Source organism: Marmota monax, unplaced genomic scaffold (genome assembly GCF_021218885.2).
Source record: "Marmota monax isolate L192 unplaced genomic scaffold, Marmota_monax_Labrador192_F-V1.1 WCK01_AAM20220418_F8-fsc00083, whole genome shotgun sequence".
Taxonomy (NCBI): Eukaryota; Metazoa; Chordata; class Mammalia; order Rodentia; family Sciuridae; genus Marmota; species Marmota monax.
This window is the reverse complement of record NW_026692848.1, coordinates 54768-124527: the sequence shown is the minus strand read 5'-3', so window position 1 is coordinate 124527 and position 69760 is coordinate 54768. Positions and strand designations below refer to the sequence as shown.

The following is a 69760-nucleotide window of genomic DNA, read 5'->3' as shown; positions in this document are numbered from 1 at the left end:
CTTTTTGGTGTCAAAATGAGCTTCATGAAGGAATATTGTGATGTGCTGATGTGACACAGGGAAAGTGGCCTCCAGGCCCATCGGGCGCTGAGGTGGCTTTAGCACTGCACCCCAGATGCCCTAACAGACCTGCCGGTGAATCCAGTGGACTCCAGCACCGCCTGTCGGTGCTCCTGTAGCTGGCCTCGCGGCCTGAGTGTGCCTCTGTGTCAGTCTACACCTGACCGCTGCTGCGGAGCCAGGCCAGACATGGGTTTCTGTTCTCCACGTGGCCTTTCCCCATGGAGCAGCAGTCGCAAGGGTGAATTTGGGGGTTTCCCAGGCAGGCGCTGGGCCACCTCCCTTCAGCCCAGAGCTGAAGCTTGCAGGAACTCTCTGGAAGACCCTTGGCACCATGAACTTTCCCTCTGGAGAGTCCCTGGGCTTCTGAGGAGGCAACATCCCTGCCCTCTCCTGGGATAGAGAGCAGGGCCATTGCCACCCACAGCCACCAGCTAGCTCAGCTTGCGTGGGAGAAAGATTGGGTGCCCTCCTCACCTCTGGCCACCAGCCCCAAGTCCTCAGAGCAAGTGCCATTGCTGCCACAACAGCTCCTCCACCTTTTTTGTAAATGAGGAAGCCAGCCAGGCTCTGGAAAGTAGGTCTGCTGACCCCAAGGGTGAGGTGCCTGGAGGCACCAGGCAGGCAGCTCCTGGAAAAAGCCTGGCTAAGGGGGGTGTTTCAGGTGGCATCTGTGTGCTGGCCGCTGACTTTGTTCCAGCAAGACCAAGCCAGATGACCTGGCTGGGAAAGGGCAGTACAGGACCGACACTGGGCCAGGTGATGCCTGCACTGCTTCAGTTCCACCCCACCTGGGGCATCTTCCTAAGCACCTGTAGTAGGAGCACAGAGATTTGGTGGCTTGGCTTTCTGTGCATCAGAACCACCAGGAGGACTGGGTTAGAACACAACATGGGCCACCCAGCTACCTGTGATCTGCCAGGACCTCAGGAGCCCATGGTTGGCTGCTGGCGTAGGCCTGCCCTGAAAGCCCTCGTACTCTACTGTTGGCAACGTTCAGTTCCAGTCATGAGAACAAGTTAAAGCTGTGTGAGGCCTTTTTCTGGCTAGCACTAGAGGGCAGGACAGTGAGTGGAGGCAGGAAAATGAGTTAGTTGGGGAGAGCAATGCTCCTAAACAGGAGTATGTGTGGCTTTTGCTTGGGAAGACAGGAAAATACACATGCTGACCCAGGAGGTCACCTTGAACAGGTGTGAGAAGCAGAGTGGCAGGCACCATGAAAAAAATTCACAGGATGGGGCAGGACCGTAAGATCCCTCAATTGGGACCTTCCCTGGAGGGCAACCAAAGAGAACCCTGACCAGGGAGGAGTGACCAATTCTGAGCTACAAGACAGAGTTGGATCTCCTGCTGTCCCGTGGCCCCCTGGTGTCCTGGGGTCTCCTGCTGTCCTGAGGTCTCCTGCTGTCCTGAGGTCTCCTGCAGTCCCGTAGCCCCCTGCTGTCCTGGGGTCTCCTGCTGTCCTGAGGTCTCCTAATGTCCTGAGGTCTCCTAATGTCCTGAGGTCTCCTAATGTCCTGAGGTCTCCTAATGTCCTGGGGTCTCCTGCTGTCCTGAGGTCTCCTAATGTCCTGGGGTCTCCGAATGTCCTGAGGTCTCCTAATGTCCTGGGGTCTCCTAATGTCCTGAGGTCTCCTAATGTCCTGAGGTCTCCTAATGTCCTGGGGTCTCCTAATATCCTGAGGTCTCCTAATGTCCTGGGGTCTCCTAATGTCCTGGGGTCTCCTGCTGTCCTGAGGTCTCCTGCTGTCCTGAGGTCTCCTAATGTCCTGGGGTCTCCTGCTGTCCTGAGGTATCCTAATGTCCTGAGGTCTCCTGCTGTCCTGAGGTCTCCTAATGTACTGAGGTCTCCTAATGTCCTGGGGTCTCCTGCTGTCCTGAGGTCTCCTAATGTCCTGAGGTCTCCTGCTGTCCTGAGGTCTCCTAATGTCCTGAGGTCTCCTAATGTCCTGAGGTCTCCTGCTGTCCTGAGGTCTCCTGATGTCCTGGGGTCTCCTGATGTCCTGGGGTCTCCTGCTGTCCTGAGGTCTCCTAATGTCCTGAGGTCTCCTGCTGTCCTGAGGTCTCCTAATGTCCTGAGGTCTCCTGCTGTCCTGAGGTCTCCTGCTGTCCTGAGGTCTCCTAATGTCCTGGGGTCTCCTAATGTCCTGAGGTCTCCTAATGTCCTGAGGTCTCCTAATGTCCTGGGGTCTCCTAATGTCCTCAGGTCTCCTAATGTCCCGGGGTCTCCTAATGTCCCGAGGTCTCCTAATGTCCCAAGGTCTCCTAATGTCCCAAGGTCTCCTGCTGTCCTGAGGTCTCCTAATGTCCTGAGGTCTCCTAATGTCGTGAGGTCTCCTGCTGTCCTGAGGTCTCCTGCTGTCCTGGGGTCTCCTGCTGTCCCCAGGTCTCCTAATGTCCTGGGGTCTCCTGCTGTCCTGAGGTCTCCTGCTGTCCTGGGGTCTCCTGCTGTCCTGGGGTCTCCTAATGTCCTGAGGTCTCCTAATGTCCTGAGGTCTCCTGCTGTCCTGGGGTCTCCTAATGTCCTGAGGTCTCCTAATGTCCTGGGGTCTCCTGCTGTCCTGAGGTCTCCTGCTGTCCCGGGGTCTCCTAATGTCCCGAGGTCTCCTAATGTCCCGAGGTCTCCTGCTGTGCTGAGGTCTCCTGCTGTCCTGGGGTCTCCTAATGTCCTGAGGTCTCCTAATGTCCTGGGGTCTCCTGCTGTACTGAGGTCTCCTGCTGTCCTCGGGTCTCCTGCTGTCCTGGGGTCTCCTAATGTCCTGAGGTCTCCTGCTGTCCTGAGGTCTCCTGCTGTCCTGGGGTCTCCTAATGTCCTGAGGTCTCCTAATGTCCTGGGGTCTCCTGCTGTCCTGAGGTCTCCTGCTATCCTGGGGTCTCCTAATGTCCTGAGGTCTCCTAATGTCCTGGGGTCTCCTGCTGTCCTGGGGTCTCCTGCTGTCCTGAGGTCTCCTAATGTCCTGAGGTCTCCTAAAGTCCTGAGGTCTCCTGCTGTCCTGGGGTCTCCTGCTGTCCTGGGGTCTCCTGCTGTCCTGAGGTCTCCTGCTGTCCTGGGGTCTCCTAATGTCCTGAGGTCTCCTGATGTCCTGAGGTCTCCTGCTGTCCTGGGGTCTCCTGCTGTCCTGGGGTCTCCTAATGTCCTGGGGTCTCCTGCTGTCCTGGAGTCTCCTGCTGTCCTGAGGTCTCCTGCTGTCCCCAGGTCTCCTAATGTCCTGAGGTCTCCTGCTGTCCTGAGGTCTCCTGCTGTCCTGGGGTCTCCTAATGTCCTGAGGTCTCCTAATGTCCTGGGGTCTCCTGCTGTCCTGAGGTCTCCTGCTGTCCTGGGGTCTCCTGTTGTCCTGGGGTCTCCTAATGTCCTGAGGTCTCCTGCTGTCCTGAGGTCTCCTGCTGTCCTGGGGTCTCCTAAAGTCCTGAGGTCTCCTAATGTCCCGAGGTCTCCTGCTGTCCTGAGGTCTCCTGCTGTCCTGGGGTCTCCTAATGTCCCGAGGTCTCCTGCTGTCCCGGGGTCTCCTGCTGTCCCGAGGTCTCCTGCTGTCCCGGGGTCTCCTAATGTCCCAAGGTCTCCTGCTGTCCTGAGGTCTCCTGCTGTCCTGGGGTCTCCTGCTGTCCTGAGGACTCCTGCTGTCCTGGGGTCTCCTGATGTCCTGAGGTCTCCTGCTGTCCTGGGGTCTCCTGCTGTCCTGGGGTCTCCTAATGTCCTGAGGTCTCCTGCTGTCCTGAGGTCTCCTAATGTCCTGAGGTCTCCTAATGTCCTGGGGTCTCCTGCTGTCCTGAGGTCTCCTGCTGTCCTGGGGTCTCCTAATGTCCTGAGGTCTCCTAATGTACTGGGGTCTCCTGCTGTCCTGGGGTCTCCTGCTGTCCTGGGGTCTCCTAATGTCCTGGGGTCTCCTGATGTCCTGGGGTCTCCTGCTGTCCTGAGGTCTCCTGCTGTCCTGAGGTCTCCTGCTGTCCTGGGGTCTCCTAATGTCCTGGGGTCTCCTGCTGTCCTGAGGTCTCCTGCTGTCCTGGGGTCTCCTGCTGTCCTGGGGTGTCCTAATGTCCTCAGGTCTCCTAATGTCCTCGGGTCTCCTAATGTCCTGAGGTCTCCTAATGTCCTGGGGTCTCCTGCTGTCCTGGGGTCTCCTGCTGTCCTGAGGTCTCCTCATGTCCTGAGGTCTCCTGCTGTCCTGGGGTCTCCTGCTGTCCTGAGGTCTCCTAATGTCCTGGGGTCTCCTAATGTCCTCGGGTCTCCTAATGTCCTGAGGTCTCCTAATGTCCTGGGGTCTCCTGCTGTCCTGGGGTCTCCTGCTGTCCTGAGGTCTCCTAATGTCCTGAGGTCTCCTGCTGTCCTGGGGTCTCCTGCTGTCCTGAGGTCTCCTAATGTCCTGGGGTCTCCTAATGTCCTGGGGTTTCCTGCTGTGATGGGGTCTCCTAATGTCCTGAGGTCTCATGCTGTCCTGGGGTCTCCTAATGTCCTGGGGTCTCCTGCTGTCCTTAGGTCTCCTAATGTCCTGGGGTCTCCTAATGTCCTGAGGTCTCCTGCTGTCCTGGGGTCTCCTAATGTCCCGGGGTCTCCTGCTGTCCTGGGGTCTCCTAATGTCCTGGGGTCTCCTGCTGTCCTGAGGTCTCCTGCTGTCCTGACGTCTCCTAATGTCCTGAGGTCTCCTGCTGTCCTGAGGTCTCCTAATGTCCTGGGGTCTCCTAATGTCCTGGGGTCTCCTGCTGTCCTGGGGTCTCCTGCTGTCCTGAGGTCTCCTAATGCCCTGAGGTCTCCTAATGTCCTGAGGTCTCCTGCTGTCCTGAGGTCTCCTAATGTCCTGAGGTCTCCTAATGTCCTGAGGTCTCCTGCTGTCCCGGGGTCTCCTCCTGTCCCGAGGTCTCCTAATGTCCCGAGGTCTCCTGCTGTCCTGAGGTCTCCTGCTGTCCTGAGGTCTCCTGCTGTCCTGGGGTCTCCTGCTGTCCTGAGGTCTCGTAATGTCCTGGCGTCTCCTAATGTCCATAGGTCTCCTAATGTCCCGTGGCCCCCTGCTGTCCTGAGGTCTCCTAATGTCCTGGGGTCTCCTGCTGTCCTGTGGTCTCCTGCTGTCCTGAGGTCTCCTAATGTCCTGAGGTCTCCTAATGTCCTGGGGTCTCCTGCTGTCCTGAGGTCTCCTGCTGTCCTGGGGTCTCCTGCTGTCCTGGGGTCTCCTAATGTCCTGGGGTCTCCTCCTGTCCTGAGGTCTCCTGCTGTCCTGGGGTCTCCTGCTGTCCTGGGGTGTCCTACTGTCCTGAGGTCTCCTAATGTCCTGAGGTCTCCTAATGTCCTGGGGTCTCCTGCTGTCCTGGGGTCTCCTGCTGTCCTGAGGTCTCCTAATGTCCTGAGGTCTCCTGCTGTCCTGGGGTCTCCTGCTGTCCTGAGGTCTCCTGCTGTCCTGGGGTCTCCTAATGTCCTGGGGTCTCCTAATGTCCTGGGGTTTCCTGCTGTGCTGGGGTCTCCTAATGTCCTGAGGTCTCATGCTGTCCTGGGGTCTCCTAATGTCCTGGGGTCTCCTGCTGTCCTTAGGTCTCCTAATGTCCTGGGGTCTCCTAATGTCCTGAGGTCTCCTGCTGTCCTGGGGTCTCCTAATGTCCCGGGGTCTCCTGCTGTCCTGGGGTCTCCTAATGTCCTGGGGTCTCCTGCTGTCCTGAGGTCTCCTGCTGTCCTGACGTCTCCTAATGTCCTGGGGTCTCCTGCTGTCCTGGGGTCTCCTGCTGTCCTGAGGTCTCCTAATGCCCTGAGGTCTCCTAATGTCCTGAGGTCTCATGCTGTCCTGAGGTCTCCTGCTGTCCTGAGGTCTCCTAATGTCCTGAGGTCTCCTAATGTCCTGAGGTCTCCTGCTGTCCTGAGGTCTCCTGCTGTCCTGAGGTCTCCTGCTGTCCTGGGGTCTCCTGCTGTCCTGAGGTCTCGTAATGTCCTGGGGTCTCCTAATGTCCTGAGGTCTCCTAATGTCCTGTGGCCCCCTGCTGTCCTGAGGTCTCCTAATGTCCTGGGGTCTCCTGATGTCCTGTGTTCTCCTGCTGTCCTGAGGTCTCCTAATGTCCTGAGGTCTCCTAATGTCCTGGGGTCTCCTGCTGTCCTGAGGTCTCCTGCTGTCCTGGGGTCTACTGCTGTCCTGGGGTCTCCTAATGTCCTGGGGTCTCCTAATGTCCTGGGGTCTCCTGCTGTCCTGGGGTCTCCTGCTGTCCTGAGGTCTCCTGCTGTCCTGGGGTCTCCTAATGTCCTGATGTCTCCTAATGTCCTGATGTCTCCTAATGTCCTGGGGTCTCCTGCTGTCCTGAGGTCTCCTGCTGTCCTGGGGTCTCCTAATGTCCTGATGTCTCCTAATGTCCCGAGGTCTCCTAATGTCCCGAGGTCTCCTGCTGTGCTGAGGTCTCCTGCTGTCCTGGGGTCTCCTAATGTCCTGAGGTCTCCTAATGTCCTGGGGTCTCCTGCTGTCCTGTGGTCTCCTGCTGTCCTGGGGTCTCCTGCTGTCCTGGGGTCTCCTAATGTCCTCAGGTCTCCTGCTGTCCTGAAGTCTCCTGCTGTCCCGGGGTCTCCTAATGTCCCGAGGTCTCCTAGTGTCCTGGGGTCTCCTGCTGTCCTGAGGTCTCCTGCTGTCCTGAGGTCTCCTGCTGTCCTGGGGTCTCCTAATGTCCTGAGGTCTCCTAATGTCCTGGGGTCTCCTGCTGTCCTGGGGTCTCCTGCTGTCCTAAGGTCTCCTAATGTCCTGAGGTCTCCTAATGTCCTGAGGTCTCCTGCTGTCCTGGGGTCTCCTGCTGTCCTGGGGTCTCCTGCTGTCCTGAAGTCTCCTAATGTCCTGAGGTCTCCTGCTGTCCTGGGGTCTCCTAATGTCCTGAGGTCTCCTAATGTCCTGAGGTCTCCTGCTGTCCCGTGGCCCCCTGCTGTCCTGGGGTCTCCTGCTGTCCTGGGGTCTCCTGCTGTCCTGAGGTCTCCTAATGTCCTGAGGTCTCCTAATATCCTGAGGTCTCCTGCTGTCCTGGGGTCTCCTGCTGTCCTGAGGTCTCCTGCTCTCCTGAGGTCTCCTAATGTCCTGAGGTCTCCTAATGTCCCGTGGCCCCCTGCTGTCCTGAGGTCTCCTAATGTCCTAGGGTCTCCTGCTGTCCTGTGGTCTCCTGCTGTCCTGAGGTCTCCTAATGTCCCGAGGTCTCCTGCTGTCCTGGGGTCTCCTGCTGTCCTGGGGTGTCCTAATGTCCTGAGGTCTCCTAATGTCCTCGGGTCTCCTAATGTCCTGAGGTCTCCTAATGTCCTGGGGTCTCCTGCTGTCCTGGGGTCTCCTGCTGTCCTGAGGTCTCCTAATGTTCTGAGGTCTCCTAATGTCCCGAGGTCTCCTGCTGTCCTGGGGTCTCCTGCTGTCCTGAGGTCTCCTAATGTCCTGAGGTCTCCTGCTGTCCTGGGGTCTCCTGCTGTCCTGAGGTCTCCTAATGCCCTGAGGTCTCCTAATGTCCTGAGGTCTCCTGCTGTCCTGAGGTCTCCTGCTGTCCTGAGGTCTCCTAATGTCCTGAGGTCTCCTAATGTCCTGAGGTCTACTGCTGTCCTGGGGTCTCCTCCTGTCCCGAGGTCTCCTAATGTCCCGAGGTCTCCTGCTGTCCTGAGGTCTCCTAATGTCCTGAGGTCTCCTAATGTCCTGAGGTCTGCTGCTGTCCTGAGGTCTCCTGCTGTCCTGAGGTCTCCTAATGTCCTGAGGTCTCCTGCTGTCCTGAGGTCTCCTAATGTCCTGATGGCTCCTGCTGTCCTGAGGTCTCCTGCTGTCCTGAGGTCTCCTGCTGTCCTGGGGTCTCCTGCTGTCCTGAGGTCTCGTAATGTCCTGGGGTCTCCTAATGTCCTGAGGTCTCCTAATGTCCCGTGGCCCCCTGCTGTCCTGAGGTCTCCTAATGTCCTGGGGTCTCCTGATGTCCTGTGTTCTCCTGCTGTCCTGAGGTCTCCTAATGTCCTGAGGTCTCCTAATGTCCTGGGGTCTCCTGCTGTCCTGAGGTCTCCTGCTGTCCTGGGGTCTACTGCTGTCCTGGGGTCTCCTAATGTCCTGGGGTCTCCTAATGTCCTGGGGTCTCCTGCTGTCCTGGGGTCTCCTGCTGTCCTGAGGTCTCCTGCTGTCCTGGGGTCTCCTAATGTCCTGATGTCTCCTAATGTCCTGATGTCTCCTAATGTCCTGGGGTCTCCTGCTGTCCTGAGGTCTCCTGCTGTCCTGGGGTCTCCTAATGTCCTGATGTCTCCTAATGTCCCGAGGTCTCCTAATGTCCCGAGGTCTCCTGCTGTGCTGAGGTCTCCTGCTGTCCTGGGGTCTCCTAATGTCCTGAGGTCTCCTAATGTCCTGGGGTCTCCTGCTGTCCTGTGGTCTCCTACTGTCCTGGGGTCTCCTGCTGTCCTGGGGTCTCCTAATGTCCTCAGGTCTCCTGCTGTCCTGAAGTCTCCTGCTGTCCTGGGGTCTCCTAATGTCCCGAGGTCTCCTAGTGTCCTGGGGTCTCCTGCTGTCCTGAGGTCTCCTGCTGTCCTGAGGTCTCCTGCTGTCCTGGGGTCTCCTAATGTCCTGAGGTCTCCTAATGTCCTGGGGTCTCCTGCTGTCCTGGGGTCTCCTGCTGTCCTAAGGTCTCCTAATGTCCTGAGGTCTCCTAATGTCCTGAGGTCTCCTGCTGTCCTGGGGTCTCCTGCTGTCCTGGGGTCTCCTGCTGTCCTGAAGTCTCCTAATGTCCTGAGGTCTCCTGCTGTCCTGGGGTCTCCTAATGTCCTGAGGTCTCCTAATGTCCTGAGGTCTCCTGCTGTCCTGAGGTCTCCTGCTGTCCTGGGGTCTCCTGCTGTCCTGAGGTCTCCTAATGTCCCGAGGTCTCCTGCTGTCCTGAGGTCTCCTAATGTCCTGAGGTCTCCTGCTGTCCCATGGCCCCCTGCTGTCCCGTGGCCCCCTGCTGTCCTGGGGTCTCCTGCTGTCCTGAGGTCTCCTAATGTCCTGAGGTCTCCTAATATCCTGAGGTCTCCTGCTGTCCTGGGGTCTCCTGCTGTCCTGAGGTCTCCTGCTCTCCTGAGGTCTCCTAATGTCCTGAGGTCTCCTAATGTCCCGTGGCCCCCTGCTGTCCTGAGGTCTCCTAATGTCCTAGGGTCTCCTGCTGTCCTGTGGTCTCCTGCTGTCCTGAGGTCTCCTAATGTCCTGAGGTCTCCTAATGTCCTGGGGTCTCCTAATGTCCTGAGGTCTCCTAATGTCCCGAGGTCTCCTGCTGTCCTGAGGTCTCCTAATGTCCTGAGGTCTCCTGCTGTCCCATGGCCCCCTGCTCTCCTGGGGTCTTCTGCAGTCCTGGGGTCTCCTGCTGTCCCGTGGCCCCCTGCTGTCCCGTGGCCCCCTGCTGTCCTGGGGTCTCCTGCTGTCCTGAGGTCTCCTAATGTCCTGAGGTCTCCTAATGTCCTGAGGTCTCCTGCTGTCCTGGGGTCTCCTGCTGTCCTGAGGTCTCCTGCTGTCCTGAGGTCTCCTAATGTCCCGTGGCCCCCTGCTGTCCTGAGGTCTCCTAATGTCCTGGGGTCTCCTGCTGTCCTTAGGTCTCCTAATGTCCTGAGGTCTCCTAATGTCCTGGGGTCTCCTAATGTCCTGAGGTCTCCTGCTGTCCTGAGGTCTCCTAATGTCCCGAGGTCTCCTAATGTCCCGGGGTCTCCTAATGTCCCGAGGTCTCCTAATGTCCCGAGGTCTCCTAATGTCCCGAGGTCTCCTGCTGTCCTGAGGTCTCCTAATGTCCTGAGGTCTCCTAATGTCCTGGGGTCTCCTAATGTCCTGAGGTCACCTAATGTCCTGAGGTCTCCTGCTGTCCTGAGTTCTCCTGCTGTCCTGAGGTCTCCTTATGTCCTGGGGTCTCCTGCTGTCCTGAGGTCTCCTAATGTCCTGAGGTCTCCTGCTGTCCTGAGGTCTCCTACTGTCCTGACGTCTCCTAATGTCCTGGGGTCTCCTGCTGTCCTGAGGTCTCCTAATGTCCTGAGGTCTCCTGCTGTCCTGAGGTCTCCTAATGTCCTGAGGTCTCCTGCTGTCCTGAGGTCTCCTGCTGTCCTTGGGTCTCCAAATGTCCCGAGGTCTCCTGCTGTCCTGGGGTCTCCTGCTGTCCTGAGGTCTCCTAATGTCCCGAGGTCTCCTGCTGTCTTGAGGTCTCCTGCTGTCCTGGGGTCTCCTAATGTCCCAAGGTCTCCTGCTGTCCTGGGGTCTCCTGCTGTCCTGAGGTCTCCTAATGTCCTGAGGTCTCCTAATGTCCTGAGGTCTCCTAATGTCCTGGGGTCTCCTAATGTCCTGAGGTCTCCTAATGTCCTGGGGTCTCCTGCTGTCCTGGGGTCTCCTGCTGTCCTAAGGTCTCCTAATGTCCTGAGGTCTCCTAATGTCCTGAGGTCTCCTGCTGTCCTGGGGTCTCCTGCTGTCCTGGGGTCTCCTGCTGTCCTGAAGTCTCCTAATGTCCTGAGGTCTCCTGCTGTCCTGGGGTCTCCTAATGTCCTGAGGTCTCCTAATGTCCTGAGGTCTCCTGCTGTCCTGAGGTCTCCTGCTGTCCTGGGGTCTCCTGCTGTCCTGAGGTCTCCTAATGTCCCGAGGTCTCCTGCTGTCCTGAGGTCTCCTAATGTCCTGAGGTCTCCTGCTGTCCCATGGCCCCCTGCTGTCCCGTGGCCCCCTGCTGTCCTGGGGTCTCCTGCTGTCCTGAGGTCTCCTAATGTCCTGAGGTCTCCTAATATCCTGAGGTCTCCTGCTGTCCTGGGGTCTCCTGCTGTCCTGAGGTCTCCTGCTCTCCTGAGGTCTCCTAATGTCCTGAGGTCTCCTAATGTCCCGTGGCCCCCTGCTGTCCTGAGGTCTCCTAATGTCCTAGGGTCTCCTGCTGTCCTGTGGTCTCCTGCTGTCCTGAGGTCTCCTAATGTCCTGAGGTCTCCTAATGTCCTGGGGTCTCCTAATGTCCTGAGGTCTCCTAATGTCCCGAGGTCTCCTGCTGTCCTGAGGTCTCCTAATGTCCTGAGGTCTCCTGCTGTCCCATGGCCCCCTGCTCTCCTGGGGTCTTCTGCAGTCCTGGGGTCTCCTGCTGTCCCGTGGCCCCCTGCTGTCCCGTGGCCCCCTGCTGTCCTGGGGTCTCCTGCTGTCCTGAGGTCTCCTAATGTCCTGAGGTCTCCTAATGTCCTGAGGTCTCCTGCTGTCCTGGGGTCTCCTGCTGTCCTGAGGTCTCCTGCTGTCCTGAGGTCTCCTAATGTCCCGTGGCCTCCTGCTGTCCTGAGGTCTCCTAATGTCCTGGGGTCTCCTGCTGTCCTTAGGTCTCCTAATGTCCTGAGGTCTCCTAATGTCCTGGGGTCTCCTAATGTCCTGAGGTCTCCTGCTGTCCTGAGGTCTCCTAATGTCCCGAGGTCTCCTAATGTCCCGGGGTCTCCTAATGTCCCGAGGTCTCCTAATGTCCCGAGGTCTCCTAATGTCCCGAGGTCTCCTGCTGTCCTGAGGTCTCCTAATGTCCTGAGGTCTCCTAATGTCCTGAGGTCTCCTAATGTCCTGGGGTCTCCTAATGTCCTGAGGTCACCTAATGTCCTGAGGTCTCCTGCTGTCCTGAGTTCTCCTGCTGTCCTGAGGTCTCCTTATGTCCTGGGGTCTCCTGCTGTCCTGAGGTCTCCTAATGTCCTGAGGTCTCCTGCTGTCCTGAGGTCTCCTACTGTCCTGACGTCTCCTAATGTCCTGGGGTCTCCTGCTGTCCTGAGGTCTCCTAATGTCCTGAGGTCTCCTGCTGTCCTGAGGTCTCCTAATGTCCTGAGGTCTCCTGCTGTCCTGAGGTCTCCTGCTGTCCTTGGGTCTCCAAATGTCCCGAGGTCTCCTGCTGTCCTGGGGTCTCCTGCTGTCCTGAGGTCTCCTAATGTCCCGAGGTCTCCTGCTGTCTTGAGGTCTCCTGCTGTCCTGGGGTCTCCTAATGTCCCAAGGTCTCCTGCTGTCCTGGGGTCTCCTGCTGTCCTGAGGTCTCCTAATGTCCTGAGGTCTCCTAATGTCCCGTGGCCCCCTGCTGTCCTGAGGTCTCCTAATGTCCTGGGGTCTCCTGCTGTCCTGTGGTCTCCTGCTGTCCTGAGGTCTCCTAATGTCCTGAGGTCTCCTAATGTCCTGGGGTCTCCTAATGTCCTGAGGTCTCCTAATGTCCTGAGGTCTCCTGCTGTCCTGAGGTCTCCTAATGTCCTGAGGTCTCCTAATGTCCTGGGGTCTCCTAATGTCCCGAGGTCTCCTAATGTCCCGAGGTCTCCTGCTGTCCTGAGGTCTCCTAATGTCCTGAGGTCTCCTAATGTCCTGAGGTCTCCTAATGTCCTGGGGTCTCCTAATGTCCTGAGGTCACCTAATGTCCTGAGGTCTCCTGCTGTCCTGAGTTCTCCTGCTGTCCTGAGGTCTCCTTATGTCCTGGGGTCTCCTGCTGTCCTGAGGTCTCCTAATGTCCTGAGGTCTCCTGCTGTCCTGAGGTCTCCTAATGTCCTGAGGTCTCCTAATGTCCTGGGGTCTCCTGCTGTCCTGAGGTCTCCTAATGTCCTGAGGTCTCCTGCTGTCCTGAGGTCTCCTAATGTCCTGAGGTCTCCTGCTGTCCTGAGGTCTCCTGCTGTCCTGGGGTCTCCAAATGTCCCGAGGTCTCCTGCTGTCCTGGGGTCTCCTGCTGTCCTGAGGTCTCCTAATGTCCCGAGGTCTCCTGCTGTCTTGAGGTCTCCTGCTGTCCTGGGGTCTCCTAATGTCCCAAGGTCTCCTGCTGTCCTGGGGTCTCCTGCTGTCCTGAGGTCTCCTAATGTCCTGAGGTCTCCTGCTGTCCTGAGGTCTGCTGCTGTCCTGAGGTCTCCTAATGTCCTGAGGTCTCCTGCTGTCCTGAGGTCTCCTGATGTCCTGAGGTCTCCTGCTGTCCTGGGGTCTCCTGCTGTCCTGAGGTCTCCTGCTGTCCTGAGGTCTCCTCCTGTCCTGGGGTCTCCTAATGTCCTGAGGTCTCCTAATGTCCTGAGGTCTCCTGCTGTCCTGAGGTCTCCTGCTGTCCTGTGGTCTCCTGCTGTCCTGGGGTCTCCTAATGTCCTGAGGTCTCCTGCTGTCCTGAGGTCTCCTGCTGTCCTGAGGTCTCCTAATGTCCCGAGGTCTCCTACTGTCCCGGGGTCTCCTCCTGTCCCGAGGTCTCCTAATGTCCTGAGGTCTCCTGCTGTCCTGAGGTCTCCTGCTGTCCCAGGGTCTCCTAATGTCTCGAGGTCTCCTACTGTCCCGGAGTCTCCTCCTTTCCCGAGGTCTCCTAATGTCCTGAGTTCTCCTGCTGTCCCGAGGTCTCCTGCTGTCCCGAGGTCTCCTGCTGTCCCGAGGTCTCCTAATGTCCCGATTTCTCCTACTGTCCCAGGGTCTCCTCGTGTCCCGAGGTCTCCTAATGTCCCGAGGTCTCCTAATGTCCCGAGGTCTCCTAATGTCCTGAGATCTCCTAATGTCCTGAGGTCTCCTAATGTCCTGAGGTCTCCTGCTGTCCTGAGGTCTCCTAATGTCCTGAGGTCTCCTGCTGTCCTGAGGTCTCCTAATGTCCTGAGGTCTCCTGCTGTCCTGGGGTCTCCTCCTGTCCCGAGGTCTCCTGCTGTCCCGAGGTCTCCTGCTGTCCTGAGGTCTCCTGCTGTCCTGAGGTCTCCTAATGTCCTGAGGTCTCCTGCTGTCCTGAGGTCTCCTGCTGTCCTGAGGTCTCCTAATGTCCTGAGGTCTCCTAATGTCCTGAGGTCTCCTGCTGTCCTGAGGTCTCCTGCTGTCCTGAGGTCTCGTAATGTCCTGGGGTCTCCTGCTGTCCTGGGGTCTCCTAATGTCCTGAGGTCTCCTGCTGTCCTGGGGTCTCCTAATGTCCTGAGGTCTCCTGCTGTCCTGAGGTCTCCTAGTGTCCTGAGGTCTCCTGCTGCCCTGAGGTCTCCTGCTGTCCTGAGGTCTCCTAATGTCCTCAGGTCTCCTGCTGTCTTGAGGTGTCCTAATGTCCTGAGGTCTCCTGCTGTCCCAAGGTCTCCTAATGTCCCGAGGTCTCCTGCTGTCCTGAGGTCTCCTAATGTCCTGAGGTCTCCTAATGTCCTGAGGTCTCCTGCTGTCCTGAGGTCTCCTGCTGTCTTGAGGTCTCCTAATATCCTGAGGTCTCCTGCTGTCCTGAGGTCTCCTAATGTCCTGAGGTCTCCTGCTGTCCTGAGGTCTCCTGCTGTCCTGAGGTCTCCTACTGTCCTGGGGTCTCCTGCTGTCCTGAGGTCTCCTAATGTCCTGGGGTCTCCTCCTGTCCTGGGGTCTCCTAATGTCCTGAGGTCTCCTGCTGTCCTGAGGTCTCCTAATGTCCTGAGGTCTTCTGCTGTCCTGGGGTCTCCTCCTGTCCCGAGGTCTCCTAATGTCCCGAGGTCTCCTGCTGTCCTGAGGTCTCCTAATGTCCTGAGGTCTCCTAATGTCCTGAGGTCTCCTAATGTCCTGAGGTCTCCTGCTGTCCTGAGGTCTCCTGCTGTCCTGAGGTCTCCTGCTGTCCTGGGGTCTCCTGCTGTCCTGAGGTCTCCTAATGTCCTGGGGTCTCCTGCTGTCCTGGGGTCTCCTAATGTCCTGAGGTCTCCTGCTGTCCTGAGGTCTCCTAATGTCCTGAGGTCTCCTAATGTCCTGAGGTCTCCTGCTGTCCTAAGGTCTCCTGCTGTCCTGAGGTCTCCTGCTGTCCTGGGGTCTCCTAATTTCCTGAGGTCTCCTGCTGTCCTGAGGTCTCCTAATGTCCTGAGGTCTCCTAATGTCCTGAGGTCTCCTGCTGTCCTGAGGTCTCCTAATGTCCTGGGGTCTCCTGCTGTCCTGAGGTCTCCTAATGTCCTGAGGTCTCCTGCTGTCCTGGGGTCTCCTGCTGTCCTGAGGTCTCCTGCTGTCCTGGGGTCTCCTGCTGTCCTAGGGTCTCCTACCCTGAGGTCCTCTAATGTCTGAAGGTCTCCTGCTGTCTGGGGTTTCCTTCCCTGAGGTTCCCGAGATTTCTTGCTGTCCTGAGGTCTCCTAATGTCCTGAGGTCTCCTAATGTCTTGGGGTCTCCTATCCTGAGGTCCCTTAATGTCCCAAGGTCTCCTCGTATCCTGTGGTCTCCTGCTGTCCTGAGGTCTACTGCTGTCCTGGGGTCTCCTTCTGTCCTGATAATCTGCTTCTGTCTTAAGAGTCTCTGGCCTCACTATATTGTCCATGAAAAAGGAATTAGGTAATGACACAGATAATTCTCAAGTCATCAGTGAGAAAACACAGGGATAAACTATGCACTTGTTTTCCAGGTAGCTTTTGAAACAGTTGCATTCCTGTCCTCTGGACACTGGAGCTTGAAATCCTCAGGTCTAGAACCCCTCACAGGCTGTCCCTCAAGACCAGTGATCTGTCACCAGAGGTTGACACAGGATCTGGCTCTTCCCAAACTCCCTCAGCTGCCTCCTGCATAAGCAGGGATTCCTTCTCCTGGCCCATCCCAGGTGTGGAGTCGTGTGACCAGCACCAGTCTTGGTGGCCAGCCTCTGGAGTCCCCCATGGCCCTCCTCACTGCCTCTGAGGCATCCTTGGATCTGCACACTGTCCAACTCACAGCCAGGTGGGCATCCGTCATCCACCGAGGGAGTGCAGGCAGACCTCAGGACCCTCAGACAAGGTCTGGATGGTAAAGAAGAGGGGTCTGACCCAGAAATGGCCACAGTTCTCAAACTGGCTCTCCCACTGGAGCTGTCCCGTGAGGACGTGGGGTGGGGCGTGTATTCTGCTCCAACAGCTGCAGACCCCACACAGGCCCTGGCCTGCAGAGCCATCAAGACTGACACAGAGCAGAGGCCCAGGGACAGCTGCTTCAACTGTCTCAAGAGGTAGTGAGCCAGTACCCTGCAGGACAGTGGGTAGACCAGAGGATGCTCTCCAGCCCTGGCCCAGATGCACCTCCTGGATTCCTGCAGGAGCCCTGGGGACCCCACCACCACAGAGATGCATACCCCATCTTGGCTGGAATCTCCTGGTATCCAGGGACTCAGGGGACTCTGGCCTCTTGGGCCAGGAGTTCCATGTTGCCAGGACCCTGACCACATTGGGGGAGTTTGCCCCTTCCTGACAGGCAGCTCTCAGCCTTCTGGTCCTGGTGTTCTGGACACGCCTCAGAGTGGAGACTCTCTGGAGAGTCAGCCCTGTGTGGTTGGAGCAGCACTGGCCATTCAACCCTGGATGGCACAAGGCCCCAGTTCATCCAGGTGAGGAGGAATGAGTGTGGTCAGGGCGCCATGGACTGGGCTGAGACCCCTGGCATTCCATCCTATTTTCAGTATAGCTTCCACCTCTCGTTGCCTTGGATGCTTCTGAAACACAGCCAGGGAGAGGCACCAGAGCCTCATCCCAGAACCGTCCTGCTAGCGTAGTCCAAAGATGCAGATGGGTGCTGTGGCACTCAGTCCCGGTGGCAGTCCCTGCTGCCCTCCCATCCACTCATTCCCTGTGTGCACTGGTACCTCGCCCAGGAGCTTGTGGCCAGGCCTGCCATGCTCTCACATTCAAACACACCCTCTCTGCACCTGAGCCCAGGGATCTTCTCAAAGTCCTGAGACTTTTGGAGGCCAACTTTCAAAATCCCCACTGCTGAAGAACCAGGGTACCATGAGAAGCAGCCCAGAACGAGCGAGGGCCGACATAGGGCCCTCACCACACCGCTGTTCCAGGGCAGCCCCAGGGTGGCCAGAGGTTCAGCAGCACCAACAGAAGCATAAGAACTAGCTAAGCTGAGATTCAGATGGAGAAAAGGCTTCCTCAACACAGGTCTTCCCAGGCAGTGTGTGGGACAGGCTTGCCCTAAAAAGTACCGCTGCTGCTTACCTGAAATTCAAATTTAACACTTTAGCTGCACACCTGCATGTTATCTGGCCGAGCTTCCAGATGGCTCCTGGGAGCGGGGTCCCCTTCCCCCAGGACAGGGTGTGACTTGGCCCTTCCTCCACCACCAGCACCAGTTTACCCCATTCTGCTGACCTTCTCACTTCTCCCAGGGCTTCCCTCTGCTAGCTGCGGGGAAGTCCTTGCTGTGCAAACTCTTCAGTTTTATATCACAGCCATGAAGGTTCAGGGCAGGCCTGGCTTTGTGACTGGTCACATTTAACAAGGATGTGGGAATTGTCCCCAGGTGTCAGGGCCCCTGGAGCAGAAGGTCCAGGGGAGCTTTGAGCCAGGCGTCTCCTGGAGGCTGGCAGTCCTCCACGAAGGCACATGTGACAAGGGCCTTGGGGTCCCTTCAGAAGAGCAGAGTTGCAACATCCCTCTGTGACTTCGAGACTTCAACCACCAACTTCACTCAACTTGGTGGCTGCCCGTGGTTTCTTTTCTCTGCCTGTATCTTTTCTTGATGCATGGAGGTCGTGTGTGGCTGTGGATCTGGGCCAAAGCTGCAAACCTGGGGAAAACTCGTATTTTAAAAAGTGAGGTTCCTGCATGACAGCCACCTGGCACCCAGGCTCCACTCCAGGAAAGAGCCCTGGCAGAGAGGCCCTCAGAGTGCCTGGTGGGCAGCAGGGGGAGGAGGGGCCAAGTGAAAGGGTCTCCAGCCCCAAGCCTGGAGCTGCCACGGGAGGTTTCTACTGATTGGGTGTCAGCATGGCCACTGGGGGCTTGCTGGTCAAGGGGTAGGGTCTGTAGAACCCATGTCCCCAGGCCAGGTCTTGGCTAAGGACAGAGGCCAAGAGGAGCTTCAGGGATTGTGGGTGGGCTCCTGAGGCGGGGCATTTTAGAAGCAAGTGGAAGGTGACCTGCCCTGGAAGTGACTCACCTCTGGAAAAGCCTGAACTAAGAAAGAAGGGCTGCACGCATGTTGGTCCCCGAGAAAGCCTGCACAACCAGTCTCTGTGCCACACACTGGGAAACCAAAGGAAAACAAGATGCCTCCTGCCCTCAGGAAGTGGTGTCCAGGGGGCAGACACGGAGCAATGAGCTCCTGTGAGATGCTCAAGGCCCCCTGGAAAATGCTGCAGCAGATGAACATGGCTGGTGGGGAGCAGTGAGGACAAGTGTGGTCTCCACCCAGGTGGCACAGGTGCAGACCCAGAGGGTGGAGAGGCAGACAGAGCCCCATGGTGGAAACGTGAGACACCAAACCATGCAGACGAGGACCTCCCAGATAGGGGAGATGCAGACCTTCTGGACAGTAGAAAAGCTCTCAGACATAAAAATAAAAATCCAGACTAGCGCATATTTACATATCACAGGGAATTTTAATGACAGCTTTTAAAATAAGGAACAAAGTTGTTTACTGACATAAGAGAATTTAGACTGGATTAGTGAAACAGATCTGAGGCAGACAGACGCCACAGGGGGACATTACTTTTAAAATAAAGTAACCCCTGGCTTCATTTTTCTGGGTAGTTCAACCGTTGTAATTCCTGAATGCCCATGTGTCGTGGTGTAACATGCAAGCAGTGTTTCTCAGGAGCACACCAGTGACCACCCTGGGACCAAGAGGGAACATCCCAGGTGCCCCAAGAGGCTCCCCACATTTTTACTGAAAAAAAAAAAAAAGGATACAGAAAAATACAAAGAAACACACCAAAACTCACAAGGCGTTTGAAGTGACCCTTGGGTCTCATTGGACCCTGCAGAGCCACTAATGCCCGTGCATGGCATAAGGTGAGGGACAGGAAGGGTCACGCTCTCAGGTCCTGCTCTCAATCTGCATGGCAGTGCCCGCCCAAGCCCCATGCTGCCTAGCAGGAGATGCTCCTGCCTTGCTGCACCGTCACAGGTACCTGCACCACACACACACACATACACACAGGTACACGCACACGCACACAGGAAAATGCTGCTCAGGTACCCACCCCCTTGCGCAGGCACAGGCATAGGCACACGGGGACATGCTGCTCAGGCACCCACCCCCTTACACAGGTACACGCACACGGGGACATGCTGCTCAGGCACCCACCCCCTTACACAGGCACATGCACTCGGGGACATGCTACTTAGGCACCCACCCCCTTACACAGGCACAGGCATAGGCATAGGCACACGGGGACGTGCTGCTCAGGCACCCACCCTCTTACATAGGCACATGCACATGGGGACATGCTATTCAGGCACCCACAGCCCTTACGCAGGCACATTCACACACACACGGGGTCATATTGCTCAGGGACCCACCCCCTTACACAGGCCCTTCTTGCAACATGCACATAAAATATATGTTTGTACACATGCATGTGCACACCCACCCATAAATGCTTGCACATGTGTGCACAGCATGTGCACAAGTTGCACATACACAATATGCAAGTGCATACCCACACATGCACATGGTGTGTGCACACGTGTGCAGGCCCCATACTCTTGCACATTTGTGTATGACATGCACTCATATTTTTCCAATGATGAGGTCAAATGTATCCACTGGGTTGGTTTTGGCTCTGAATGCCACTGGCAAAACCATTTCTGGGCACCCAGAGACCACTCTGCTCCTCAGCCATGCCTGAGCCTCCAATGGCTCTACCACAGGCAGCAGCTTTTGTAATGTGCAGGATGCAGATAAGCACTGGTCTTCTTGTAGTGTATTCCACGTGCTAATTAAATAAATAAGTGAAATTAAAAAGTGATAATAGGCCTAAGCAATGTCAATAGGCGATTATGGGCCATTGCTAAGGGCAACAATCTGGTGCCACACAGTGTTGGAGTGAAGACCTGGTCCTGTCACAGTCCAGAGAGATGGCAGCTCAGCATACCGGCTCCTGTGGACACTTGAGGAGGCTTTGTGTCCCATGGCAGCACAGTCTCCTCTCTCCTGCCCACTGCTGAAGCTGGCTCCAGAATCAGAGTTGGCATGTGGATGGGGCTCCCTGCTGCTCAGAGGGAGGGCGCTGTTGGGGGGACCAGGGGCAAGACAGGAAGAAGGAAGTAGAGGCCTGGTCCTGGAGATCATGAGCTCAGATACTGCCAGCAAGGGCCTTCTAGAGAAGGCAGGAAGCTGGGGCAGGAGGCACAGATTGGCCTTGCAATGTGTCCTGGAGGATACATGGTGCGTCTTCCCTGCTACCTGGGCACACAGGCTGTCTCTGGCTGAAGGACAAAATCAGTTCACAGTGACCAATGCCCTGACCAGAGAGGGTGGCCAGAGGAGAGCAGATGTGAGCTTCTCTGCATTACCCTGCCTACCCACAGCCAGCCTTGGAGAAGGACTCAGCCTTCCTCCTTGATAAGGTCTGGCTCCTGGGGTGATTGCCCTGACCCAGACGTCAAGTTGAAGCTCAGCAGTGTGGACGCTGCAGGAAAGGTGGCTGCATACTGCAGGGGGCCTGGGAAGACCCTAAGCAGGCCCTGGGGACCTGCGGAAGGATCTAAGGGCAGGGCGAGCACAGGAACCTGCCCAGGGGTGTTCACTGTCAGACCCCTGAGAGGCAAGCTCTGTGTCTCCCAGGCCCAGGCAGCAAGGGTGTTTTTTTGCCCTCAGAGCTGCCTACGTGCCCCACGGCGCACTGTGCCACAGCCCTGCACTTGGCAGATGGTGGCCAGCAGAAATCCACCTGGCAGCGAGGGTGGAGGAGGCGCCTCACATCCTGGCAGACTTTCCACCTGCTGGCTCTCTGAGGTGGTGGGCTGGGGACCTGGGGAAGGATCTAAGGGCAGGGCGAGCACAGGAACCTGCCCAGGGGTGTTCACCGTCAGACCCCTGAGAGGCAAGCTCTGTGTCCTCATCCTCGCTGACCCTGGCCCACAGAATTAGGGACCCTGAAGTCCAGAGCTGTGGCTGCCTGCCCTCTCTGGGGAAGGCTGGTGATTCCCCTGACAAGGCCCCAGCCCCTGAGAACTGAGGGATTAGGTGGAGCCCCCTGCTCACAAACAGCCCTCCAGGGTGCTGGAGATCAAGGGCCGGCTGGGCTGGGTCCCACCCCAGGAGGGTAGCTGGCAGGGGTGGGGTGAAGCTACCTCTCCCTCCCCATGGGAGGGTGGTCTAAGTATCCATGTCCAGCTGGCCTGGCTGGCTCTGCACGCCAGCCTCCCTGCTGCAGCCCTCAGGCCCTCCAGAGCACCCAGGCTGACATCACACTTCACCAGAGGGAGCCAGGACTTGAAAGACAAAGACAGCTGGGCAGGGAGGGCGGTGAGGCTGGCCCATATGCACCAGTGCAAGAGAGGTCCAGGGCAGAGGGGCTCAAGGGGATTTCCTGAGACACCGGTTTCCTGAAATTTTCCACCGAATGATCTTCGCTTCAATAAGAACAAGCAAAAGGGCCACTGAGTGATCTGCCATGCCCTTGACGGGGGCAAGAGGGCAGTGCCAAGTGCTAGTCTGCTGGCTGTGCACTCAGAGCTCCACGCATGGAGTGTGGTGGTGACTGGGGAGCGACTTCTCGTCCTTGGCTGCTGTCTTGGCCACCTCCACCTCAGCTCTTTGTGGTTCTGCTCAGTTTGGCCGATGTTCTTGCAGTGGTCATGGATGAGCAGGTCTCTGTCCCACCCTCAGCTGTGGGAACAATGGGCTGCACGTGCCTGAGCTGCCCAAGGCCTGGAGAAAACACCCTGGCAGAAGCGAGTGGCCTGCAGTCTGTGCGTCATCTGAACAACTGGTCTGTACCCAGGAACCAGTGAGATAGTTGTCAGTGGGAAACTCTATTTCTATTAGAGAATTTGCCCACATAAAACTGTCCACAGCAGGGCTGGGGATGTAGCTCAGCGGTAGGGTGCTTGCCTTGCAAGCATGAGGTACTAGGTTCAATCCTTGGCACCACATAAAAAAAAATATACAAAAATAAAGATATTGTGTCCATCTACAACTAAAAAACATTAAAAACAAAACAAAAAACAACTGTCCACAGCATAGCGGGGCCACCACTTCCCAGGAGTCTTGATAAAGCCAGACTGACACTTCATCCCTTATCTTTGCTCAATGCCTCCTTAGTGGTCCAAGATATGGTGACGAAACTTACAGTAAATCTACTCCTTCAAGCAGACACAACAATATACACAAATATACATGTTAGAATTATCCAGAAAACACCAGGGACAAGAAACTGTCTAGGTTCCAGAGCCTGCAGTGGGCTTCACTTCAGGAAGGAGAAAGTGCAGCTGGTTTACAAAATAGGCACAATTTGATGTGCACACAAAAAACTCCATTCTGCTGCAGCCTTGCAAATGTACACTGAGGGCTCCAGGCCATTCCCAGTATTGGAATCTGACTCCATCCTGCTGCCTTCTTGCAATTGTGCACTGAGGACTTCAGGCTACTCCCAGGACTCCATCTTGCTGCCTTCTTGCCAATCTGCAACTGAGGACTGCAGGCCACTCCTGGAGCTCCATCATGCTGCAGCCTTGTTCTTCTATCTGTCCCTTTTGGTGCCCAGCACAGTGCTTTGCTCAGAGTAGTTGTTTAGTAACAGAGCATGTGAAAAAAAAATGGATGAATTAGTAAGTCATTAACTAGAATAGCCATACTGGACCTGGGCCCCTTGACTGATTCTGTCAACAGAAGTGCCACCCAAGAGAGAGGGCTCAGCCTGTCACACCTGTCCCTCTGGGCATTAAAAAGAGGCTAGACTCTTTTCATATCCCCCACCAAGCAGCTGTCAGGCGATAGGGGCTTTGGTCTCCATACCTGGTGAGGCAGATTCAAACAGGTGGTCTACACAGGGTAAAAATTCCCCTCTCTCATTACAGGTTCCCAGAGATATCCAGTTGCCCCTTCTTTCTTCTTGTGAACATTGTTTTGAATAGAAACCTTGAACCTGAAGGTGCTTCCTCTTCCCCTCCCTCCTGAGCTGCTGCTTAGCCTGTAGAAAGACCCCCAGATCTGACCCAGAAGGAGGGCTCCATTTACCCTGATCCCAGGAAGCCTCAGAGGAGGCCAAGAGAACAACACACTCCTGCTCTTCAGCTCTGCTTGTTGCCCTTGTGCCAAATACTGGGACCTTCTGCCTCGAGGCCCAGGAGTGGCTGCTGGCTGACCTCTGGTTGTCATGTGTGTGCCAGTGAGATCACTCTGGAGACTTGACCCTTATCTCTGCACCAAGTCCCCTGCAGCTTTATTCATTTAAATCAATTTAAACTATCTTCTGGAGAAGTTTTAACACAGACAAGACTGTTGGAGTTGGAAGAGAACATGAAGACCACCCGGTGTTCCTCCAGCGAGCCCAGAGGTCCCCTGTGCACCCTGAAAGCATCTGTGCCATGTGCTCCTGTGTGGTGACACAGGCCAGGAGGGACCTGGCAGTGTTTCAGGTGGATGGCCACCAGCATTGTGTGCAGCACCTGAGCTCAGCACTATCCCACAGAGGGAAGGCCAGAGCCCTGTGCACAGTAGGTGTGTTGGGGGTTTAGTGGATCCCCACAGGCAGAAGGTGTTGCCCCAGTCCTGCGGTTCCCCCAGGCTCTGCTGATTGTTCCCCAGTAGCGTGAAACCCACTCGTTGCCTGACTGTGCTAGTGGTCCTGTGCAACGTGAGCCATGCATGTCCAGTGATTTCATGCCCGGCCTTGGACAATACAATGTGAAGGAAGGCCTCCTCCTCAGGAAGGATCTCAGGCAAGCGGACCCAGGATGGGGAAGCCCGTGGCATCAGACCACCGTCCTTGGTACAGTCAGCAAGTTCATGATGGGTGAGAAGAAGGGACTGAAAAGGGCCTGATGGACCCAGAGGACCTTCAGTTCTAAAGCTCTGTTACCTCCTCAGGTTAAATTGGTTCAGTACCCCCACATTCCCCAAAACCTCCAGGCTCTTCAAGGTGCGCAGTTGAGGGAACTCAGGGCCTGGGCATGAGCAGGCACCAGCTGTGTGACCTTGGACAAATTACTTACCCTCTCTGATCCTCAGTGTCCTACTCCCCAAAAGAGAGCTAAAGATGCTGACCTCCTGAGAAATCATTAGTGCCCTGGAGGGCTTGTCCTTCCAGCTGTCAGTTTCCCTTCATTCCTGGGTGAGTCTGTCATCTCCCCAGGTGTAGCAAAATCCATTGAACTCCAGAAACATGAAGCTCCTGCTGCCTCATTCAGAAAACACAAGTGGTGATTTTGAAACACCCTGCAGGTGCTCTTGTGGCCTGGATGGGACTGTTAAAAGCTTTGGACCTCTGGGGTGGGGCATGAATACCAGGGCCTTGTGGGCCTGCAGGGAGGGCAGTGCCACTCTCTGACAGCTGTGGGGAGAACGGGTGTTTGACCCGGCGTTTCTTTGTGTTTTTGCCTGTGGCAGCTTGTGTTTGGGGTCTGTCTTCCCTGCTGCCTTTTCTGAGCTCTGAGTGAGCCACGTCAGGGATATCTCGGTATCTGGGGACTAGGGGGGTGCGGAATCCACTGGCAGCAACTGCCAGCCAGGCAGGGCACGGGACCACTGCTCCAAGCTCAGCCCAGCTCTCCCCTGCGTGTCCTGACCCAGGGGCCCAGCTGACCCCTCTGTGACTGCTGGCCTGAGGCCCAAGACGGCAGGTATCAGAGAGGCTTCCTCTACCTCATGCCCCCAGAAAGGCCTAGGGAGGCTGGCGGCAGCACAGGTGGGCCTTTTGGGAGACTCCAGCTGGCCATTAGGACAGCAGCCTCAGACACACCTCTTGCTGCCCCTCTTCCAGGTAGGGCTGTGTTGCTGGCCCCCAACTCTAGCTAAGGCTTGAAAAAAGCCCCGCTCTGCCCACAGAAAGGGAAATGCCAGGACAAGCAAGGCTAGCCTGGGCCTCAGGCTGAGCGTGTCCTTGGTGGTGTGTCTGAATGCAGTGACTGCATCCCCCAAAACTCACGGGCAGAGAAGGCAGGAACCAAGGGCACAGTGACCCCTGGCCTCCCTCTGGCCTCCTGCTCAGCACCCGTGTGCACCTGCCTTCTTGTTATCTCCCTGAAAAACAGAGGGCAGCACTGCGCCCAGAGTTGGTGGCCCCACTGAGCTCCTCAGACCTGGGGCCTCCTCTGCACGGCTCCCTTGGCTCCAATCCAGAGCCAGGACACAGCACCTGGGCCAGAGCATCCTCAGCCTCACAGCTGCCCAGAGGAAACCGAGGGCCAGCTCAACTGATGACCTTGACGCTGAGTGGAATTCATGACCGCTGGGGGCACAGGAGGCTCTGGGTGAGTAGGGCCATCCCACCCTGACCCCAGAGGGCTGCACTCAGAGACCTGGAGAAGCACTGCCCAGTCAGGAGGCACCAACGAGCCAGCCCACACCTTCCCCGCGCCCGCAAGACCCACTCAGCCTCAGACGCCAACAGCGCACGCATGTGGACGCATTCACGGTGCCGGCTGGGTGAGGTTAGGTGCCCGGTGACCGTGGGCAGTCACACTGGTCTGCATTCTACTCCAGTTACCATGCCATTCTTCAGTGTCTCCATGAAATGGACATCTATCACATTAGGACCACGGTCACCCCCAGTGGCCAGGCAGTGAGGGAGGAGCCACTGGACAGGCACTGTGAGACCAGAGGCCGCTGGGAGGCTCAGAGGGACTGAGCTCTGCTGTCTATGCTCACTCTGTACCTGGACATGCTGCTTACTCGCAGCCTGCAGCACACCAGGCCATCTACCTGCGGAGCCCAGCAAGTCCCCAGGATCAGTCCCTCTGCCAGCAGTCCTAGGGTAGGGCTCCTCAGGCCAGGTGTGCACTGTCCATAGGTCTCTGGACGCCTGGTGTCCTGGTCCTGAAGAGCAGCACAGCACTCTGCTCACAGTCCCCACCCCCGCCACTCATTCCCTGTAGCCTCCTGCTGGCCCCAGGCCCCAAAGACTGGCACCTCTGGTCTGATCCACGGCCCCTGCTGACACCCTGGCCACATAGCAGTGCTGGAGTATTTCCAGCGAGGGACAGGAGGCTGCTGCGGTGCTGCAGAGGGTGCGTGGGCTCCCCCAGTGCTGCAGGGGGCCCTGGAAGCCTGGGGCAACTTCTCTTACCACAAAGGCTTTGGAGAAGGAAAACAACAGGAAACACTAATAGACACACTCTGAGTGTTGGTCATGTGTCACACTTAGACCTGCAGATTGCCTGGGACCCCACCTACAGTGGTTCCCCTCACCTGCCCACCACACCTGCCCACACTTGTCCACCTCACCTGCCCATACCTGTTCACTTCACTTGCCCACTTCACCTGTCCTCCTCACCTGCCCACTTTACCTATACACCTCATCTGCCCACACTTGCCCACCACACCTGTTCACCTCACCTGCTCACCACACTTGCCCACTTCACCTGCCCAGCTCTCCTGCCTACTTTCTGGCCAGCCTGGCAAGTCATAGCTAGGGTTGTACCTGCTCCTTGGTTTGGGTGTCCAGTTTTTCTGGTGTCATCTACAGCTTGGTCCCTGCTCCTGATGCCAATTTAATGAGGACACAGTTTGAGAAAAAGGAAGAAGGTTTATTGTTTTGCTAGCAAAGGAGAAGCACAGGAGACTCCTGTCCTGGAAGCTGTGGTTCTGCCCACAAGGGAGAGCAGAGGGCTTGTAAAGAAGCTCTTTGAAGGCTGTGCTCTGCCAAGTCCTAGGTGTGCCCTGAATTCACTTGTTAACTTGGGAAAGTTTCACTTCCTAAGTCCTCTGGTGACATCTCCTTCCTGTGGTGAGTGTGTGCTCAAGGACAGATAAACTCTGCCTGGGGTGAGAAAAGTAATCCTGTCCCTGCCCCAGGTGAGGGAGGGTGAGAGAGAAGAGGAAAAGAAACCCCCGCTGAGCAGCATCAGCATCAAGGGGCCACCCCGGCCTCTGCCACAAGGAGTCTCCACCAGAGCCGGCCTCTGCTAGGCAGGATGGCTGCCTCATCACAGCGCTCTTAGACTGGCCAGAGCCACTTATCCCCTGCTTTATGGTCCCCCGTCTGCCATCCTCAGTGCTGGGCCTCTTTCCTTCCCTCTCTAAGAGGCCAGGCCACCTGCAGCTGCTGCTCCCTGCTTTGCTTCCAGCAGAGGTGGTGATTCCAGGGCAGGTGCTCGGCTCCAAGAGGAGGAGGAGTGAGGCCGGTGCTCATAGGAAATTTTGCACATAGGAAACTGCAAAACAGGAAGAGGATGAAAAAAGCAAGTCCCAAATCTCAGGGCTGTTTGTCACAAAGTGACCCCCAGACCTTGGGGAGTAGCCAGGGGCTGGCAGCCAGCTCTAAGGCGGCTGACAGGGCATCAAGCCAGACATGGCAAAGCATTGAGGCCAATAGCAAGGCCCTGGTCAGCTGCACAGCGCTGTCCCAGTCCTCCCTGGCAGCTGCTGCTTCCTAAGCTCAGAAAAGAAACCCTTACCATGGAGACCAAGCTCCCACTGGGTGGGAAGGAGGAGCCAGCTCAGCAGTCCCTCAAGCTACCCCGAGAACTCTTTTTATCTCTTCTACCCCACTCCTATTGCACATTTGGAAAGTTTATTTTGCAAAACCGCATCTAGTATAGCAACACCTTCTTCAAGAATCAAAGTCATTTATAACAGCCAGCCAAAGTTTTAGTCACAAAAAGACTACTAAATTAATTATAACAAGTAATTATTAAGCAATAATGGTAGCTGTGGAGCTAGCGTATAGAGGTAGTGAGGCCGTTGCCCTCTGGGGAATATGAGCACAGAGTGAATGTGTAGGGGTAGGGTCGGGAAAGGAGCAGGAGGCATAGGGAGGTGCCCCACAGACAGGTGCCAGGAGCTACTGTCTGAAGATGAGCAGTTTCCAGGCAGCTGGCTCATGGACGTGGTTTTCCCAGAGGCAGGGCTAGCACTCCAGGCTTGGTAGGAATGCCTGGCCCACCAAGAGCCTCCAGTCTATCTGACAAAGGCCCATTCCAGGATGCCCAGCTCTGGGGCAACACCACACAGGTGGCATGTGGGGTGCTTCCACCAAGCACACTGGATTCGAGGCAGCTTGGTTCTGCAAGAAACGTGACCGTCAGAAGACAAAGCAAGGGGACATCTAGCCCCAGTCCCCCTGGGCTCATCTCCAGGACCCTGGGTCGTGGAGACAGTGGAGTTGACTGCTGGCCTGTGCAGCCGTGCTCTGACTCAGGGTGACATTTCTCCAGTCCTCTCCTTTTAAGGCCACTGGGGATCTGAGACACAGGCAGGGAGCTGGCCAGGCAGCTGGAGCTTGGGAGTCATCACTAAGAATAGCTTGACTCTGAAGTTTCTAAAAGGAAACCTGGACCACCTGAATCTCCAGAGACTCCTGAGTCACAGTTACCCTGCTGCTGCCACTTATGTCAGGCAGAGCTGTCTGCATGGCTGAAGCACAAAGGGTCCCATGTGAGCCTTCAGTTGCAGGTTAAATGTGGGCCACAGCTGTCGCTGGGATGCACCACCAGAAATAGTCTCAGCGCAGCAATAATGAAGATGATGGCCACAGGGGCAAGGACACAGACAGGGTGCATCATTGCTGCTGTCCCTTGGAAGAAGACATGTCAATCAGGCTGCCAGCCAGTTAGGAGCATAGAAAATAGTGCTGATACAGGGGCTTCATGAGCTGTAAGGGCAACCACAAGGACGAGAGAAACAGTCCTTAACTAATGGACCAGAAAATCTGGGAGATTTGTTGCTAGAGAAAGCCAGTGATATTTATAGTAATGCAGAGTGGGGTAACACAAAGAGTAGAAAACATAGCCTTGAGGAGAAGCTGAGATGGGGAGAGGAGCTTCCCAGCCACTGTGACCCATGGGCAGGTGTGGGGATTCTTGTCCTAAGCTGTCTGCGTGAAGGTAGGTGCCACCTTGCAGGCAGGAAGGGCCCTAGAGAGGACAGCCAGCCCTGCTGCATCTGATTGGATGATCTAAAGTGCAGCTTCGGCTCTTCGTGAAAAATGGAGTCTGTGTCAGATTGGCAAACTCAAGACTCAGTGATAACACATCACAAAAAGATTTCTGTCTCCATACACTGTTATCTAACTAGTAGAAGCAGTTCTAATTTGCTCACTTAACCAGTGAGACTTATATGAACATAAAGTACTGCTGATGAGAAACTGAAGCCTCAAAATCTACTGACCTATGGGAAGACGGAGAAGAGACCACAGGACTACCATTGGTGACATCCAGTGTGGGGACTCACAAGTCATCTTGCTTCCTTAGCAAGTGGACTTCAAGTGAACTTGGCAAGCAATGAGAGAGAGGGAGAGACTGCTCCAGCTGTCAACACACTGTTCATGGATAGCTGAGACAAGATTTTAACATGGACTGGATATTTGATGTTTAGGAGTTAAGAGTTACTCCTGTGATTAATTAGGATTATGATACTGTGATTTCATTAAAATATGATCAGTGTCTTTTAGAGGCACTAAAATACTTGCAGATGGAATTACAGAATTTGGAGATTTGCTTCAAAATAGTCTGTGGGGAGGTAGTAGGTTGGGGAACACTGCAAGGTGGCTGTGGGTAGTTACTGTTAGTGCAAGGGGCACACAGGGGCCCTTGTGCTGGCCTCTCAGCTTCGTTTGTGTGCATGCAGCCATGCTTCATGGTGTTTCACCAGAGTGAAGGAATGGAGTGATAGAGGAATTCAAGATGACAGTGGCTTGTGCTCCGCCAGGCACATCGGGCACCTTACATGAAGGGGAGATGGTGCCCTCTTGTCCCCTTGCTTAGGAGAACACGTGGCGGACCCTTGCCCATACAGACAAGTGGGTGGACTGGAACCTCAAGCTACTGAAGAAGCCACTCACACTCCAGATCTACTTTCCACCAGATTGATGAGGGACACGGGACAAGGCACACTTAAGAAAGGAGGTCTGTCCCAAACCCACACCAACATGTGACACACGAGTTGGTGACAACCCCTTCAGGCTGTGAAGCCAGCACCCCTCTGTGGGGGGCTGCATGGCCTCACCGTCTTCAGTGGAGTGAAGAAGGCATCAGCTGTTTTCCATTTGCGTTTTTTTTTGGCCAGCTCTGTTTTCTGCCAGAGTTCCACGCCCCAGGTATCATCTGCTTTATTAGAGCTGTGCAATGTGCGCTATAGGTTAAAACTCCTCTTCAGCTTCACAAAATCTGAGAAGTCAATTCTCTATGGTTTTCTCCAGGCAACCGATCAAGTCTGTCTGAGAAGCCTAGGGCTATCCTTGTGAGTCACGTGGCTGTGGTGTCTTCTGCACCAAGAAACCACTCTCATCATCCCCAAACCATGCCTGTGCCCACCCTGTGCAGCTCAGAGGCAAGTCCACAGCCTCCTGGCAGCAGCCAGGAGGTCAGTACCAGTCAGATGATCAGATGAAGTGCTGATGGTGACGTGGGGCTAAAAGGAAAGAGCTGATCCTTTAAATGACTTCATATCAACTCCAACCAAGCTACCAGTTACATTTTTTCATTGATTGCTAGACTGCAGGCACAATCAAAAGAAAATTTCATGAAATTTGGCTCATACTTTTGGAATCATACAAAAGTTTGAGTTGTTAAATGTAGAATTCTAAATCTATGGTTTTGTCCTAAAATCTAAAAAATGATAAAACTCCATCACATGAGGCCTATAAAATAAGGAAAACCACCCATATCAGGCCACACCATGGTAGATTCGCTTTCAAAACCTGCATCCCTGTGAAGGGCTGGCCTTCTGTGGATCTCCTCGTTCTACCCTGCCCTCGTGCCACATTGCTGTGGGTGTTCCAGCTGCCTTCTGGGAGTGCTAGCTCACAGACCTCTCCACCATTTCCACTGTTGGTCCTTGGGGAATGTTAGCAGACACTGCTCTGTGACAGGCATCTGTTTTATAGATGTACTCATATCACCCAGCAGCAAGGACTCTGTGAAGCGGTGTCCCAAGCCTGTGCACCAAGGAGCCAGAGACAGGCCTGTGAGGCAGCGCAGGCGCAGTGATTCCCTCCTGCTTGGAGGCACCCACAGCAGCACTGGCATGGTCATGGGCAGACAGTGCAGGCCCCACTGCTGCCCACCTGCAGGAGGATGCCCCAGGCCCTCGCCATCCCAGGGGCCCTCTGCTCCCCACCCCTGGTGGTTGTCACATCTAACCTACATCATTGAACATTCACTCTGCTGCTCACCTGACTTCCCATGCAGTGAGACACAAGCTTGGAGTGAAGTGGGAGGGGTCTGCTTCCTCTGCTGCTATCTCCCGCTGCCCTACACAGAGCTGGCCAAGACCTCCACCACACTCTGGCTGTGGGGGGCCACTCGGGTCTTGCAGCCATGGAGATGGCCCACAGAGGAAACATACCTGCTCTGTGCATCTCACAACTCTCCCCAGGCCCAGGGGTATTCTGGTGTGCTTGACTGCTGTCTACCTCCAGAAATCAGGATTTAATCTCTTACTGGTGTGTCCCCAGAATTTGGGAAGTGTCTAAATACACCCTGCTCCTATTTCCAACTGAACATCAGAAATGAGCACATTCTGGTTTCCTGGAAAAGCACATCTCAGTACCTAAGGTTCTCATAGCACAGCAAGGCCAGCCAGCTTCATGTCCTGTCCTTTCAGAGCCTCCAGGAATGGCTCAGTGAGCCCATGATTCTGACTCCAGTCGCCTCCTGCTCTGATCCTTCCTCTGTTCTGCACTGGCCCCTCGGGGCGCTGGAGGAGCTGCTGCAGGCAGCTTTTAAGAACTCTTCTCTGAGTAACTAAGAACAGAGTAGGGACGAAGAGCAGGAGAAGAAGATTAACATTAAACAGGGATGAGAGGTGGGAGGGAAAGGGAGAGAGAAGGGAAATTGCATGGAAATGGAAGGAGACCCTCAGGGTTATACAAAAGTACATACAAGAGGAAGTGAGGGGAAAGGGAAAAATAATACAAGGGGGAGAAATGAATGACAGTAGAGGGGGTAGAGAGAGAAGAGGGGAGGGGAGGGGAGGGGAGGGGAGGGGGGATAGTAGAGAATAGGAAAGGCAGCAGAACACAACAGACACTAGTATGGCAATATGTAAATCAATGGATGTGTAACTGATGTGATTCTGCAATCTGTATATGGGGTAAAAATGGGAGTTCATAACCCACTTGAATCAAAGTGTGAAATATGATATGTCAAGAACTATGTAATGTTTTGAACAACCAACAATAAAAAATTAAAAAAAAAAAATCTCCAAAAAAAAAAAAAAAGAACTCTTCTCTGAAGGGTTCACCAGGGTGGCACAGCTTCCCTGAGGCTTCAAAACCGGAGTGAGATGTTGGCAGGTCTCATTCCCCAAGCCTGAGAAGGGCCAGAGATCTGCAAGCAGCACTTCCAGGCCACGCTGGGAACAGGCTGGTGCAGCCCACAGCATGACTTCCGTGGAAGCTGGACAGTATTCAGGTTTTGTAGATGCGTGTTCTTCACATTTTTTAAAATTAGAGCATTTAACTGGATTCATTTTAACAACACCATACAGGCAAGGAATGTACTTTCCATCCTCATCTCCCTACCTCTGCTCTTGATGTCTTTAGAGAGGAAAAATGGTCTAACCATATGACAAAGTAGTAGCCACTTCCCTTTCCAGGTGCCTCAGAGATGCTCCACAGTCAAATCTAAGAAGCTAACAAAAGCTGCTAAAATAAGAGAGTCAGGGCAGAAAAAGAAAACAGTCTTCAGCTATAGCTATTAAGATAATGATAATATTAAAATAAAAACTAAATTAAATGAGGACTCTTGAATAAATATACTACAAGGGTTGGCGTTTCAGAGTCTTAGGTTCAATTGTTTGATCAGCCAACAACTCAATTCTGGTCCAGAAGATGGTGTCACACACACAGTCACATTTGGCCTCTACTTAGGACATGGTATCACATATGTGATCAACCCCATATTCAGCCTCTGGTTTAGTAGTTATGATTACTATACTTCCCTTTTACTCCATATATGGCAGATTCACCTTGTACTTGACTTCTCTGAGCAAAAAATAGCAAAAGCAAAAGCACCGGTGATGTCCATGTCACTGTTTAAATATGCAGTGGCAGATCAGGGCAGCATTGCCCAACCCCAGGAAGCCAAAGGCATAAGTTCTATATGAGGAAAAAAAGACCTTTCTTGTACTTTCCTGAAGTTGCATGCCACATAGGACACCAGCCTGTCCCCTGGAACATATATCCTGGCTGGTCAGACTCTGCTTCTTGAGGGTATGAGTGTTTTCTAGTATACCACGCAGACAAACTGCTCAACCGAGAAATCTCAGGGCACTTTTATAGACATGGGCCCTCCTATCATCTTAGCATAGGGTTTCATCTGACAGGATTTTATCAAAGTTCTAGATATTAAAAGAACATGGTAGCACAAAACAAAACCAAGAGAGAAAATGAGAATGAAACAAATACCGAGTCTTTATCTCTGTTCTGCCACTAGTCAGTTGGCTGGAAATAACATTTTAAAAATATTTTAAATTATAGATGGACACAATATTTTTATTTTTTTAATGTGGTGCTAGGAATTGAATCCAGTGCCTCACACATGGTGCAAGTGCTCTACCACTGAGCCACAACCCCAGCCCTGAAAAAGAATTTTAATGTATCTTATGATCAGTCATTCCCGCTTATGAAAGTGTACGGTTCAAAAATAAAATCCTGCTGGTTTTTGTCTCTCCAAACCATTACTAATCTCCTCCCCCTTCTCCTTCTTCTTCCTCTTTCCTTGGCACCTCTCAGGAACCCAGGATTCCTCTAATGCAGGCTATGCTAGATTCATCTTCGGCCCTCTGCACTCTGATGAGGGTGTCCACAAAAATGTCCCATCTTAAGTTATGAACCAGAGTTTTGGTTTGGCCCAGAGACACCTCCTAGAAACTCGGCTATTGAGCTCTAGAGAAGTGTGGGTAGCAGACTGCAGTCCTGAGGTGAGTGGTTAGATGAGTCCACACTGCCATCTGGAGGCCGCTGGGAGAGTGACATGGAGCCCTGGCGTTCCTTGAAGAGCGAGGGTCTCCCTTCCCATGCTTTCTGGGACCTCACCAAGTCTCCACAAACCTCAGGGAAGAGTTCTGCACTTGTCTAGTCAGGCCAAGATGCAGCCCACTCCTCAGATCACCCATGGTTCCTAAGCCTTCTTTATGGACATCAATCCACATTCAATATTTTAAAAAATTTTCCTAGCACAGAAGAAACGTTTTTCAGGATGATTCACAATCAGGAGACAGAACAATGTGGCTGCTGAACTCATGCCCAAGTGGTCAGAGGTAATGTGATGCCCCCGCTGGGCGTTAGGGTCCCAGGCCTGGAGTGCTCATGGCCAAATGGTCAGGCCTTTCCTTTCATCTGAGGCAATGATGAAATCTGCCACCTCGAAAGGCACACACATCCACTAGGAAAGGAACTCGAAGGCAGAGATGTGGCAATAACCCACAGAAGTCCTATGAGACCACATTCCCATACCCGTGCCTGATAAGGCCAGAGTGCCCCGACTTGTGCTGGACTGTGGCCTTCGGCCCCACATACTCCGGACTATACATGGACATGGCTGCCACCCTCCCCAAGAGTGAAGCTCCTTCCTGTTGAGTCCACACCTGCTGCTAGAAACCCAGGGAGTGGGGAAGGAGTTTGAGCTACACCAGGTCTCAGTCTTTTTTTTCACAACTAGAAGCAGACAGCAGCACCTGATGGCAACATATTGTCCAGGTTCAAAGAATCCCTGAAGCAATTCATGAAATCTTGAAGAGTTGAGGAGGTGTCAGTAGAGACAATAAAACTTTACCTAGATTCCAAATGGGATGAGTTCAAGTAGACATAAAACTAGAGAGTATTAAAACTAATGATGTCACACCTACTTGGTAAAGCAGCCCAGCTACTCAAGGAAGCTTGGTAGGGAGGCAGGGTTTACTTGTGGAAGAACTGCAAGATATGAATATGAGATGGCATGAAAACCATGGGTGGGTGCTGAGCAACTACATGGGCTGCACATGCAAAGTGTTTAGGCACCAGCCATCTTTTAGGTTCAGGTGGACAGCATTCGGTTGTGAGGTGTCCCCCGCAAAAGCTCATGTGTGAGACAATGTTAAGAAGGTTCAGAGAAAGCCTTAACCAAATCAGTGAATTAATCACCCAATGGGATTGACTTGAGTGGTTAACTGCAGGCGGGGGGTGGGGGTGGTGGTTGGAGGTAAGGCATTGGAGGCCTGGCTTTGGTGTATGCATTTTATATCTGGTGAATGCTTCCTGATCATCTTGTGAGCTGCTTCCCTCTGCCATGCTCTTGCGCCATGATGTTCTGCCTCACCTCGAGCCCCAAGGAATGGAGCCTACCTTCTATGGACCAAGACCTCCGAAACCATGAGCTCTCAAATAAGCTTTTCTCTTGTATAATTGTTCTGATTGGGTCTCTTAGTCCTATCAGGGAAACAGCTGACTAAACCACAGGATGACGGGCTGTCACCGCTCCTTATGTTCTTTATCTTTTGGCTTACCTGGTGGTGTGACCATACCTGGGCTCCCAGTTCCCTCAGCTTCTAGGCCCTTTGTGTCTAGCCCACAGCACAGTAGTCTGGTATCTATTCACTAGAGGGAGGTCAGAACAGGTGAGACTGACTCAGGAAACTCAGTAGCGGCAGGCTCTAGTCCCATCTGTCCTTGTGTCCCCACCTCCATCCCATGGCCCATGCTGTGGATTTCAGCTCTAATACCAAACACAGAAAACACAGGCCTCACAGATTAACCCAGGCCCTCTTAATTTGGTAAGATCAAATTCTACAAGAGACCCATCTTATGTCTCCCAGGTGGCTTCTCTGGTGGAATCTGTCTGCTGAAGATGTGGACTTTCTCCAGCTGTGTCCACAGTGAGCACTTGTGTATCAGGTGGTTTTTCACTGCTGGGATCATAATACCTGATGAGAGGAATGAAGAGGAGAAAAAGCTCATCTTGGCTCACAGAGATTTTCTAGTTTTAGAGTTCTAGTCCCTGGTTGGCAGACTCCATAGCTTTGGACCCAAGGTGAGGTAGAACATCGTAGCAGAAGGGTATGGTGGAAGAAAGCTGCCTAGCTTACCGCAGCCTGGAAGCAGAGGGAAGGGAAGGAGCTTCAGGGAAGATGCGTTCTTCCAAGGTCCCTTGTGGGCAGTTTAAAGGTTTCTGCAGGGGCTGGGGATATAGCCTAGAGGTACAGTGCTTGCCTTGTACTCATGAGGCCCTAAAAAAACTGCCTTAAAGGTCCCTTCAGGTGAGCAAAATAAATACCAAGAGCTCTGTTCCTAAGATAAGCTGGCCAAGATAGATTTATCCAAATTCCTTGAAAGAATGCATTTTCCCTGCACATCCCCAGTGACCCACCTCCTCCAGCCATGTCCAACCTGCCTAGTTACCACCCGGTTAGTTCATTCAAATTAGGATGGACTACTGGGTTAAAACTATCATTATCCAATCATTTTGCCTCTGAATATGCCTCCATTAATAGGAACTTTTGGGGGCGCTTTCATCCAAATCGTTACACCTGAGTATTTCATTTTAAAAATGTAGATTTTCATGCCCTAACCCCATGGCAGGGATAGCCCAGGACCTGGTTCTGGGCAAGCACCCTTGTAACTGGTGTGAATTTAGGGAAGGAAGACTGAGAGTCAAAGCGCATTAACATATATATACTCCTGGGTCATGAAGGTCTCACCTGGGTAACAGGTACAGGAAAGCAGGAAGAAAACCTACCAGGGTAATTACTGAGACCCTTGGTAAAAAGACCATTTTCTGGGGCTGAGGATGTTGCTCAAGTGGTAGCGTGCTCAGCTGGGATGCGCGGGGCACTGGGTTCCATTCTCAACACCACATAAAAATAAAGATATTGTGTCCACCTAAAACTAATATATATATATATATTTAAAAAGACCATTTTCCTGCTGACTTGTCATATTCTGCTCAGCTGTGCTGTGGGCCCCTGCACAGATCAGGCCTGCAGTTGTAAGAAATGTCCAGGCTCAAGAGCAGCACATCTGAGCATCACAGGCTCAGCTCATCTTAAGATCTAGAGAGTACATTTCTATCCTGCTTGATAATCAGACATACATCTATGTATCCAAAGTCAGCCTGGAAGCAAGGAGTAATGACTACAAATTCCCACAATGAGCAGAGAGTAAGGGTAACACCTCCCATAGTGAGCAGTGGGCAGGGAGCAAGGCTAAGACCTCCCATGGTGGACAGCATCCCTCAGCAGTTCTCACATTGCCTCTGGTTGGCAGACCAGCCTCTGCATGACCACAGCATTGGCTATAGGTGAACTGCCCTTCTCATCTTCACTCAAGGCTACAAGGCCTCCCTTTTCAAGTAGGGAATGAGGCTGAGTCACCAAAAGGTCACCCAAATCATCTGGGCTTGGGAACCTCTACCAGCACCCATGAACTGCAGCATGGCAGCCATCTAGAGGCTACAAGACAGCTAGGTGTGACCTGGGAAGGTGGAAAAAAGACATCAACAAGCACAATTATACGCCACTGATACCACTCAATTCATAGAACTCCCCTGGCAATATGGGTAGGTGAGGATCTTACAGAAATTTCTAGACATACAGATTAATGGAATTTAAGTTAGTGAAAAACCGAATCATGAACAATGGGAAATACTTTGGACAAAGAATAAAATAGATCTAGTTTATAGATGACAATTATGTATTTTGCATGTAAGTCCACTGTTTTTAACTGTGATCTTGAATGCTGATATCAGGTGCCAACCTGAAAGTTTAACGGGAATCTGCAGGGCTGGCAAAGCACTGCTCTGTGTAGGCTGGGTATGGAAGATCCACCATGGATGCAGGCGCACCATCCTATGGGGCCCTGAGGGAACAAGAAGGCGGCAAGGGGAAATATGCCTCTCCGGGGCTGGAACGTCAGAGTCCTAAGCTCTCAGGCTTTCAGATGGACTGGGTGAGCTTGGCGCCCCAGCCTTCTCCAGCATGCAAAATGCCTATTGTGGGACTTTCCCAGGCTCTGTAACCAAGTGCCAGTTCCCCTAGTAAGTCTCCATGTACATCCATCCCACTGCTCTCTCTCTCTGGAGAGCTACAATATGATGGAAGAGAAATGCAAACAAAACCTTCCTGCTGTATGCCAGTACTTGTGCAGACCAGTCCAGACCTGTTTGTAGGTTGAATGTTTATAATATGCATCTACCAAGAGTTTTTGGTAATCTGAATCAAATTCTATTTAGCAAAAGGTAAAATAAATGAAACTGGTTCCTAATATCAACCAACATTGTAAAAACCCCATCACACCATAGGCTGTCACAGCACCTAGGTTAACTGCACAGTAAAACTGTTCAACAACTGGGTGGGTGCAGTGTTGCAGCCTGTAATCCCAGCAATCTGGGAGACCGAGGCAGGAGGATTACAGGTTTAAGGCCAACCTCTACAACTAAGGAAGGCCCTGTCTCAAAGAATATCAAGGGCTGGGGGATGTATGGGTTCAATCCTCAGTACCAAAACAATAATAAAAAACCAAACCACCAAATAAAAACAAAGTTAAAATGCACTTTACAGTTCTTAGACAAAAAAGTCTTTAGCTCTATCAAAACCTAGGGTCCTCTCTCTCTTTGTGATACTGGGATTCTAGGTTTGGGCCTGTGGCATGCTAGGCAAGCATTCCACCACTTACCTCTACCCGAGCCTTCTCTCTATTGTAACATTACCAAAGCACTTGTGAGACTACTCCAAAACTGCCTTCTACTATTTGGGATTACTATTTAAAGTTTTTATAATTATTAGCCAAATAGTTATTTAATAAGATCTGGGGTAAAAAAAAAAAAAAAAAAAAAATCCCAGATTTCTGGCTAAAGCCCACGTAAAAGGCTTCTCACTTTTACAATTTTTAAGAAATTCTGGTTCAAGACTTTTTTTTTTTTTTTTTTTACAGCACAGCTTTCTCAGATTGCCTGCTTAATAATCCCAGGCATGAAAATTTTAAGCTATATCACTTGTATACATTGAAGTTTTAATAAAACCCTGATAAACAACATCCCTTCTGGGCAGTTTAAATATCCCTACAAGGGCTGGGGATGTAGCCTAGAGGTAGAGTGCTTGCCTTGCATGCATGAGGACTTGGGGTCAATCCCCAGCACTGCAAAAAAAAAAAAAAAAAAAAAGGTCTTAAAAGTTCCTTCAGGTGAGTGGGTAAACTAAATAAACACCAAGAGCCCAGTTCCTTAGATAAGCTAGCCAATAAGATAGATTTCTCCAAATTCCTTGCTGATAAATATGAGGGAAAATTCAGCAACACCTCTGGATGACAGGCAAGTGTGGGGAGAATGAAGAAAATGAAAGAAGAAATTCTACTTTCTAAATCTGTCTCCTTAGATAAAGCACATTTTAACAGAACAGGTACTTTAGGGTTCTTTCACAATAAAAAGACCTTGCCCAACAGCCCCCAGGGACAGCCCATCATCAGTCCTTCCGCAGGGGAACAGTCTCCTCCCGGATTCCCTCTTTGGTCACAATGCAGATCCTGAGGGCATCCCCGGTGTATACGTCCCTCTCAGCTGCAGAAATGAAGACATCTTTCACCAGCCTCATGGCTCTGTCCAAAGACAATGGCACATGCTCCACATTCTGCATGTTCTTGAAACCAACCTGGAAGGACAGGAGGCTGGCATGAGTGTCCTGTGATGGTAAAGGCCAAAGGAAGGTTCCAGCCTCCCCCCAGTACTCTCTCAGGTCTGTAGATTCATAATAAAAATATCACCGTAGAATGCCCTTCAGACCAAGAACTGCCAGTCTTGGATGAATCACACACACCAGAAACCTGGGATGAACTCACTGGCAAAGCTTCCATTCTTGAGAAACTAAATCAAGCAAGGTAGAGACAGGTAAGCAGAGGAAGAGACAGTGTCATAACTAAGAAGAAAATGGGCCAGGACCAATTTCTACAGCCACCAACTAGGTCCACTGGAAGAAGGCAGCAGCAGAGTACCCAAGAAGTCAAGTGCTAAAGGACACACTGCAGGCTGAGAGCACCAGGCATTCCTAACTGTGGGGGAGGTACACATGAAGAGTGTGTGGTTTTAGGGAAAAGCAGTGTCCAGTGGTGGGAAATGAGGCAGATAAGCAAGAACCAAAGGTATGGCCAAACAAATCATACTTGACAAGTGAACTAGGGAACACTGGAGGCAGAAGGGGGATTGGAAAATAAATTCAGAAATGTAGGTTTGAATCTTGGCAGCTATGATGGTGGAGACAAATGAAAAACATCCCTGGAAGTTAGAACCAGAAAAGTGAAGGGGTAAAAAAGCATTTTCATGACCTCAGGAGGGCACAGACCAACTGCTGCAGAGGTCAGACCCCAGAGAGCTGGCAGAACAGACACGGCATGGTTTGGGCAGGGCAACCAACCAGATGAACTCAGCAGCTCCTTAGGAAAAGGAAGAGCACTAAGAGGGAGGTGCTGCATCTGGCCACAGCCAGACACAGGCTCCTTACCTGGTTGTCGAGCAGGGGCTGCAGCATAGCACTTGCTGAGCCTCCAGCCTTGAAGGAGTCTCTCTGGTAGGAGCCTACTGGGTCAAAGCTGTACACAGCTCCTTTTCCTTAAAGAAGAAAACAGTCTCCATAAGGACGGCACCCAATCACCACCCAGACCACGGTAAAAATGAACATAAATCCAGTCAAAACATGATGTGAAATGCACCACCAAGAGAGGTGGGAGGGAAAGGGAGAGAGAAGGGAAACTGCATGGAAATGGAAGGAGACCCTCAGAGTTATACAAAAGTACATACAAGAGGAAGTGAGGGGAAAGGGAAAAATAATACAAGGGGGACAAATGAATGCCAGTAGAGGGGGCAGAGAGAGAAGAAGGGAGGGGAGGGGAGGGGAGGGGGGATAGTAGAGGATAGGAAAGGCAGCAGAACACAACAGACACTAGTATGGCAATATGTAAATCAATGGATGTGTAACTGATGTAATTCTGCAATCTGTGTATGGGGTAAAAATGGGAGCTCATAACCCACTTGAATCAAAGTGTGAAATATGATATATCAAGAACTATGTGATGTTTTGAACAGCCAACAATAAAAAATTAAAAAAAATATATACTTTCCCAATCCACTGATAAAAAAAAAAATAAAATAAAAAAAAAAAAAAGAAAAAGAAATGCACCACCAACTTGGCTAACTTCAGCCAATGACCAGAACACATTCACTGCTGTGCCGGTGACACCAGTAGAAAGCATGGTCAGAGCAAGAGACCCAACCCTAGGCTCAGACACTGCAGGCAACCTACTTACTAGACACTTGACATGATCTGCAAGGTCACGCTGCTGGTATCAACCTGTGGCCCCAACATGCAGTGGGATGCAGATGCATCGGCTAATAGGTTACAGGGTCTGCTCTAGTTTCTGACCAAATCCCTAATATTTCTAAATAGTATAGTTTTTGTAATATTTCTAACTAGTATAGTTTTGGCATAGACCTGACAGTTGAAAATTTTTCCAGTGGTAAATGCATGAGTGATCATAAGGAATACTTGCTGTGTTTGAAGCATAAAACCAATCCTTCATAAAGGAGGAATTTCAGAAAAACATAAATGACACATGTAAAATATTAGGTTTGCCCAAACTATAACAACTTGAATTACTAGAATGATAAAAAAAAAAAGCTTCTTTGGCTGGGGTTGTAGCTTAGCATGTACAAGGCACTGGGTTCAATCCTCAGCATCACATAAAAATAAATAAATAAAATAAAAGCATTATGTTCCTGTACAACTAAAAAAACAAAAAAAATATTTTAAAAATATTTTTTAAAAAATAAAAGAACAGCTTCTTTGCTGGGCACAGTGGCATGTGCCTGCAATCCCAGCAGCTCAGCAGGCAAGGCAGATCACTAGTTCAAAGCCAACCTTAGTAATTTAGCAAGGCCCTAAGCAACTTAGTGAGATACTATCTCAAAAAATAAAAATAAAAAGGGAGTAGGGTGGGGTAGAGAGAAGGCCTGGGGATGTGGCTCATTGGTTAAGTGCCTCTGGGTTTAATTCCTGGTTGCTCCCCCAACAGAATAGCGAGAAGCTAAGAAAAACAGAATCTGAATCCACTTTCTCGCAACATGACAGAGACTTGTGGGACAATGAGGATGTGCCTGGCAGACTCCACTGAAGCAGATGTAAATGATGCCCTCTCTGGCCTAAGAACCTCCTGGTGTGAAAGCACACACACGACGACTCAGTCATGACTCCTTGTAAACAAGAAAGACACCTCTATATCACCCAAGAGTACAAAACTTGTCAGTAGAAAGAGCAAACCCTGGAGCCAGCCCCGCCCCTCAGTATCCCAATATGGCCTGCTCAGGCCATGTTTCAGTGATCAAAAACATTAATATCTGCTATCACCCCAGAGAGGTTATGAGGTTAATACACTCAAAATACTTAGGTAGTTTGCAGTGCACACATGTTCAGTGTGCACCTTGTTACTACTACTCAGCAGCCCTGGAAGAAGACTTACATGTATGTAACGGGACTATGGAAGACGGGACAATACAGAATGAATTGAGCTGGGTAACATGTACAAGACAATCCTGTTCTTTAAGACTTAAGAAAACTTATGCATATCTGGAGTCATCAGCTTAAAATTATACAATACATCCAATGTATGGCTACAGGAAAATACAGGTTGGACATCCTTCATCCAAAATGCTTAGGGCAAAACGAAAAAGAAGAATCCCCTGATCTGGTAATTCAACAATGAGAAATTTTATAGGTATACAAAAGCTTTCGGAAGAATAAATAGCAAGCTGTATTTGATTATCTTTTGAGTGTGGGATTGAAGGTAAACAACAAAAATGCTTCTCTATTGTTTGAGTTTTTAAATAAAGAACACGTCACTCTGCAATTTTTGAAAAAGCTTTTTTTAAAAAAAAATTATGGATGTGAGACATCATGGATCATTCAGAAGGCATGCCTAAAACTGCATGTAACTGACTGGAACAACACATGACACTAGAACAGGAGTACTCCAGCATCACCTGGGAGATGTGGGGTAGGGAAAATCTTCTTACCTTGTGTGCACAACTGCCACTGTTATCTTTGTGTACTTTTTCTGTTGCAGAAATATGAAGACTGAATTTCATGCTGGACAAGGCAACATGAAGTCCCCCAAGAGAATCTAGGGAAGTGTCTTTGAGGAAGCAAAGGTCCACTAACCTCAGCCTACCAAGAAGGAATGGAAAAGAGGCATAAAGGCAAAAGACAACCATAACTCGTACAAGCTGAGTGGCCACAAGCAAAATGAGACACAAAAGCTTTCCCTGAGGGTGGAACTAAGTTCAGAAAACTAGAAAGAACAGATCTGAGGAAAGCAAAGGAAAGGGTGAGATCTGCCACAAACAGACTTCAAGAGGCCCCTAGAGAAAGCAAGAGAGACTGGCAACATCTGTGCAGGGGCATAAAGCTTGACTGTGAAGCACTTTCCCTCAACAAAATTCAAAAAGCTCTATGATTTTCAAATAAATAAATTAATTGAAATAAAGCCAGATAAGTAAGTCCTTGAGAGATACAGATAAGTTTTGGCTTTCCTAACCAGGCAGGAAATGCTTAAGACTGACAGATTAACTAAGAACGTACATAAAATCAAGCTCTCACGTTCCCTGCTGGTAGAAGTGAACTGCACATCCTTTCTAGAGGACTGGGCAGTAATGAAAACAAAATGAAAAAGAAGAATCCCTGATCTGGTAATTCAACAATGAGGAATCTTTTCTGGAGGAGAAAAGCACAATTAGAGAAATACACAGAGGTATATTTTTTACAAGGATGTTTCTCATGTTGTTTACAGGAAGGAAAGCTGAACAACCTGAATGCCTGTGGAGGACAGTGAGGCACACCAAAGTACAGCCTCATAGCACGGAATCAGATGCTAAGAGTCCTTAGGCATATTTGGAGTCATCAGCTTAAAAACATACAATATATCCAATGCATGGTTACAGGAAAATACAGGTTGGACATCCCTCATCCAAAATGCTTAGGACCAGAAGAATTTCAGATTTTTAAATTTTGGAATATTTATATATACAATATAAGGTATCTTGGGATTGGGACCCAAATCTTAATGTGAAAATCACTTACGTTTCATACACATAGCCAAAAGGTAATTTCATAAAGTATTTTAGATAATTTCATTCACGGAACAGTTTTGCGGTGTGGATTTTCCCACCTATGGTGCTAGTCAAGTTTTGAATTACAGAGCATTTGAGGCTTCAGAGTAGAGATTCTCAACCTATACTACTGTCTTACTCATGCGCAACTACAAGAGTGTATAAATATTGTTCTCACTACAGAAAAACTAAGGTTCCTTTCTGGGGAAAATGTTTAGAAAGCATGGCAGGAACAAAGAGACTAAAGGCACAGACTCAGGTAAAGCAGATGCAGAAGGGCAGCTGCTCACCTCATCGACAGGAAGCACTGCCTCCAGGTCGCCTCTCAGAAGGCAGGAAGGCTCTGGACTCAGGGCACCAGGCTCAGAGCAGAAAGGGTTCAGGAAGGAATGAAAATAGAAGCAACAAATAGAAAGCTGACAGAAAAGAGCAGACCTCTAGCTTTCTTCCCCTCTGAGGCCTTGAAGGTAGGCACCCAGCATTAAGAAACCTTCATCCAAAGGGGTGCAGGTCACCTAAGTACCCAGCTGAAGCCAGCTGGTGAGCGACACCAAGTCCTTCTAGTATACCACTCTGAAAGACAAATGGTCACCCAGAAATAAAAAAAAATCTGAAGGAAGGCTCTGCTACAGAGACAGGCAAGGAAAATAAAACCACACAAAAAACAATCTAATGAAATGCAAACAATACAAGAAAATTTCAAATCAAGTACAAAATAAATAATAGAAGGATTGAAAAAAAAAAAAGCCATTAAACAGGGAAAAGCGCTTAGAAATTGAAGACACCAGAAACAAAAGTAATAGAGTGAAAAACTAAAGTTGTATGCTGGCAACTCAGTGGTAGTGTACTTGCTTAGCATGTGTGAGACCCTGGGTTCCTTCCCAGCACTGCAAAAAAAAACCCAATAAATAAATTTGAGAAAAACTAAAAATTAGAATAAAAACAGAGAGATGGACAATATATAGGGCAAAAATAAGAAAATATGGGATAAAAATCCTCATGCTTGTAGAGAAAATAAGGAACAATAGCAGACAGAGAGAAGGGATAGGAGAGACAGGAGGTAGAGAAAGAGCACGTGAAGGAGACAAGGATCATCACCCTAAAATATCAGATTCTGAAAGCAAAAATCTCAAAAAAAGGCCACTCTGATTTTTTTTTCTAGAAATATCTGGGAGATGCATGCCACCCAAATAAGGAAATAAACCAAGAGGAAAGCCCGGGATCCAGCCTCTAATTGGTGGCATGCATCTGTCCTGGGAGACTGTGTTTTTGGAAGCAAATGATATCAAAATTGTAACTGGTAGAAAATAGCAGCACCATGTGGGGGTAAAGCAGCTGTGGACCAAAGACAGATGGAAATGTCAGGTGAAACACTTTCTCAGACATTGTGTCTTCTTCTGATAGAAAACCAAAGAGGTGTTTCAGAAAGGTTCTCAGAACACTGAGAAAGTATAGACAGTAAGTACACCAAATGACTTTAAAGACATCACTTTACAAAAACTTTTTGAGTCAACTACTAAATACGTCAATAATTCCTTGTGATCACTTAGGATCACATGTAGGTCAAGATCCCATAGGCCATATTTTTCTCTAAGAGATAAAAATTCAAAATTACTAACTTTACGGTATGCAAGACCCCCAGGAAAGAGCAAAATAACTGACTGCTAATGTGCACCACATGCAGTACTTGCTATGTGCCTTCTGAGGTCATTGATCCCTCTTAGCTTGAGATCTTTCTTGTGACCAGAACATGAATTGCTGGGTTAGAGGGAGTTTACGGCTCCTTTCCACTCCAAGCAAAAAGGGACATATCTGGGAACCACGCTCCCTCCCTTGCCAGAAATCAAGGCTCTACCTTCTTCATCAAGTCCACCGATGATGTTGTAGACATAGTATGGGAAGAAGCGCCTTGAGTACAGGATGGTAGACAGCATCGCAGCAATGGCCCCCGTTGTCATGGCCTTATTATTGGAATGCTTGTACATCTGCAGGATTTGGTAAAAACAGAAGGCATATGAAGGTGGAGCCTGCAAGTCTCTTTCACATCAAACACAACAATACCTACGTAAAGTGGTACTCTATTAGATCCCTAAAATCTCAAGGGAACAAATGCTAAGCTTGCCTTCCACTCTCTGGCCCTGTAAGAGGGCACATGAGGTAACCTAGGAAAGCCTTCCAAATCCACACCTCCCTTCACTGTGAACCTAGACCAGGGGCCATCAAAACCTAGCACAGGCCAAATTTCAGCCCACTGCCCGTCTCTGCGAATATAGCTATGGTGGAACACAGCCACACTCACTCATCACATACTATCTCCAGCTCTCTTTTCAGGACAACAGCAGAGTGGGGCAGCTGTGACAGAGGCCAAATAGCCCATGAGGCTGAAAACACTCGTCATCTGGCCTGCCACAGATCAGTCTGCTGACCCACATCAGAGCCAGATGTGGCCCTCATCTCTGCAAACACCTGTGAGAACAGGAGACAAAGGGCAGATCCTTAGTTTGCAAGATTCGGGTACAGAGAGTGGTCTCGCTCCTTGAAGCATCCCCAGTGGAGAACACAAGTAAAAAAACAGGCTCCTAAGATAACAATATAGTGTTTTCATAATCCTAGATTTGTCAGACTCTTGGGAATCCAGAATAACTCAACAGAAATTCTGCAAAACTCACAAATATAAAATGGGTTTAGGTTGACTTAATTTTTGTCAATCATATAGCATCACTAAAGAGAAACCCAACACTATAAACCCAAACCATGACTTTCAAAATATAGAAAAATGAAAAGCTATGTAAAATACCATTAACAATCACTGTAGATACCTGCTAACATATCTGAAACCTTGAAAGTAAGGTCCTAAAAAGCGCAAACAACTCATGAACAGTGAAATCATTTCTATCCAGCCCAAGTCAGTGCCAGTGAAGCCAATATACACCTGCCTAGTGATGGTGTCACAACTGGTGTGCAATCAGCCTCAACTAATGGTCACAACAAGCAAAGCCACGTGACCACCTTGTTGGCACTTTCCTGTCATACCACCCCCCCTACCCCTGGTGGCCACCACTGAAGCCTGTCAGGTGATGGGCTACAGCTCCCACCCTCACTCCTGATCTATTCCTTCCTCTTCCTGCTCATGTGTCTGTACACTAAGGTCAACAGTACAAAGGGAGAAATCCTTTCAGCTGACAGTGCTTCAAACCAAGTGCCTGCTAACACATTCTGGGGCACCTCCTGCCCCAGATTAATTCGTTTTGTTTTAGAGGGAAAAGTTTCCTATGAGCCCCTCTAAGGCTACCTGGAGAAAGAACTTCTCACGGTACAGAGATATCAGCATGTGAAGGAGCTGCTGGTTCACAATGAGACCTCAACAAACCTGGTCAGCAGGATCACTTCACTTCTAGGATACAATGCTTTGCCTGTTAAATTCATGCCTCTCCAGCTGTTCTAAGCAACAGTCATATTGCAGGCCTAAGAATCTAATGGATTGTTTCTAATGTTCAATGGTGTAGACAAGTACAAAAGCACCTACCTTCAGTCTTGCTTCAATAATCTTTGTCAGGGTAAGGCAGTCTCCATGAAAACCGCTACATCCAATGACTGTTTTGTCTGTTCTGTAAAAAGCACATTTCAGCAAGGATGGTTAAAATCTGATGGTGTTATATCATTCTCTATCTCCATATCTTGTGTATTTTATTAAGACAAAGGAGAAAAGGGTGCTCACTTCAGCAGCACACTCATCACAACAGATGCTACCCAGGTGACAAAACTCACACTGGATGGTGTCTATAAAGCCAAGTTTAAAGCTTTCTTTTCAACATTTACTACTCTCAAACTCTGAAAGGTACATCTTAGAAGGGGAAAGCACTGGCAGAAAAGAAAGCAGCATCCAAGGGCAGAAGGGACTGGGACAATGCTTCTTAGTTAAGATGTGGGCCATGCTCAAACCAGGAAACAAGGCGCTGTCATCTTCCTCGCCTGCTCCCCACAGCACCACAAGGGCCTGTACAGAGGGCCCAGAAGGACCCACACCTTATCTGTCTCATTCCCACTCCAATTCACGCTTAGTAAGCTGTGACTCAACTTGGGATTAACAAAGATTCACAGCATTTCCCAAATGGTCAAATACATACCGCAGCTAATCACCAAGAGGCACTTCTGCGATATATACAGACAGTTCTATTTTGGTATATATGGCTTCATTTCATACATTTTAGGAAGAGAATTATTCAGCCCATTAAAACTTTAAGTTATTCAAGGAAAAAAAAAACTAGGAAAATTTAAGAACACTTAGTAGATATGGTGCTATGGTTTAGATGTTTGTCCCTTCCAAAACGTGCTGAGGTTTAACTGCCACTATGATGGCATGTTTCGGGTAGAGCCCTCATGAACAGACTAATGCTGTGCACCCCTTTCTCTCTGTCCTTCTGCCATGTTATGACACAGTACAGAGACCCTGGCCAGATGCTGTTCTCCCAAAGCTGGAATTCCCAGCACTATGAGCCAAAACATTTCTATTCGCATAAGTAGACTTACACAAATGAATAGAGGCATAGAAAGAAATGTTAACCAAATGTTCAAGGTAAGATCCTGGGGATGGCATATTGGTGTTCATTATGAAATTCCTTTGTTGAATAAAAGTTCTTGAATTTTTAATAGTGAGATGCTAGGATAAAAACACATAGGTTACCAAAAGCAGTGTGGGTACCCAGATACAGCAAGTATCAAAAACTCTGCAATGAATTTAGAAAATGCTTAGAAAATTGTTCTTTAGAGAAAATACAAGATAAGCTCCCAAGGCAGCGTAAAAACTCACTAAACAAACTGCTTAACCGGTGGAATCTTTTGCAGCATTATGTCATCACAAAGACATTATGAAATATGTCCTTAGAAACATTTACTTACAACTTGTAACATTTGGGGCTGTCCCGAGTGTGAATAGAAAAGCCTTCACTGAGCCGAGTGTCAGAAGCAACAATCGAAAAGTCTTCACCAGCAATTGCCAATACAGTACTGAGGAAACAAAGAGAAAATTAATGCTTCAGGGTGGTAACCCTACCTTTCTTAATGGAAGGATGCTCCACAGGACAAATTTGGATGTGAACAAGAACAGGATTCCAATGGAAGAGGAAAGACTGGCTGTAAATGTCTTGAAAAAAACCCTAATCATCCCAAATTCAAGCAAAGGCTCCCTGACAGGAATAAATGAGAAAGCTACTGAATTATCATCATCATCAAATCAGAAACCTTACTAATGCAAGGTTGTAGATTAAAAACCCTGACATTTTAAAATGATGAAATGAGGACCAGGTATAGATAGCGTCACAACAATACAACCTCAGTTCAGCAGAAGGGAGCAGTGCATCTTCATGTGCCAAGAGTATCTAATGTCTTGCACACAGCAGACACTTGGGTACTTGCTGACGAGTGGACAGAGAGCAAATTTCCCCTAAGATGCTTACAGCGCAAACTCCAAAAGCAGACCTGGGTCCTAATTCTGGCTCTCCAACTTAGCAGATACAAGGCTGCTGGGTATGTTATTTAGCTTCTCAAGGCCCCAATTTCCGTTCTTACAGCAGAGCTATAAGTCAGAGTCTTGTTGGGTATTGGCAAGGGTTAAGTGAGCTGACAGTTGTAAAGCCCTTATAACACTGACTATGCAGCACTGCTCCTCTACTCGATGTGAGCTATGACTGCAGTGGCATATGCTTGAATGAGAGTAAGATGACTAAGCACCTGGGTTCTGTAATTACTGGAGGCAGAGACCTTCACTTGTCACCTAACACTTCTGTGACCTTAGACAAATTCTCTAGGTTCAAGTTAATGACAATAGCAGTGTCTGTGTTACAGGGTATCTTTGAGAATTAAATGACAACAATCCACACTGAACACCTAGGGTTGAGGATGTAGTTCAGTGGTAGAGTGCTTGTGAGCATGTGCAAGACCCAGTACTGACAAAAAATAAAAATAAAAAGTCACAGCACCTAGCATAGTGCCTTCCAGAATACAGTACTCAGAAAACTTGAGGTCCTATTTTACTGAGTAAGGTTTTCACCAAAGTTTCAAAGTAGAAAAGGATGCATTCCAGGGATTAGCAAGCAAAGGGAAACAGCTAATAGTTACATAGTACATGAAAACAACCATTCAGGTGGCCATTTTAGTGCAAGAGAGTGGAGAGACATATTCCTGCATGATGGACAGGGATCCTGCTGTGGAAGGGCCCAAATGTCAAGCTAAAGATTTATGGATTTATACAAAAAATTTTTTTTTTTTGAATTTTAGCAAGGTACTGTGAAGATTATCTGAGCAAGAATGAAAAAAGACAAAAGGGTTTGATGACTACTCTGACAACACCACAATGTAAAACGGGACAGAAACATGCTCCAGAACAAGTAATGCAATGGGAGGGAAGCAGGGTAAAGAGGAGAAAAGGGGATGCACCCCAAACAACACACACACACACACACACACACACAAAATGGACTGAAATGCAGAGCTGGGAAAACCCATTATGACATCCATGATATTACAGAAGCAGAATAATGACATAACTATGCCGCACATCTAAAGGAGGTGATGTGGTTAAAAAGAATAATTAGCTTGTTTTGCTTACTCTCCTCAGATGGTGAGAATAGAAAAATCAAGGCATAAATGTTTTACAGGAAAACAACAACAACAAACGGAATTGAGGAACTTATGAGAAGTAGAACTGGAGAAAAAGTCTTGGGAATTATACTCCCAGGTATGGGACATGTGACTGCTAAGGGCAGACTTGGAGGCTAAAAATTAATAGAAATAAACCTCATTTTGTAGAAGCAGAGGCTGCCTGAAAGCCAGCCGCAATACATGCTAAAGATTGAGAATGGGTGACAATGTAATAATCAAAAGATTATAAATCTTAGAAGAGTAATAGCTTTAACTGGATTACAAGTTAAACTGGATGACAAGGGGTAAAAAAGTGAATGAGAACTGAAATTCTATTATCAAGGATTTATGCAGGGAGCAGTGGCACATGCCTGTAATCCCAGCGGCTCAGGAGGTTGAGGCAGAAGGATCCCCAAGTTCAAGTCCAGCCTCAGCAATTTAGCAAGGCTAAGCAACTTGGCAAAAGCCTGTCTCTAAATGGGAGGGGGGCAAAAGGCTGTGTAGAGTACAAAAAAAAAAAAAGAATTATAAAATGGGTCTGACAATCCACTTTATAATATGAATCATCACATGACATGTTAATGAGTGCAATGGAAAAGCAAACAAACCCAGTGATGACAGAATTCTGAATTCAAGTCCTGACTCAATTCACACAAGGTCTTTAACTTCCAAGAGCCTCACCGGGCTAAATATCATCTAATATTTACTGATCCTGAGAACTGAATATGATCATTGCTGGTACGTCACAAAATGTCTTTGATTCTCCCCAGAAATACTAAGTAGCTAAGGAACAAAAATAAATTTAAGTTCAAGAAATGAAAAGGTAGCCAGGCACCTATAATCCCAGTGGCTCAGGAGGCTGAGGCATGAGGACCCCCAAGTTCAAAACCAGCTTCAGCAACCAGGGAGGCGCTAAGCAAACTCAGGGAGACCCTCTCTAAATAAAATACAAAATAGGGTGGGGATGTGGCTCTGTGGTCGAGCACCCCCACTCCCGAGTTCAATCCCTGGCAGTGCCCCCCACCAAAAGAAAAAAAAAAAAAAACGAAGAGGTACCCAAAGACCACATTGCTCTTCAGTAGCATGACCAAAACTAAAACTGATCCTTCACGGTCTTAAAACACTCTCACATTCAATATTTCAAGTTAATTAAGGACCTGATTGGTATTTTGTTTTTTTCTAAAGAACCATCTGCACGCCTGTCATCCCAGCGACTACGGAGACTAGGGCAGGAGGATCCAAAGTTCGAGGCCAGCCTGGGTAACTTAGCAGATCATACCAAAAAATAAACAGGGCTGGGGGTGTGGCTCAGCGGTAGAGCTCCTGGGTCCAGTGCCCAGCGGCAAAACCAAACCCAGAACCGTCGTCAGTGAGAAACGGCTGATACACTCAAGGCGGCCTCAATTTACAGCGATCGGCCGTCAAGAGACCCACGCCCACCAGGGAAAGGACTGCTTAGGACCCAGCCGGCATTCCGACAGCACCAGGCCCCGAGCGCGGCACGAGAGCACACGCAGCTTTCCCCGATCCCGGGCCCAAGAGTCAGAGCTCCGCCGCGCGCCCTCAGGCCCACCGCTCCCGCCGCCGCCGGGCGTTACCCTCCGTTGAAGGCGTAGGGCGAGAAGCGCAGCCGCCAGGGACCCGCGGCGCGCAGCGCCTCCATCTCCGGCTGCCCGCCGCAACCCCAGGGCGAGACTGCGGACGACATCGCGCGGCACGGCTAGTGCTGTCTCACGACGAGATGGCGGCCCGGCCGGAAGTCGGGCCGCTTCCGGCTTCCGCGGGCGCCTCTACCCGGCGCATCTCTTTGCTCCTGGAGGTCCGCGCTGCCTGTCTTGCAAGGGCTGATGAGACTAAAATTTTTTTCCTTCAGAAAAAGAAAACATTCGAGTTCACTCTTGGCGGGCCAAATTGAGAGTCTGGCCACACCAAAAATTTGGCCAAACTATGGAGCAGCGGCAACTTGAAGGCCCCCTTGGCGGTAGAGGACCCGGCCCCAGATGCACACGTAGTCAGGCCGCAGCTTTCTGAATGGCTTCAGACCGCACCAGCTGAAGGCCATGAAAAGCGGAGTGACTGATTAACAGAGGAGCTACCATAAAATGAGATATGTCACCCCAAATAAACGAGGCGACTTCGGCTAGTTGGGAAACACAGGAAAGACACACCTGCGCCCCGTAACCCTAACAATACGGGCAACACCACTGGCGTGCAGAGTAGGTGGGGCCGTTTGGCCGGCGTGTGGGAGGGTGTTGCGTGCCAGTAGTATTCTCTGCACACGTTCTTATGCACTTACGTATACAAATTATATTTTCAATCCTACATGCAACCCCACAAGCAAGTAGTGAACTAATGTAGGATGGACTACCTAATAAGCACATGCAATTCTGGAACCAGAAAGATTTCTTTTTGGGACTAGGCGGGTCCGGGGATTGAACTCGGGGGCACTCGACCACTGAGCCACATCCCCAACCCTATTCTGTATTTTATTTAGAGACAGGGTCTCAGTTGCTTAGTGCTTCGCTTTTGCTGAGGCTGGCTTTGAACCCGCGATTCTGTCTCAGCCTCCCAAGACGCTGTGATAACAGGCGTGCACCACGGCGCCCTACCCAAAGATTTTTTTAAAAAGTACTTGTTTAAAACCTTTTCTCATGTTTTACCATATAATAAAACAAAGCATTTTCCTTAATGGTCATGGCCCGAGAAGATCACCATTGTGCTTATTCCAGTCCTCCACAGGTTAACAAGGTGCCAGGTTCTGTCCTGGGTACTTATTTTAAGTACAATTTCTCACTCTTAAAGAACACACAACCTTACTGATAATTAGAAATACAAAGGAAGCAGATAAGCAAACAACATAATGTATGAATATGCCTAGTATCAGGAAGCAGCAATAGATCATATCTTGTGACAACCACAAAGAGTGAGGAGCGCACGAGGTGGTAGTAGTAGAATTAAAATATAAAGGAATGTGTGAGTACACGCCATCTGCTTCTGTTTTTCCTCATTCTGCAAGCTCGCATTTGCGAACTTGGTAAGGAATACGTGAGTGCCGTATGCCACGCACTGCTCATGATTCACGCAAACTCACAACTCTAACGGGCAAGTTCTATGACTATGATTATCCAACTTTGCAGAAGACCCCGAGTTGGAGTTGTTAGCTTCGAAAGGGTTCACCACTAGTTGGTTAAAAAAAAGAAAAGAAAGAAAGAAATCCAACATTTAAAAACCAGTATTCTTCCCGCGTCCGGCAAGGGCCAATTAGAAAAGGCTCTGGCAAGACGATCCCGCCTCGCCCCGCCCTGTCCCGGAACTACCAAAGAGCTCCGCCCGGCGTTTCCCTTTCGTCAAACGCCCGGAGAAACGACGGAAGTGACCGACTCCCACGCCTCCCGTTGACGCCGCGCGCGCAACCCGCTGAAGCCGAAGAGGGGACTGGCGGAAGTGACATTATCAACGCGCGCCGGGAGTTCAGTGGGGTCGGCCAGGGTCGCCGTGGCGGGCGCCGGGGCCACCTGCGGCTGAACTTCGTTTCCGGAGGTGCGTCGTTGTCTCTGCAGTGACTCAGGTAACAGCCCGCTCAGCTTTCCCTCCTTCCCGAGGGCTTGGGCGAAGGCAACCCCGACAGCGAGGCCCGAGGGCCGCGACGGGCGTCTCGCCGGGCGGGCGCGCAGGCCCGCGGGGCCGTTGCTCCGCTCGTGCTGCCGCCCCTCCCGCCTGTACCGGCCGCTCGGCCGCGGCTGCAGCCCAGTACCGGCTCTGCTGCTGTCCGTGGGCCGAGCGCGGGGTGCAGGGAGCATCGAGGACGCAGGTCTGCCTGCCCTCGGCTGCCGCCGGCTGGAGGGCAGATTCACCTGCCGGAGCCCGCCCGCTTTGCTGCCACAGGGTGGGTTTGTCACGAAGTCATGCTCCAGACCTAAACATCTGGTCAGAAGCCCGCGACTTGAGCGCGGAGGAGCTTGAGAAAGAAACCCGCCACTTTCTTCACAAGGTCTCCATCAAGCCAGCATGGGTTCTGAAAACATGGGGTAGGCTTGTTTGGGAAGAGATTTATGTCTGAGTTATCCAGACATAGCTAGAAGGCTGGGCAGAATTAATTTGATCACTTCCCAGAAATACCTAATTTAATACTCCGGTTTCCATGAGAAGATGACATTCCTTTCCAAGGATAAATGCAGTACTCAACGTGCGATTGTATGGTACAGGTGAGGAAAAATGGTCTGTGCCATTGTTGAGAGCTGAGCTCTGAATAGTTTGCTCAGGTCCCTAACCTTCAGTAACCAAACCGTTCCTTCTGGAGACTTTTAGTGCGCAAAAAGTGGTCTGGAGACAGCAGAGATTCCAGATAAGTGCATCATATGTAGGGCTTTAAATTCTGCTTTCATTACCTCTCTACTCAACCATAGCACTGACTCCTTGAAGTGAATTTTCAGTCTTCAGTTTTCTCTTCTCAGATTTATCCACATTTGCAAAGTAGATCTAATTCATGCTGCACTTTGAAATCCTTTAACTGTTCTTACGGCTTGTGTATGTAATAACATCTAAACTCTGGTACCGTGACCTCCTATGGCTGCTGTCTCATCTCCTGCAGTGACATTCCATACAGCCTAATGCTAACCTTGTCACTCGCACCCTGCATGCTTTTCTATCTTTGTCTCTGTGCTTCATTTCTTTTGACTGAAAAGTTCTACTTGCCTTGCTTGACACAGTTAGATGATCCCTGCTTTGTGAAAACAATGACCTCTCTTCAGAGTACTTGATTTTAGCCTATGTTGTCTTCTCTTCCACAGAGGATGTGCATTCATTCACAATTACGCACCATATGCGAGGCACAGAGATAGGTGTAGAGATTTCAAAGACATAATGTGCTGGTTTCTGCTCTCAAGAATCTTAGCTTACTTGGGGCATACTCTCTGCTGGGCTTACCAAGTTTTTATAGTACTTATTTGAATGCTCTTCATGTTGAACTATTTGATGCCAGGGCCTATGTCCCCTCCATCTTCATATCTTTTATGCAGCACTTTTATTGTGATAAAGTAACAAGTTCAGAAAACATAATTTTCTTATACCTCTGATGTATTCATTTTCAGAAGTAGAGCTCTTGCTTGCTTTCTTTGGTTTGATTTTTCAATGATGAGTTTGTAGGATAAGTAGTCTTTGGGGGTCCAATTTTTCATTGCTTTAGCAAATATCTTAGTGCCTACTCTGTACCAGCACATACTTTAAGTGAATGTGGGTTGTATTAGGGTTCTCTAGAGGAAAAGAATCAACAGGAAGTATAATTATAAAAAAGGGACTTATTAGGTTGGTTCACACAATCAGAAGCTGAGTAGTCCACAATGCCGGAGAGCTGGAAGAACCAGTAGCCGCACAGTCCAAGAGGCTGAAGCCCCAGAACAAGAGGAATGAACAGTTTACCTCAAGAATGAAGGCTTATGGGTAATCACTAGCAGAACACAGCAGCAATCAAAAATCCATTCAAGAATCAAGCTTGCATATCTTGGTGATTCCTTGTTCTTCAAACTTTTATTCCATCTAAGCCATCATCCTATTGGTTGGTGGTGCCCACGCTTAGGGAGGATGTCCATTTCAGTTGGCTGTCTCACATGCCAGTCATTCCTAGACATACCCTCACTGACATACCCATAGTCCTCTCAATACTTGGCATCTCTTAAGCCAATCAATTTGACAATTCAAATTGACCATTACATGGGTCTTTGGACATACAGCTTTGAGACCTATAAGTTCTGTGCAAGAATATCTTATTAGATGATAATAAATGTTTGGACTGAATTATTGTAGTAGTAGTTAACATTTGATCTGGGCTTACTGTATAACTAGGTATATTTTGATCTGTTAACTCAGTCAATTCTGTGTTGATTCAATCAGTTCTCACAGCAACACTGGATAATTTGTGGACCCATCTAAACAGGCCTTAAGACTGGGAATGTAGCTCAATTGAGAGTGCTTCCCTGTCATGAGTGAGGCCTGGTTAAGATTATGACATTGATATCAATACAGTATTTTTACTTATTGATGTATCACACAATTTCTACAATCTTTGATTAAAGTTGGAGCTCAAAAAAAGACCCTAAAAAATATTGGGTTTAATTCAATATTTATTGGATCTTATGCCCAAGACATTGTGGAAAAAATTGGGTAAAATATTTAAAAACCTGAACTTGAACTTGGCTTCTGTATACACTATATACTACACTTGATATATATATATATATATATATATATATATATATATATAATGCTTAATAAATGTTCTGCTCTGATAGGACAGTTTGCTTAGCAATTTTTTTTGAGGAGTTTTTCCTCATTAGTTTTTAATGTTGGTTATGACGCCTTAATTTTGAGTACTGTCAGACTACTTAAATTAATCATGTAATAGAACAAAAGGCTGTAGGCTTGTGTTGGTTTTCTTATTTGTGTTTGGGTAACCACAGAACTGTGGTTATAAGACAAGACAGGTTACCTGTGCTCTTAACATTAAGCTTGAAACTTTTCCAAGGAGCATCGCTGTTTTTCCGTGTGTGAGAGTAACCCAGAGCATTGAGAAGTTACCAAGAAGAGTGTGCTGGGAATGCTCCAGAAACAGATCCGGTGCTGAAGAAAGTGCGCATCATGGATCAGAACAGCAGCCTGCCACCCTATGCCCAGGGCTTGGCCTCCCCCCAGGTAATGCAGCAGGTAGGGGGTGGGGCGCATGTGCCCACAAGGGACAGCACAGTCCCAGGGCCATTTAACCACTGTTGCTGAAAATGAACTTGTGTTTTTGTTGGCAACTTCCTTTGGATTGTGAAAAGTTCTGTTAGGCTTTGAATGGGCAGAGGAGTGTTTTACTTGGGAGTCTGTTTGGAAGCCGAATTACATGTTTGTGTATAAACACTTTGTCTTTTGATGAACACTGAGGATATTACAAATGATTATAGGGTCACCCTCACCAAATTATTTCCTAGTTTTTTGTTGATCCTAAACTCTGCCTCTTTGCCCCCTTGTTCCTGCTCCTCAGCCCTGGTTGCTGCTCAGTCTACACTTCAGTGCTGAAGATCAGTTCTGCACTGATTGTTCTGCACTGATTTCATTGGGGTTTTAATGTGTTTTCCTGATGACTAATAATCTTGAGCATCATGTCAAAAATTCATTGGACAGTTACATATCTTTATTTATAAAATGTCCATCATATTTGTTGCCCAGTCCAGGGGCAACAAAGCCCAGATGCTCTAAAATCTCACATAAGTGAAGTCACACAGTATGTCTCTTTGGTTGGTCTCTTTTCTTTGCCCGGTGTATGGTTTGTGTATTGGAGAATGATCCCTTTTTATTGCCAAGCAGCACCCTTGTCTCTTTGCTAGTTGCTGCCATCTGGTTGTTTCCAGCTTGGGGTGTTAAGGTGCCATAAACGTTCGTGTACACTTTTTATCTAACTTGAGTAGATACTCAGAGTCGCATTGTGTGGCCATGTATTCGGGTGTCCACTTTTACTCAGAGGCTGCCAGATGTGTGCTGAAGCACTGTCCTGCAGACCCCCAGCTGTGGGAAGAATTGTGTTTTTAATGTATTTTCCTGAAGACTAATAATCTTGAGCATCATGTCAAGTATTCATTGGCCAGTTATATACCTTTATTTATAGAATGTCTGTTGCCCAGCCTACCACTGAGCTACATCCCCAATCCTTTTAGTTTTTTTTATGAGACACTTCTAACTAAGTTGCTGAAGCAGGCTTTGAACTTGGGATCTTCCTGCCTCAGCCTCCCAAGAGGCTGGGATTATAGGCTGCACCATTGCTCCACCTTGTTGACTATTTTTTTTTTTTATGAGTTTTTTGTTATCTTTTATTGAGCTGTAAGAACTCCATGTATTCTGTGTGTCTTCCATTCTTTCTGAAGTACAATTTACCAATTTTTCTTTGTTATCACTTGTGTCCCAAGAAAACTTTGTTTACCGAAGTCATAAGATTTTTCTACTTACAGATTTAGCCTTACAAGTATGTCTGTTTGTTTCATGTTAACTTTTACATATGACTAAAAGTAAGGCAGACCTTCTAAGCCTTAGTTAGTCTCAGTGTTTTAAAGGTCTATAGCCTGGGTTTTTTTCAAGTCAGCATTTTTATAGAAATAAGTGATAGTTGCAGTAGAATTACACTTGTACTGTTAAGGCCACAGTATAGATCTTGCCCTCTTCTGGTATTCTCTTCTTGCCATTATGTTGCTAAAACAATTTATCTTATGCTTTTTGGCAAATAAGTGGTGGAAATGAGAAAGAATTCTCATTTTGGGTCTCACGTGTATTTGATAATCTAATAAAACCTGTGGACCCTCTCCACAGAAAAACACAGGGTTGCACATGATGTTGAGGTTTGGAAAGCTGTTCCCAGCTTTGTAGGCTCTATGGATCTTGGTGAGGGGAAAGCGCTGGGCTGGGTCTCAGTGTTTTAAAGGTCTGTAGCCTGGGTTTTTTTCAAGTCAACATTTTTATAGAAATAAGTGATAGTTGTGGCTCATCTGCCTTTGAGGCTTAGACCTGGGTAAGTCGCTCACCTTCTCTGTTCTCATCTGCTTTCCTCTCCCTTTCTCAAAGGGTTGTTGAAAGACAGATAAATTAATAAATGTAACAATATCTGGAAAAGTTTGGCAGCATTGTAGAAAAGCAGACTGATAGTATTTGATAGATTGTACTGATTCACATTTTGGGGAGGGCAAATGATCAACCTTTGAGTAGTTTTCTAGTAATCCTCTCTGTGGTTGCTTAGTAAATACTTCAGTGTCTCTGGTGTGTGTGCCTGTCATGTGGATGCCTCTAAAATGACTATAATTGATCATGCAAAGGGGAACAGATGCTCCCCAGGTGCTGGAGTGGCATTTTAAATAAGGGTACAGCTGTCTAATAATTGAGACCATTATTATTCCCTGGTCATGCTACAAAGGTTAAGCCACTCTCTCAGGTTCTCTTGTGGTAAGTGGTTTCCAAGTCCTGAGCTCTGGTCTGCTATGTCCAGGATTAAGGAAGAAAGCACATTTCTGAGAATAGCAAGTACCGTCCCTGTGATACTTGGCAATTCACTCTTCGAGAGCATCTTGCTTCATGGTCTCCTGCAGCTCCACCAAGAAGGCTCACAGATGCTCAGCAATAGCAGCCTGACTCTCCCCACCTTTGTTCTCTGCAGGGTGCCATGACGCCTGGGATCCCCATTTTTAGTCCCATGATGCCTTATGGCACGGGCCTGACGCCCCAGCCTATTCAGAACACCAACAGCCTGTCTATTTTGGAAGAACAGCAGAGACAGCAGCAGCAGCAGCAACAGCAACAACAACAGCAGCAGCAGCAGCAGCAGCAGCAACAACAGGTGGTGGCCGCAGCAGCACAGCAGTCAGCACCCCAGCAGTCGGCACAGGGGGCCTCCGGCCAGACCCCACAGCTGTTTCACTCACAGACTCTTACCACCGCACCCTTGCCGGGCACCACACCCCTGTATCCCTCCCCGATGACCCCCATGACTCCCATCACTCCTGCCACACCAGCCTCGGAGAGCTCTGGGATTGTGCCACAGCTGCAGTGAGTAATCTGTGTTGTGTTGCCCTAAGGTGGAGGAGCCTTTGACTGTGCTATGTCTGTGTCTCCAGTAGTTGCACAGTGGTGCTGTGCTCCCCAAAGAGAGCCGAAGTGGCCTGAGTCAGCACCCTCCACCCCCCATGGAGGGCTTTCCTAGCATCCTCAGAAACTGCCCTTGTCCTGCACGTGGGCCTCACACTGGAGCTGGGTGTGGTCGCTGTTGTAGACGTCACCTCCAGCTGATGCACTGTGGGTTAGGCACAGTTCAGCAAGGTCCTGGTGGTCCCAGTTTTCCATTTTATTATGAGGAATGCATACAAATCTGTGGTCTTCCCATAAGGTGAGAATGACTATTATTGTCCTAAGTGAGTTTTTCTAACTTGTAGTGGGTCCTATATGTAATAGGATAGGGAGGCAGGAAAAATTTCCTTTTCCTGAAAACCAGGCAGATATTTCCAGGTAGTTGTCCATGAGAAGCATGTGATTTTACCCTTAGGAAGCTAATGAGCTATAAGCTGCAGACGCTCTTGTATGGCTGACCCCTCCCTGTGCTGTTCAGAGCTGATGGTCTTTCTGTGCTTAGTCATTTTGTTTCTTGCATGACTGTCATTTGTAAGCCATTGCTGATCATTTTTGGAACTAAGTAGTGTGTGATCATAGATCCTGCCTGTTACCCAAAGTCCTAAATCTGGGTTCTCTATCTTTTTGACCCCACAGAGTTTTAAAAACAAAATCATGTTTATTTTTGTGGCTTTGGAGTGATAAGCCCTGCTAGCTCACTTTTCTCCTTGTTGCGCCCATAGTCCTGAATGCTGTTGACTTCCATGGGCATTCAGGATTGCTCTGTGGCTGAAGTCATAAATGACACCTGTTGGGGGTGGGCAGTGGTTTCTGACATTCCCTGGACATTCAGTCAGCTAAGTTACTTAGTTTTCACTGTCTATTCAGAGCCCTATTCATCTAAATGTTGTAGGTTTGTGAAGAGTTGAGGTAAATATTTAATGAAAACATATAAGAATGCATTTACTAAAGATATGACTGAATTTGTGATAGATGCACCAAAGTTTATTTGACACAGTTTGTAGATGGATTCATGTTGAAGGCAGGTCTGTACGCAGAGTGACAGGAAGGAAGATCTGATGTAGAAATGAAAACACAGCCTAACTGGCTTTAGGAGTGTGTATCAGAAAAGACTACTGTCCTCCTCTTAGTAAATTATGAGCCATCCTGTTTCAAGAGAACTGCTTTCTGACAGTGATGCTTTTTCACTTCAGCAGTGAAGGTAGGATCTCTCCTTCCTGAACTCTGGAATCAGAATTCTTAGGTGGTAAAGATCTAGGTCCTTGGCGTTGGTCGTTTCAAGTCTATATGCTTTCAAATCCAGGAAAATATGGAACAAAAATTCTGAGTTTGCCATGTTTCCCTTTTTATTTAAGTTTCTAATGAAGTTGATTTTCAAACCTGTCTTTATTCTTTTGTGAGTTATTCATGAAACAATTCAAGAATGCTAAAAAATGAAAAGGGTTCCTCAGTCCCAGAAGGTTATCTTGATTTACTGAGGCTAATCAGAAGAGAAATCAGGCCCCTTTGCTTTGCTAAAGAAACTGAATTCTTGTCCTTCCAAAAGATAACTTACTTGTAAAGGACTGAGGAAGTCCTTGCCTGCCTGTTTTCATTACAGATAGTGATTTAGGATGGGCTGGTGCTGGCTCTCTGGGAGCAAGCCAAGGAAGGGGTAAGTGGAGGGCAGGGGTGGAAACAGGCTCAGGTTCTGGCTCCACACTTGGAGCACAGGGTGCTCCCTGGAAGCCTCCATTCTTTATCTGAATGTGTGGTGTTGGCAGTTGCTGCCTGCAGGTGTGCTGTGAGTTCTGAGGCCAGTGTGTGAGGTGCTCAGCATGCCATGGGATCCTTGATAGACACTCAACAGGGTCAGCAGTTCCTTAAAGCCTAGTGAAAGAACAAGGCTCCTAGATCAGCATTTAATACTTCATTGTGTAAAAGTTAAATAATCTAAATCATCATGTTTTCTTTTCAAATTTCTTCCAGAAATATAGTCTCCACAGTAAATCTTGGTTGTAAACTTGACCTGAAGACCATTGCACTTCGTGCCCGAAATGCTGAATATAACCCCAAGGTCAGAGCATTTTCACATATTTCAAACTGTTTGGTAAAACTGAATTTCCTTATAGTTGTCTCTGGGTCAGAAAGTTTGTGTTGTGCTTAAGGTTCTTGATAGCAGCAAAATGAGGCTCTAGGGGAAAAGGTATCATTTTAATCTTTGAGGTTCAGTGAATAGAAGAACTGCATTCTATTCACATTTTACTTTGTAGCTACTAAATGTGAGTCACTTGGGATTTAGCATTGTGCAAGGTGAAGCAAGTTTATATACACTTGTCGGACCACTTGAAGTTGGAGAGCAGAATCTGAACCCATTTATTTCATTATGAACCATTAAGAATGGCAGGGGTGTGTTTCCTTCATTAATCCTGTGGGAGGGGTGTGAATGAAGCAAGGTAAGCCAAGAGTTGGTAGTTGTGAAGTTGATAAGGATAAGACAGCTTATTGTGATATGGTCTTCTACCTTCTATCACTTTTACATTTTTTTGTAGTAAAGAGATTATAGGAGAGATTACTGTGCCAGTGGAAGTATTTTCTAACATAGTAAACCTTTGCATTAAGAAATGAGTGGTCGTTGGAAGGAAGTGCCCAGGTGGAGGAGCTCGTCCTGCAGAAGCAGGGCCCTGCAGTGGAGCATGTACACCAGAGAGGCATCAGGTGCCTGGGAGACCAGTGTTGAATCGAATGCCTCTAACAAAAGAAAACAAATTTTATGTAAGGAAAAGAAGAGAGAGGAGAAGGAGAAACTGGGACTGTTTTAAAATGTGGTCTCTGTTTTTCATCCTTAGATAGATGCTGGCCAGTCAAGCTGTTCTGTCCTGTGCAGCTGGGCAGATCAGCAGAGGACACATTGAGTTACTCTTGGAATCTCAAGAAGCCCTGGGAGTTTGCCTGAGTTATGCGTGTCTGCTGGAGTCACTGCCCACCTGAGTTTGCCCAGTTCGCGAACACCTTGCGGGTGTGCCTCAGCTCTCACCTTTGGGTCAAACTCCCAGTGCAGGTTGAACTTGGTTATTGTGCTTTCTCCTGTGATTTCCTTGGTCAAATGTCTTGAAGCAGTAGCTGTGTAGCAGCATCTAAGCAGCTGGTTGTTAGGAGGTAGCAAAGGGCAGGGCAGTCGTAACTATCAGTAAACATGTGGAACTGACTTTTCATCTAATTGGCTGAAAGCTAACCAGGAGAATAACCACCACAAATCAGCTTGGTTACTTTCAGCTAACCAGCTTTTTTTTTTTTTTTTTTTAATTGGTTAGTTGAAGTATTTATCCAAATAATACAAGGTGAACAAACTTCTATGCAGATTCTCGTGTTGGGCAGTGAAAAGTTGGGAAAGTTCTCTTACCTGGACCTCTCTTAGCCAGTCAGTTTTGATAATTTGTTGGACTTCTAAAGTTCAAATTCTTTCACTGTGTTTTGTTTATTTTTTTGCGGTTGTGGTGGCGGCTTATGTGTTTTTCTACACATGTATAAGTGAAATTCAAAGGTAATTTTGGATGAGATTGGCCATTTTGAGATATTTAGATAAAATATAAAGCAAAGATGATGACTGACTTTCTGCTTCTCCCCTGCAACCTGGAAGAGTAGCAGACAGATTATCTTTTTGATGCCTTGGCAGCAAAACTGAGAGCAAGAGTTCGAATGCAGGCTTGTGTTCTCCGGAGACTGCTCAGAAGTCTGGTTTCCTCCAGCAAGTCCTTGGTTTTTAGTACTTTAATTGGGGTAACATTTTATTTTTATGATGACATACTGCAAAGGCTCATCTATAATTAATGCAGCTATTTATTTGTGAACATCTAATAAGATGACTACCTTAGAAGACCTTCATATGCAGAAGTTATACTGTATCAACATAGTTGCATCTTGATAATTGTAGGTCTATGAATGAGAAGAGTTTAGTTTATTTTGATGGTCAACCCCTTTTCAGGCAACAGAAGGGAAATAAAGGAGCTGGGTTTAGTACTACTAGGAGTAGTACTTCCTAGTGCAGATGTTCCTTAGCTTGTGAGGGCATTTCATCTCCTCCTGGGCCCACCACCTGCCCTCAGATGACTGCCCTACCAGTTTCCCTCACCATGGCATGGCTTGGGGACACTGCCGGCTGCTGTCACCCAGCAGCTTGATAGTATTGTACTGTGTATGAACTGTGGTGTATGCTGAATGTGTGTTGCTTTCACAACACTGTAACACTGACGATCCTGAGCCAGACCTTGGTGAGTTGGACATGATCTGTGCACAGGAGGCAGATGAGGGTTGTTGCCAGCTATGGCAGATATGCACTGTGGGTGAACAGCCTGTTGGACTTGGGTGCGTCCCAAATCCCCAAGGCATCACGAGACCTGGACCTTTAGTACAGTGAGAAACCAGGCATAGATGGAGGTTAGAGTTGCTGTGCTAATCAGTCAAGAAAGAAAACAGTTTTCAGATTTGGGGGTGTTTTAGTTAACTAAAGTAAGTTGGGCTACTTAAAATATGGAATACATTAAATATGCCTAATTATTTTAACCTCTTTGGGTCTTCTAAGTGTCCATTTAGGAAAATACAGAGTTGTTTAGGTGTAAAAGGGATCTAACAATTTTATTTTGAATTGAGCAAAGAATTTAAAAAAAAAAATAAGGTATATAATAGGTAAATATATAAATATATATGTACATATTATGTTGAATTAAAACAAATATTAATAAACTAAGAGTTTCCTTAATAAGTAAACAAAAATATCTCCTTGACTATTGTACCTCATATGGTCTCAATCATTTCTGCTAGTTATAACATAAAAAATGAGATAAAAACTGTTCAGTGACAGGAATTTGTGTCTTTGTCTTAAATTGTCCAGTAGCCGAAGATGTTTGTTCTTGGTCTTAAGCTCTCAGGGAGCTAAGCTGAGGCACCGTCCACCATTATCCTGTCTATGAGTCTGCATCACACCCAGGAGTCTTGGCTCATCGCAGTCTGAGTTCAGTGCATCATTTTTCAATCTCTAAGGAAGTGCTGGTAGTTATTTGACCAATTAAAAATATAGAGGAAACTTAGGGAGATTCTGAGTAATTGGGCTTATCTTGGGAGTCATGCGATCTAGAACATACTGCTAGCATTTTTGTGGGTAAGGACGGGGGAAGATGCAATAGTTTCAAATCAAAAATGTCAAAGCAATCTAATTTGTCAGTGAGTTATCTTGGGGGTTGGGAGCATAGCTCAATGGTAGAGTGTTGTCATGCCTGAGGCATTGGGTTCAGTCTGGGGAGGGAGTCATCTTGATTAGAAATATTAAGGATCTTTTCTTATTTAATTATTAATTAAATTAAATATCATATTTCAGCTGATACGATGGTGCGATGGTCACACCTATAATTCCAGCTACTTGGGAAGTGTAGGCAGGAGAATCGCCAAATTTAAGACCAGCGTGAGGAATGTAGTGAGACCTTGTCTCAAAATAAAAAATACAAAGGACTAGGGATAGAAGGCCCCTGGATTCCATCCCCAATCCCTAGTACCAAAAGAGAAAATATCATATATTAAAAATTTAAGCTATTTGAAAATAAAGTTTTGCCTTGTTTTTTGTAACTGAGGCCATTAACTCAATCCACCATTGAAAGATTTTCCCTGTGAATTAAAATGTTAGCAAGAAAATGTTTTAAAAGAGCCAACATGTTTAAAACATAAATAAAAGAAAAGTAAAAAACTTTTTTTCCCCTCACTTTGCATTTATAATTGTTTAATATTTTAGTATTTTAAAGGCCAGCTCTAAATAGGATCATACTTCATTACATATTGATATACTTATAATCTGGCTTATTAATCCTCTGAGGAAGTAGAAAAGGCTTACTAGTTTATTTGACTAAAAGTTTGTATATAAACTGAAAATTTATATTTACAGATGCTAGTCATGATAAACAGCAAATATAAGATAGAAACAGTTTCTGGTATTTATTGAGAATATAAAGAACTGGGTTGAGAGTGTAGCCTGGTGGCACAGTGCCTGCTTTGCATGCACGAGGCCCTGGGTTTCATCCCCAGCACTGCAAAACAACAGACAATAAAACAAAAGCAGAATACACAGAGCCAATTTGTGTAACTGTTAGCTTTGGTGGTGGGATGCATGTGTGAAAGAACATGGCAGACCTTGGTGTGTCCTGGTCTCATGGTGGCTGTTCTGTTGCCTTGACCTATACAGAAATTCAGAACAGATAATCATATGTGCTGGATCTTTCCTATTTGTTGTGATATTCTTTGTCACTTTCTAGATCCAGCAAAACCCAACAGTTTGCATGATCCCACTAATGCTTCTCTCTGACCCTTTTAGCGATTTGCAGCCGTAATCATGAGGATACGGGAGCCGCGGACCACAGCACTCATCTTCAGCTCTGGGAAAATGGTGTGCACAGGAGCCAAGAGGTAGCTGAGGGTTTCCTCTCGTGTCGCACAGTCTCGTGGCTTCTTGTTATTGAGCTCACACTTCAGCAGGTTACTTTCCAGTGCCACCACATTATGGTCAACCTGGCATGGTTCTACTCACTTCAGATAGCATTGGTTTCCTTTTGTTAACATCATTATGAGTTTAGACACATGTTGCAGCACTTATTCATCCATGCAGTTCAGTTGCATTTGGGGTAAGATAATGCAACATCAAAACTGCTGATGAAAAAAATCCCTATGTAAAAAGTTTCTGCCTATCAAATTCATGAAGAACTATGGGTTAAGAGAGACAGATGGTAGAAATCTGTGGGCCAGAATGCAGGAATGCAGCAGTTCTGGCAGTCTGGCTGGTGGAAAGACTGCTTGGTAGGCCTGCAGTTTGTGAGCACACAGCAGTACTCGATGATGTTGTCAATGAGGGTTGATCTTTCCCTCCTATTAGGAAGAGAGTGAAAGGTTTAGTTAGTTTGCTAATTTGGACTTTTTGTGTTACTCATCTAAATAATTATTGCAGCTGGCTTCAATACAAATAACTCGCTTTCCCCCTTTGTCTAGTGAAGAACAGTCCAGACTAGCAGCAAGAAAGTATGCCAGAGTTGTGCAGAAGTTGGGTTTCCCTGCGAAGTTCTTAGATTTCAAGATCCAGAACATGGTGGGGAGCTGTGACGTGAAGTTCCCCATAAGGCTGGAAGGCCTCGTGCTCACTCACCAGCAGTTCAGCAGGTAAGTCTAAGGTGTGCTGGGTAGCCTTCGGCCAGAGTTCATTCATAAGCCACTTAAACCTGGTTCAGGGGAAGTCCATGCCGAGGTAGTGTGTGAACACAGGTGTAGTACTGGACTGCTGCTGCTGCTGCATCTGCCTCTTAACCTCCCACGTTACTGAGATCACTCAGTCGCTTTAATGGAATGAACTGTATTCCACTTGTGTGTCCTTATCATTTTGTTGCTCAGTCAATACATTTTAAACACATGGATTGGAGCTACAGTCCCTTGTGTTGCTTTTCCTGCAATTTGATGCTCTTCTTTTCATCAGCATTACATCAGACCTACGAGCAGAGTCACCTCTAGTTGTCCCTGCTGCTTGCTGCTGCAGACTCATGGGGCAGCCCATCATGCAGCCTCATCTCCCTGCTATCATCTTCTCTTCTCCATTGACCACCACACCACTCGTGCTCCGCCCCTTGTGCCCCAGGGGCACATGCCACTTTTATCCCTGGTACAGTTTCACTTTTCACCTGGGAAACTCCCCACTATGCCACTCAACACACAGACACAGGGTGACATCCTACTTTCATTCTCTGAAGCAGCAAATGTGAGAGACCAAGTTCATTGGGTAGCCAGCGTTGCTACGGGTAGGTTCCTTCTCAAGCTGCCTGGCCAGTACTGACAGCTTAAGGAGGTGAGATACCATCAAAGGCAGTTGTCACTCTCAGCTCCTAGAAGTACATAGAGACTGTAGTAAGTGGAGATAGCTTGCCCAGGATGAATGTGGACACAGCTCCTGTCTTACACAGAAAATCCAATTCAGTAGAAAGGGACAGGCACAGGAGGATGGCCAGCTGGGCTTCCATGTTGGACACGGTGGCCTTGCCCTGAGAAGGCTCTATGGCCTGGTTTGTGCACCTATTCAATGTTTCCCTTATTCAGTCCTCATTCCATCTGGAAATAGGAAGCTCACGACTTCTAACTTGTTTCTGCCATTTTCCTTCTAGTTATGAGCCAGAGCTATTTCCTGGATTAATCTACAGAATGATCAAACCCAGAATTGTGCTCCTTATCTTTGTTTCTGGGAAGGTTGTGCTGACAGGTAAGGTGCAGTGGGGAGCAGTGTCTGCAAATGTGAGTTTCGAGGGTGGCTTTTCTGGTGGTCCTTAGCAGTTGCCTTTTCCCTATTCCTCTTTCTCCCACCCTAACGCTGCCAAGAAGCGTGTGGACCCTTTGGAGGGGAAGCGCAGCAGCCTCCAGCAGGGAAGGGACAGGATGCCTATCTTTTGTTATTGGGGTTAGCCCTGTGACTTGTGACAGTGAGGCTTGTAAACAATACCATTTTGAGGCAGCAAAGGAAGACTGAGAAGAACCTGGCTGGAGGCAGCCATCGAGGTGACAGTGGTTCTCCCTGCCTGCCTTCTGCCTGGCGTCATCTCTAGCTGCATTGCCTAACAGTGCATATTGTTTTAGAAATAAACTTAGGACCGCGGCAAGGGACCCTGCCAGTAGTGTTTTGATGTCTGCATCTGTTAATTAACTGGGTTTGGAGAGGATGGTACTTGGAGTTTTAAGGAAGTGATTTTTCTGTCTCACACTGCTGAGAGATGCCATTCCACACTCTCTGCTCCAATATGTCCTTTGTAGGTGCTAAAGTCAGAGCAGAAATTTATGAAGCGTTTGAGAACATCTACCCCATTCTGAAGGGATTCAGGAAGACTACGTAGTGGCTGCCACCACCATACTTGCCCCACCCACTTGCTTTTCAGCGAATCAGCTTGGTACTGTTCCTGGGCTCTTTCAGGTGCAGCCTGCTACACCAGGCCGATCTTCTGTGGCCCTCTGCAGGATGTGGGAGGGGCTGCTGCTGCTCTGGGACTCCCGCAGCACTGCTGAGAGTTGCACGCCTGTGCTGCTATGTGGGTGACGCTGCCCATTTATTTATATTTAGATTTCAAACACTGCTGTTGGCAAGTTGGTTGGTGTAAGGGGCAGAAGTGTTAAAGCCACCTGTACAATTGGACTTCTTATTTGTTTAATTCCCCTGCCCCCATAAACCACAGTTTTTATATTTCTACCAGAAAAGTAAAAAATCTTTTTTAAAAGTGTTGTTTTTCTAATTTGTAACTTTAGGGGTTATTTTTTGTGCCAGACACATTCCGCCTTTCCAGTATTGCAGGACAGAACAGATGTATTAATGAAAACAAATGGCTGTACATATTTTTCTTTCTTCAGAGTACTCTGTATAATAAATGCAGTTTATAAGAGTGTTAATTGTTGTTATGAATGATACCTTCCAAGAGTCATGTGGTCTCACTGTTTAAAACACCTACTTTAGACACAGTTCCTGAGATAGCTTTGGCATCTGCCTCTGTCTGCACTTGGCAGTGCATTCCTGTGCACAGGGCCCGAAACCCACAGTTCTTCAGGCCTGTTCCTCCTCTAGAGGTGGGGCTGCCTCCTGCAGGACCCACCTCAGC

General features: G+C 49.2%; 2 protein-coding genes across 2 annotated transcripts; one reads left to right on the top strand and one right to left on the bottom strand.

The window, feature by feature from the left end:
- Positions 1 to 38227: 38227 nt before the first annotated feature.
- Positions 38228 to 52247, bottom strand: Psmb1 (proteasome 20S subunit beta 1). The gene is made up of 6 exons (XM_046449330.1): positions 52082 to 52247; positions 48744 to 48851; positions 47371 to 47452; positions 45700 to 45829; positions 40189 to 40295; positions 38228 to 39342 (listed from the first exon to the last, which is right to left on the bottom strand). Exons 1-6 carry the CDS (start codon positions 52189 to 52191, stop codon positions 39157 to 39159), a joined length of 723 nt encoding a protein of 240 aa, XP_046305286.1. The 5' UTR covers positions 52192 to 52247; the 3' UTR covers positions 38228 to 39156.
- Positions 52248 to 53893: 1646 nt separating this feature from the next.
- Positions 53894 to 69554, top strand: Tbp (TATA-box binding protein). Its single transcript, XM_046449362.2, has 8 exons — positions 53894 to 54051; positions 57004 to 57170; positions 59659 to 60047; positions 62094 to 62181; positions 66463 to 66554; positions 67131 to 67298; positions 68288 to 68382; positions 68928 to 69554. The coding sequence occupies exons 2-8, from the start codon at positions 57117 to 57119 to the stop codon at positions 69005 to 69007; spliced, it is 966 nt and encodes a 321-aa protein (XP_046305318.1). The 5' UTR covers positions 53894 to 54051; positions 57004 to 57116; the 3' UTR covers positions 69008 to 69554.
- Positions 69555 to 69760: the final 206 nt, after the last annotated feature.

Excerpts from the sequence above, each read along its gene's own strand:
- Psmb1 (XM_046449330.1), bottom strand. The coding sequence starts at position 52,191 with ATGTCGTCCGCAGTCTCGCCCTGGGGTTGCGGCGGGCAGCCGGAGATG. Across the intron at positions 47,453-48,743 it reads AGCCCCAAATGTTACAAGTT|AACAGACAAAACAGTCATTG; the intron begins GTAAGTAAATGT and ends TGCTTTTTACAG. Across the intron at positions 45,830-47,370 it reads TTATTGAAGCAAGACTGAAG|ATGTACAAGCATTCCAATAA; the intron begins GTAGGTGCTTTT and ends CAAATCCTGCAG.
- Tbp (XM_046449362.2), top strand. The coding sequence starts at position 57,117 with ATGGATCAGAACAGCAGCCTGCCACCCTATGCCCAGGGCTTGGCCTCC. Across the intron at positions 60,048-62,093 it reads GGGATTGTGCCACAGCTGCA|AAATATAGTCTCCACAGTAA; the intron begins GTGAGTAATCTG and ends AATTTCTTCCAG. Across the intron at positions 62,182-66,462 it reads ATGCTGAATATAACCCCAAG|CGATTTGCAGCCGTAATCAT; the intron begins GTCAGAGCATTT and ends TGACCCTTTTAG.